At 42.3% G+C, this 72,089-nt stretch overlaps 1 protein-coding gene across 1 annotated transcript; it reads left to right on the top strand.

Moving 5' to 3' along the window:
• The first annotated feature begins 36,209 nt into the window (after nt 1-36,209).
• Nucleotides 36,210-71,361, top strand: MICOS10 (mitochondrial contact site and cristae organizing system subunit 10). The gene is made up of 4 exons (XM_084875262.1): nt 36,210-36,379; nt 67,197-67,244; nt 68,350-68,459; nt 71,112-71,361. The coding sequence occupies exons 1-4, from the start codon at nt 36,316-36,318 to the stop codon at nt 71,124-71,126; spliced, it is 237 nt and encodes a 78-aa protein (XP_084731388.1). The 5' UTR covers nt 36,210-36,315; the 3' UTR covers nt 71,127-71,361.
• The last annotated feature ends 728 nt before the right edge of the window (nt 71,362-72,089 follow it).

The raw sequence follows: 72,089 nt of genomic DNA, 5'->3' as shown, positions 1-72,089 counted from the left end.
GAGCCAAACTATCAATCAGGTGTGAGATAGGAACACCATTCCAGATATGCAAACTCTCAAAAATGTTACTTCTCATGCATTTTTTCTCAGAGAGTGATGGATGAGGCACTCCACCCATATGAGAGAAAAACACACAAAAAGGACAAGTACCCAGGAAACAGTGGCTCCAACCCAAAAAAAAGGTTAGGGAAGCTCCTAAGCTGATGGCAAAGAGAAGATTCAGGGTGACAGCTGTGCAGAGCTCAATCCAAATGTGCACAGGACTGGAGAGGGCTCCTGGATGGGGCCTCCCAGGAAATAGGGGAATTCGCACATTATCAGCTCCATGCAACCAGGACTGCTTGCATAATTTGCAGGGCCCAGTGCAAAATTAAAATGAAGATCTTGTTTAACAATTATTAAGAATTTCAAGATGGTGCAAGCAGAGCATGAGAGCTCTGAGCTCTTCTGAAAATGGGGCCTGTGCTACTGCTCAGGTCATACGCTCAGGCCATCAGCCCTCTTGTTGACCAAGCAGAAAACTGTCTTACCACGCCAGCGTGACTCAGTGTATTATTGATGTGATTCCATGCACCAAGAGGTTGCTGGTTTGATGGACATCCAGGGCATGCGCCTGGGTTACGGGCTTGATTCCCAGTAGGGGGTGTGCCTTCTCTCTGCCTTCCTCTCTCTCTAAAAAAAAAAAAAAAAAAATCAATAAAAGCATAATTCCAAAAAAAAGGAACCGTCTTGATAGCTGTTCTTTTCAGAAGGCTAAGAGAAATCCACTCTAGTTGGCATAAGGTGAAAGGGAATTTATTAGAAGGATATTAGGTGGCCCATCAAATCCCAAAAGGGATAGAGAATTTTAGAGCTATTCAACTAGAAATAGTTCCTCAAACCAGGCTATATATACACTGAATGGCCAGATTATTATGATCTCTGAATGCATAATAATCAGGCCACTCAGTGAATATCCTATATAATAAAAGGCTAATAATGGCCAGAACTGATTTGGCTCAGTGGATAGAGCGTTGGCCTGCAGACTGAAGGGTCCCAGGTTCAATTCCGGTTGAGGGTATGTGCCTTGGTTGTGGGCATGTCCCTGGTGGAGGGTGTGCGGGAGGCAGCTGGTCAATGTTTCTCTCTCATTGATGTTTCTGACTTTCTATCCCTCTCCCTTCCTCTCTGTAAAAAAGCAATATATATATTTTTTAAAAGGCTAATATGCAAATTATCCCCTCAACCAGGAGTTTGACCAGCAGGCCAGAATGGCCAACTGCCCATGTCCCCTCCCCCTGGCCAGGCTGGCTGGGCCCCACCCATGCACAAATTCACACAGAGGGCCTCTAATATATATATTCTGAGTGGCCAGATTATCATGCGTTCAGAGATCATGATAATCTGGCCACTCAGTGTATAGTGAGGAACTAAACCAGCTGGTAGAGTTAGGGTGATGCTGTGCTGTCTCCAAGTACCAGGCACTGCAGCTTGCAGAGCCAACACTGCTGGGTCCCTGGGCACGGTTCACTGCCAGCGTCCTGTACTATGGCCCACTGAAACTTTTTCTACCAAAAACAAAGGAAAAACATCCTTGCATTTCCTGCTTCTCCAGTTCTTAGTTATCTATTCAGAGTCTTTTTAAAAAAATATATATTTTATTGATTTTTTACAGAGAGGAAGGGAGAGAGATAGAGAGCTATCGATAGAAACGTCGATGAGAGAGAAACATCGACCAACTGCCTCTTGCACGAGATAGAGAGCTATCGATAGAAACGTCGATGAGAGAGAAACATCGACCAACTGCCTCTTGCACACCCCCTACCGGGGATGTGCCCGCAACCAATGTACATGCCCTTGACCGGAATCGAACCTGGGACCTTTCAGTCTGTAGACCAACGCTCTACCACTGAGCCAAACAGGCTTTGGCTATTCAGAGTCTTACATGTGTGCATTGCATCTGATGGGTGGAGCCCAAGCCAGGTGCCCATCCCCTAGCCCCAGAGGCTGGGAAAGTAAGCATCTAGAATCTTCTGTTTCTGTGGTGGAGTTCTGCTTCCCACAGTCTCATAAGGGGGAATTCCCCAAATACAGGATGGGCTCAAGATTTGACATTTTGGAAAGAATGACAAACATCCACTGTAGTGTTATAGCAAGAATTGTCGATGTGCAGGTTTAAAATAAAAACACACAAAAAACAAAACTAAGCAAATGAGGGGGGGTGGATGAGACAAACAGTAGTGCAGGGGTAGGGGGGGCAGTTGTTCAAGAAGGGAAGCATGATTAGAGAGTACTATCTGGCTCCTCCGTGTTCTACATTTGCATATTCTAAATAATGTAAAACACGGTGGATTTAACCAAAATTTTTCATATTTACCACATTGTGAAGATGGAAGGGGGAGAATCAGGGTTGTTGGTGATTTAAGAAAGCTAAAACATCATCATCTGTAATAGGAAATTAATAGAGAAAGCCTAAAATAGATTCATAAAAAATGAGAAGTAAAATCATATTTAAAAATATGGACATAAATGCCAAAAGAGGAGGCTGCTAAAACATTGAAAGTGGTCCTTTGGGGACTAAGTTCGTGGTTTACAGCAAGGTCCACTCTTTGTGTTGTAATGTCCCATGTGTTTTAACAAGTGCATAATGTCAAGTATAGAATAGATTTATTGTCTTAAATATTCCTTGTGCTCCGCCTATTCATCCCTCTTCATTCTCCTGCTCCCTGAACCCCTGACAACCATTGATCTTTGTACTGTCTCTATAGGTTTGTCTTTTCCAGAATGATCCATAGCTGGAATCATTTAACAAGCAGCCTTTTCAGAAAGACTTCTTACACTTTGCAACATGCATTTAAGGCTCCTCGATGTCTTTTCATGGCTTGATAGCGCATCTCCTTTGAGCCTGAATAATATTCCATTGTCCGGATGTCCCACTGCTTGTTTATGCAGTCACCTATTGAAGGACAACTTGGTTGCTTCCAATTTGGGGCAATTAGGAATAAAGCTGCTATAAACATTCATGTACAGGTTTTTATGTGGGCATAAGTTTTCAACTCACTTGGGTAAATATAAATGCAATTGAAGGAATGCAACTGCTGAATCTTATGGCAACACCATGTTTAGCTTTGTAAGAAACCGCTAAACTGTCTTCCAAAGTAGCTGTTATATTTTGAATTCCCATTAGCAATGAATGGGGACTTCCTGTTAATCCACATCCAGCATGTGGTGGTATCCGTGTTTGGATTTTAGCCATTTTAATAGGTGTGTAGTGGTATCTCATCGTGGTTTTATTTTGCAATTCCCTAACAGCATATGATATTGAGCTTCTCACATGCTTATTTGCTATGTGTGTTTCTTCTTTAGTGAGGTATCTGTTGAGATCTTTTGCCCACTTTTTAATTAGGTTGCTTGTTTTCTTTTTTTAAAATATATTTTTATTGATATCAGAGAAGAAGGGAGAGGGAGAGAGAGAATCATAGATCAGCTGCCTTCTGCACAACCCCCACTGGGAATCAAGCCTGCAACCCCTGCAGGTGCCCTTGATCAGACCTTGGACCCTTCCGTCCACAGGCTGATGCTCTCTCCACAGAGCCAAACCAGCCAGGGCAGGTTGCTTATTTTCTGATTGTTGGGTTTTAAGAGCTATTTGTAGGTTTTGGATACAATCCTTTACCAGATATGTGTTTTGAAAACATTTTCTCCCAGCCTGCAACTTGTCTTTTTATTCTCTTATCTGTGTTAAAGCTTTAGTTTAAATGAAAATTATCTTATCAATATTTTCTTTCATGTTTACATTTTTGGTGTAGTATTTAAAAATTCATTGGCAAAGCCAAAGTCACCAAGATGTTCTCCGATGTTGTCTTCTAGAAGTTTTATGTTTTACATTTAGCTTTATGATCCATTTTAAGTACATCTTTGTGAAAGGTATATAAGGTCAACACCTAGATTCATTTTTATTGCATGTGGGTGTTCAGTTGTTCCAGAATCATTTATTGAGGAGACTAATTTTTCTTTATTAAATTGCCTTTGTTTCTTCAGTTGACTATATTTGTGAAGATCTAATTCTGGGCTCTCTATTATATTCCATCAATCTGTCATTTCATCAAAACCACACCGTCTTGATTACTGTACCTTTAAAGTAAGTATTGGAGTTGGGTAATGTTAGTGCTCTGACTGTTCTTTAATGTTGTGTTGGCTATTCCAGGTCTTTTGCCTTTGCATAAAAACTCAGTTAGTTGAAATTCACAAAATAAGTTGTGGGGATATTGACTGGGCTTTAATTAAATCTATAGATCAGGCTGGGAAGAACTGACAACTTAGAACTGAGTTTTTCTATCCATGAACATGAATGATCTATGCATTTATTTTGTTGTTCTTTGATTTTTTTCTACAGAGTTTTATAGTTTTTCTATACAGATCTTGTACCTAAGTTTTTCATTTCAGGGGTGCTAACGTAAATGAGATTGTGTTTTAAATTTCAGATTCTAATTTTGTATTGCTGGTATACAGGAAAGTGATTGGCTCCTATAACCTTGCTATAATCACTTATTAGTTCTGGAGTTTTTGTTGATTCCCTGGGATTTTCCACATAGACAATCATGCCATTTGGAAACAAAGACAATTTTATATCTTCCTTCCTAGTCTGTGGATTTACATTTCGTTCCATGAATGCATTATTCTGCTAAAAATAAAAGTTGGGGATACCTTGGAAAGCTACCTGAGAGATGCTGAGATACTGAGATGCTGAGGCATTCTGCTACCAGACAAATATTTTTAAGTGCATCAATCTCTGTTCCCTTGTTCCTCAAAAGTTAATGACCTTACAGAAAACAAAAAATGTTGGCAAGGATGTGGAAAATGGGAACTCTTGTGCCCTGTTGATGGGGATGTAAAATGTATTGCTGCTATAGAAAACAGTATGGAGTTTCCTAAAAAAAAATTAAAAGTAAAAAATTAAAATGAAAAGATTCAGCAATTCCACTTCTGGATCTACACCCAAAAGAATTGAAGCAGAATCTCAAAGAGATATTTGCACACCTATATTCTTGCAATATTATTCACAAAAGATGTGGGAGCAACCCAAATGTCCAGACAAATAGATAGATAAAGAAAATGTGTTCTATACATACAGTGGAATATTATTCACATGCTACAATATGGCTGAACCTTGAGGAAAGCATGCTAAGTAAAATAAGGCCAGTCACAGAAAGGCAAATATTGTAGGATTCTATTTATATGAGTCTAAATCACAGAAACAGAAAATAGAATGGGGGTTGCTAGAAGCTGGGGGAAGAGGGAAATGCTTAGTGGGTATAGAGTTTCGGTTTTGCAAGATGAACAAGTTCTAGAGATCTGTTTGCACAACAATGTAAATGTACTTAACACTGCTGAACCGTACACTTAAAAACGACTAAGACAGACATTTTATGTTATGTGTTTTTATTATAATTTTTAAAAAGTTGACCATCTTTCCATATTGGACAGGAAGGATGAATTAGAAGGCTTTTCAGGTCCCACCAGATCTTTCTAGAAAGCTATCTGTAAGCAAATACTTAACATGCCATGTTATTACTATTTGAATTTAAAACCCTTTAAGTGTCTTAAAAGGATTCTTTAAAAAAGAAATGATGATTTTTTTTTTTTACTGAGAATGGCCAACTTGATCAGATTTGAAAAGATAAAATTTTGTTTCTAGAGTTTTTAAAAAATATATTTTATTGATTTTTTACAGAGAGGAAGAGAGAGGGATAGAGAGTTAGAAATATCGATGAGAGAATCATCAATCAGCTGCCTCCTGCACCACCACACACACCCCCTCCCCCCACTGGGGATGTGCCCGCAACCATGGTACATGCCCTTGACCAGAATCGAACCTGGGACCCCTCAGTCTGCAGGCCGACCCTCTATCCACTGAGCCAAACCGGTTTCGGCTCTTGAGTTTTTTAAGGACATCAAAAGTTTAAGCATTTCCCTTGGATTTAAAAAGTTTGTTTTCTGAGCCCCAACAAAAAGCACCTATTCAACTGCCCTTTATTAAGTAAGTAAAGAAGTGGAAGCAGCCATGTTGTCTGAGTAATTATAGTTTGTTTTCAATCTTAAAGGCACTATCAATTACATATCAAAAGTGTTTCCCTATTTGCTTTGCCAACCAGGAACCCCAGAATGAGATTTGCAGTACATCTCTAACATTTTCACGAACTTTAAGCAATATGTGCTTAGGCAATTTGTGTTCTAATTTGCCTCTTCATTTATCAAGCTTATTTCCTCCCCTAATTTTAACTTAGCCCCAGTTTCATCCCTTTTGGGGGGGAAAAAAAATCTTTTGCACAGCACACGTGTAGTAAATCTTCTTTGGAACATGGGAAGGTGTATAAATAAATAAAACACAAGCGAGTAATGTGAACTGAGCACCTTACATTGGTCTTACATTGTCACGAATTTCTAAATATCATCTAATCCATTACTTCCAAAGACAAATAAAACTCTAGGGCCAAGTGACATTCATCTTGCAAAGCAGGAGGAAACAGCAAAGCATTAGGGGTGAACTCTTCAACTAATATATTTCATATCTCTTTGTAAACAGGAAACACAGCTCTAACAGCCAAGCAGCTGAAGTGGGGAGGAGGCGGGGAGAAAGGCTGGGTCTGTGAATGAAGTGGTCCTGGGGGCAGGCATTGTTCACTGTGGACCTGACTGAAGAAACCAACCTTCTAAGAAAGAGATAGGAAGTTCAAACTATGCAGTGAGGAAACCCAAGTGTTTAAACACGGATGTGTCATAAATCAAGATGACACTAATGACTTCTGTTAGTTGTGATCTGCTTTGAGCGTTTCTCCAGCAGTGGGGATGAGGGACTCTGAGCTACCCCCACGCTCCCTTCTAGTTTCCCTTCCTAAGAGCCGCAATAGAACTAAATGAAATTGAACAAGTGCTCATCAATTAGGGTTCTTGGTTGCAAGCCACGGAAGCTATTATAATTTTACCTCAAGCAAAACCGAAATTCTTAAGAAGCGTGTAATGGACTAAATATGTCCACCCCACAAATTCATATACTGAAGCCCTACTCTCCAGGATGATGGTATTTGGAGATGGGACCTTTGGGAGGTAATTAGGGTTAGATAAGGTCATGAGTATGGGACCCTCACAATGGGATTAGTGCCTTATAAGAGGCAACACCCAGAACTAGCTTCTCTCCCCAATAGCACACACCCAAAAGATGGCATGCCCAAACTGGTTTGGCTCAGTGGATAGAGCATCAGCCTTTGGACTGAAAGGTCCCAGGTTCGATTCTGGTCAAGGGCATGTACGTTGGTTGCGGGCACATCCCTGGTAGGGGGTGTGCAGGAGGCAGCTGGTCGATGTTTCTCTCTCATCGATGTTTCTAACTCTCTATCTCTCTCCCTTCCTCTCTGTAAAAAATCAATAAAAAATATATTTAAGAAAACAAAAAAAACAAAAAGATGGCAGCTGCTTACAAGCCAAGAGAAGAGGCCTCAGAATGAAACCTTCCTTGCCTGCAATCCACTGTGTCTCTTTTATTTTACCTCCCAACATTCCTCCTTTCACTCACTGTGTTCCAGCCACACCAGCCTCCTGATTGTTCCTCCAATAACACAAACATCCTTTTGCCTCAAGGTCTTTGATCTTGCCCTTCCCTCTGCTTAGAACACTGCTCCTCCAGAGAGTTGCCTGGATCTACCCCTCAGGTACTTCAATCTTTGCTCAAATGTCTTCTCAACTGGGAGTCCTTCCGTGACCACCTTTGGACCCTCTATTTCCCCACCGTGCTTCATCTTTCATCATAGCATGTATCATCACCAGGTATGTTATACAGGCCTGTTTAATTGTTGTCAGTGCCTCAAATGAGAGAGGAAACTCTGTGAGGGCAGCAGTATATATCACTGTCAACTTGGCCTGAAATGGAGTAGGCGCTCCGTGAATAATTGCTAAAGGGAAGAACTCTGATGCAGGAAGACACTGCTTCACTCAAACCCTGGGAAGTGCAGGATTCTGAAGCCCCTACAACGTGAACCTCTTTCCCCACCGTCAGAATGTTGATCTTCAATCCCCTTGCTTTAGGAGGAATCTGCAGAGGGGTAAAACTAAGCCCCCAAATGCCTCGAGAGCAGGGAAGGAGGTAGTCCCAGAGCACGGTAAAAAATATTTTCTTTTTCTTGTCCCCATCACCCTGTTCTATTTTCCTTCACAGCGTTTATCCTTATTTGAACTGGAGCTGAAGCCCCATCTTGACTGTTTCTCTATTTTATGTTTGTTCTTTCTCAAACCTTCTGCTTCTGATTTCCCTTTGGGACACCACCACTCCCAACCCAACTCTTAGTCTATATGACTCAGTAGGCATAACTCTCACGCCAGCTCCAGGAATGGGCAATGGGCCAGGCCTACACCATTCAAGTCTTCCGTATCCCCCTGGCCACAGGGGCTGCTTTGAACATGGCCACGTGACCCCATTCAGACAAAAAGAATCAGGACGAGTTCAAGTCATTAGGTCTGCTGGGGAAATACAGCATCTTCTTCCAGCTGGTTCAAACATGGAGCTGCCAGTGACACTGCTTGGGAAGAGCCTTCCTATATAAAGTTTTATTTAAAAAAGAGAGAGAGAGCCGAGACCGGTTTGGCTCAATGGATAGAGCGTCGACTTGGGGACTGAAGGGACCTGGGTTCGATTCCGGTCAAGGGCATGTACCTTGGTTGTGGGCATATCCCCAGTGGGGGGTGTGCAAGAGGCAGCTGATCGATGACTCTGTCTCATCGATGTTTCTTTCTTTTTTTTTTTTTTTCCCCCTTCGGCTAATAAGTTTTTATTGTTCATATTATTACAAATGTTCCTTTTTTTCCCCCCACCATTGCTCTCCTCCACCAGGTTCCCACCCCACCCTCTGCCCTTTCCCCACTCCCCATTGTCCTCATCCATAGGTGCACAGTTTATGTTCAGTCTCTTCCCACGCCCCCCTCTCCCCTTTTCCCCAAGAATCGTCAGTTCACTCCCCTTCCATACCTCTGATTCTATTATATTCAATAATTACTATTGTTCATCAGATTTTTTTTTTAATTTCCTTGGTTTTTAGATTCACTTGTTGATAGTCACGTATTTGTTGTTCATAATTTTTATCTTTGTTTACTTTCTCTTCTGAAAAAAACCCCTTCAGCAATTCATATAATTCTGGTTTGGCGTTGATGAACTCCTTTAGCTTTTTTTTATTAGTGAAGCTCTTTATCTGACCTTTGTTCTGAGTGATAGCTTTGCTGGATAGATTATCTTTGGCTGTAGGTTCTTACTATTCATCACCTTGAATATTTCTTGCCATTCCCTTCTGGCCTGCATGGTTTCTGTTGAGAAGTCAGCTGACAATCGTATAGGTGCTCCTTTATAGGTAACTACCTTCTTTGCTCTTGCTTCTTTTAATATTCTCTCTTTGTCTTTTGCTCTTGGAATTTTAATTATGATGTGTCTTGGTGTGGTCCTCTTTGGATTCCTTTTGTTTGGAGTTCTGTGTGCTTCCTGGACTTGTAAGTCTAATTCTTTCACCAGGTGGGGGAAGTTTTCTGTCACTATTTCTTTCAGTATGTTTTCGATATCTTGCTCTCTCTCATCTTCTGGGACCCCCATAATTCTGATGTTGGTTCACTTGAAGTTGTCCCAGAGGTTTCTTACACTATCTTCAACTTTCTGGATTCTCTTGCCTTCTAGCTTCTGTGGAGGAGTGTCTTCTGGCTCTTTATGTTCCAAATCTTTGACTTGATTCTTGCAATCTTCCCTTTTGTTTTTAGGACTCTGTAAAATATGTTTTATTTCAGACAATGTATTCTTTATTTCTTGTTGATCCCTTATCATTTCTTGATGACTCCTTATTAATTCTAGTTGATCTCTTTTCATATCCTCATAGGTTTTATCCATCTTTTCTAGGAAATTCTTGAAAAACCTTAGAAGCGTAGATTTGAACTCTATATCCAGACGCTTTTTGTCCTCCATTTCTTTCGTTTGTGATCTATTTTGTTGTGGCATTTCGCAGTTACAGATGGGATGGGGTTTCAGGGTGGAGCCTGCAGCTTTGGCTTCCGTCAGCCCCGCCCTATGCGGGTCCTTCAGTGCTCACTGCTAGCACCTCTGAGAGAAAGGTGCCCTCGATTTTCGCCTGCTGCCAAACAGTCTATGCTCTCCCCAAATGAGCCAGGTATTGGGGTTCAGTTCAGTTGGAAGTGGAGTTGGAGATGGCGTTCAGAGCAGTCTGGAGCCCCTGTCTCCTTCCCGTCAGGGCAATCCCGCGGCACAGCCGACCGTCCCTTCTCTGCACACAGTGTGCGCCGCCTCCGGGACCTCCTTTCGCCGCTTCCCCGGGGTCCCGCCTTACAGCCCGGCTCCCTATGGCTGAGCCTGGGTCCCCAGGGTCTGGCCTAGAACAGGGGTTCAGAGCAGTCGGGGGCCCAGCACAGTCGGAGTTTTATCTCCTTTCCGCTAGGGAACGCCCGCCAGGCACTCCGCCTCCCCCTCCTCTCTGGCTCCGTCCTCTCCGCGCGCTGCATCTCCATACCTTGGGCTTTTCCAGCTCCTCCGCGCCTCCTTCTGGTTTTCTCCTTGCTTCTCGCTGTAGAATTTCCAGTCAGTCAACCTTCCTGTAGTTCTGGGCAATGTCTGTTTTATATTTTAGTTGTATTTTATTGAAATTGTTGTGTGCGGCTGCGGCTAGGTGTTCACCTGGGCGCAGCCATCTTGGATCCCCTCATCGATGTTTCTAACTCTCTATCTCTCTCCCTTTCTCTCTGTATAAAATCAATAAAATATTAAATAAATAAATAAATAAATAAGAGAGAGAGAGAGAGAGAGAGAGAGAGAGAGAGAGAGAGAGAGAAAAAAAAACTGGTCCTGATACTATTGAACTCCTGGATCCAGGCATACCTGAAGTCAGTGGACTTTTCAGATCCTTGTTGCCTAAACATGTTATTGAGTTGTACGTTACTTGTCACAAAGGGATCTTTACTTTTTCATTCCCTCTTCCCTCTCAACTCACTATTCATTCATTCCTTTTAACTCTGCAGCTGGTAGGAGCTATATTTCTAAGTCAGACATCAAACTCTGAAATTGGACTAAAAAGCACTTCTTGCTCAAAACAGCTGGATGAAGGGGAAAGGTCAGTCCATTTCCTCCATGTTTTCAAACATTTGGATGCCTGTCAACAAGAAGACAGAACTTCTAGATTTTCATCTGATAATTTTGGAGTTCTGTTAGTGCCAAAGGATCTGGTTCTCATGCTCCCCATAGAACTGTAAGACTCATTAAGTCTTCGACAGAAGTTTTACAAATGTGCAGAATTAGAAGAGAAGTATCCTGAATACATGTGCTGAAATATTTGTACAACTTTCCCTTAATCTCCTTCAATGGTGTCTTTGTTTTTGGAGCAGTTAGAGGTTTTTCCTTTTTTATGTTAAAAGAACTGAGGTAGATACCCATTAGTCTGTATCTTCATTATTTTTTAGGAATATTTAAACTTCATCACTTTTTCTTACTGAAATGATAAATGTCTTATAAAAATAAAACATTACAGAAATATATAAAGAGGGATCTGTAAATTTCCCCATGAACTGATTCTCTAAAGTGACACATTTGACTGTTTGGTGGATCTTCTAATGTATACCGATTCATGAAGTTCTTAGACTCAAATCATATGTATCATTTGTGACTTAGTTTTTTCTTTTATATATCAAGGACAACTCGCAGTGTCTTTATATAAAGATATCACAATCTCTTAAAATGTATCATATTCCATGGTGTGCAAGACTATGTAGATTGAGTTGCTGGCATGTAATGGCTCTGGTTTTATAGGAAGATCATGATTCTTTTTCCATTCTTTTTGGATGGACAGTGGGTTATTTGTAATGTTTGCTCTAATAAATCATGCTATATTTGCATCTTTCTATGTTTACAGGCTTCTACAAGTTTGTGGAAATTGTTTCTAGATGTGGACTTCCTGGGTCAGAGAGCATAAACATTTACATTTTAGCAGAGACCGGTTTGGCTCAATGGATACAGCATCGGCTTGGGGACTGAAGGGTCCTGGGTTCGATTCCGGTCAAGGGCATGTACCTTGTTTGCGGGCATATCCCCACTGGGGGTGTGCAAGAGGCAGCTGATCGATGACTCTCTCTCATCGATGTTTCTAGCTCACTATCTTTCTCCCTTCTTCTCTGTACAAAATCAATAAAATATATTTTTTTAAAAAAAACATTTACATTTTAATAAATGGTGCCTAACTTTCCACTACAAAGGTTGTACTAGCTTTTACCAATGGTGTGTCAGTGCTTTGGATGGTAAATTTTTTTTTTTTACTAGTATAAACCTTTGTTAAGTGTCTTAGCCTGTTTGGACTGCTATGATAAATTGCCATATATTGGGTGGCTTATAAACAGCAGAAATTTATTTCTCACAGTCCTAGTAGCTTAGAAGTTCAAGATTAAGGCACCAGTAGATTCAGTGTCTGGTGAGAACCTGCTTCCTAGTTCATAAATGATCACTGTCTCACTGTGTCCTAGTATGGCAAAAGGAGCAAGGAAACTCTCTGGAATCTTTTTTTTTTTTTTAATATATTTTATTGATTTTTGTACAGAGAGGAAGGGAGAGAGATAGAGAGCTAGAAACATCGATGAGAGAGAGTCATCGATCAGCTGCCTCTTGCACACCCCCTACTGGGGATATGCCCGCAACTAAGGTACATGCCCTTGACCGGAATCGAACCTGGGTCCCTTCAGTCCCCAAGCCAACACTCTATCCATTGAGCCAAACCGGTTTCAGCTGGAATCTTTTTTTTATAAGGGCACTAATCCTATTCATGAGGGCTCCATCCTTGTGACCTTATAACCTGCTAAACCATCACATTGACAATTCGATGTCAACATATGGATTTAGGGGAATATAAACATTTAGTATATGGCAACAGAATTGTGCCTCTTCCTCCTTACCCCTCCATTTAGTCAGTATTAGAGAATGAATTGCAATGAGCTGTTTATTTTCATTAGGCAGAAATCAAACTCAAGTTAGCTTGGCAAAAACAATGAACTGAAAAGTGAGGTCAATGGCTTCAGGCACAGCTAGATTCATGGCACAAGTGATGGCATTGAAACTCATTATATGCTTCTCACTGGGTTGACTTTATTCTTCTGTTCTAAGTCATGCCCCTGGCAGCTCCAGGCTCTGCTCTTTTAGTGGCAAGGAGGCTGCAGCAGCTCCACCCCTCATTTCCTCTCACATTTGAGTTCTGCACACAAAAGCAAATTTGTCTTCCAGTAGTCTAAGCCAAAGTCATGATAGTGACTCTCTTTTTAAAATTTTATTTTTTAATTTTTTTAAAATCAATCTTTATTGTTCATATTATTACAAAGGTTCCTCATTTCTTCCCCCCTCCACCAGGTTCCCACCCCACCCTCCGCCCCCTCCCCATCCCCCATTGTCCTCATCCATAGGTGCAGTTTATGTTCAGTCTCTTCCTCCCTCCTTTTCCCTGATAGTAAATCCCTTTTCAGATAGTAAATCAGTTACTTAGCATTTTCTCATATCAATAATGCCTCCACATGCCCAATGATACATTTCACACAAAAGACATTTCCAAATAGGTCAGCCAGCCTCATCCAGGCCCCATCCAAGGCACTCACAGATCAACACCCCAGCCCTATACTAACTCAACACATCCAGATCTAAGCCTTCATCACTTGATTCAGCAGACCCTCAAGTTCCCACAAAAGTTTCCAGCCATGTCTGAGAGGCAGCCGTGGGGTCAGAGAGGAAGAGAGGAGAGAGAGATAGAAACATCAATGATGAGAATCATTGATCAGCTGCCTCCTGCACATCCCCCACTGGGGATCAATCCACAACCCAGGCATGTGCCCATGGCCAAATCGAACCTGGGACCCTTCAGTCGGCAGGCTGACGCTCTGAGCCAAGCCAGCTACAGCTGACTTTTTTTTTTTTTTTTAATCCTCTCTCAAGGATATGTTTTATTGATTTTTTTTAGAGAGAGAAAAAGGGAAAAGGAGAGAGAGAAACATCAATTGCCTGCCCCTGGGGACCAAACACACAACCTAGTTATGAGCACAACCTGGAATTGAACCCACAACCTTTTGCTTTATTGATAGATCTGATAAGAGTAACTATCTGATAAGAGTAACTATCTGATAAGAGTAACTATCTGATAAGAGTAACTATCATGGATCCGATTGGATTGGGTGGCTCCCGGCATGGGCTTGATAGTTACTCTTTTTTTAAAAAATATATTTTATTGATTTTTTACAGAGAGGAAGGGAGAGGGATAGAGAGCTAGAAACATCGATGAGAGAGAAACATCAACCAGCTGCCTCTTGCACACCCCCTACCGGGGATGTGCCCGCAACCAATGTACATGCCCTTGACCGGAATCAAACCTGGGACCCTTGAATCTGCAGACCGACGCTCTACCACTGAGCCAAACCGGTTTCGGCGATAGTTACTCTTATCGGATCTATCATTGATCCAATCATAGTGGCCCAAGAAATGGTCTGAGCTGAAAAAAATAAAGGAGTGAGGCAGGCAGAGAGCCTCAGGAAAACCCGGGAGTGCCAATGGCTGCTGGGGAAACGGAGCTCATCCAGCTCTGTGGGTCACGGCTGCCTCCAGTGTTATCTTGCTGTAAATCCATTCTCCATCCTGCAGACAGGAAGCGGCCCTCCAAAACAGAACACACTTCCTTGTCCTCTGGGTAAATTCCCTTAACCAGGCCTCCAGGACCTGGCCTCCCTTTCTACACCGGCCTCATTTCTCCCCGTCCCTCTCCCTCCCCAGCATTCCTCAGTAAACCCTCTGTGCGTGTCTTGATTGCCTGAGTGGCCCTGTTCTCGCTCCCACTTCTAGACCTTTGCATAATAGTCCTAGTGATTTATAAAGCACTTACTAAGCGCTAGCCATGTGCTAAGCTTTATATGTTTATTATATACCCCGGCTGAGTACCCACAATCACCCTATGAAAAACAGTAGGGTGTACAGATAAAAACACACACTCCAGCGTTAGACGGCTGGAGTTCAAAGTCAGGCTCATGTATTAATCATGCTTTTATGTTCTGTGTTTTATGATGTTTTGACATTTTAGGGCCTTGCTAATCCTGGAGAGACTGCCTCTCCCAGGGCTAGCTAATTCCTAGAGATAGTAAACAATTTGCCTGGAGCAGGCCCTTCACATGCAAACCCTTCAACTCAGAGCCCAAAAAGCCAACAAGCTCCTCTATCTAACTGGAGTCATGCCCCCAGCAGCTCCAGCCCTAAATCACGCGGGACCAGGTACCAGACAGCTAGTGACCACCCCATAGCCTGGAGCCTGCTGAAATCACTCAAACTCAACAATCAAAACTGCTTACCTTGCCTCTCCCATTCCTCCCCCATGAAAAGCACAGTAAGTCTTTTGCTCAAGCTTTTCTTCTGTCTCCTAACCGACTCTGGTTTTTCTCACATGGCCATGCATGGCATGGTGTACCCCCTTGTCTTGGAAACTGTAAGTAATAAATTATTTTTTCAAAGGCAGTTGTCTCCATGTCTGTCATCTTTTTGTATATGATTAAAATAAAATCTTGGGCCCTAGCCGGTTTAGCTCAGTGGATACAGCATCGGTTCTGGGTTTGATTCTGGTTAAGGGCACGGACCTCAGTTGCAGGCTCCTTCCCACCCCGAACGTCAGGGCACGTGCAGGAGGCAACAAATAGATGTTTCTTTTTCTTTTCTTTTCTTTTCTTTTTCTTTTTCTTTTTTTTTTTTTTAAATATATTTTATTGCTTTTGTACAGAGAGGAAGGGAGAGAGATAGAGAGTTAGAAACATTGATGATGAGAGAGAGTCATCGTTCAGCTGCCTCTTGCACATACCCTACTGGGGATATGCCCGCAACCAAGGTACATGCCCTTGACCGGAATCGAACCCGGGACCTTTCAGTCCCCAAGCCGACACTCTATCCATTGAGCCAAACCGGTTTCGGCAATAGATGTTTCTCTTACATTGATATTTCTCTCTGTCTTTCCCTCTCTCTTCCACTATCTGGAAGAGAGAGGGAAAGACAATGAAAAAATATCCTTGAGTATTCAAATTAATTAATTAATTAATTAATTAATTAATTAAATTAAATCTTTGGAACATTCCACAATCTCGTAGCCCTTTGTTAGCTGTGTAACCTTGGGCTCCATCTCTGCCTTGAGTTCTCGCTATCCAAAATGGAGATAATAATAATACTTACTTAAAAGGTATAGGGAAAATTTGAGAAAGACTTTAAAATGAAAAAAAAAAAAAAAAGCTGAAGCCGGTTTGGCTCAGTGGTAGAGCGTTGGTCTGCGGACTGAAAGGTCCCAGATTCGATTCCGAGCAAGGGCATGTACATTGGTTGCGGGCACATCCCCGGTAGGGGGTGTGCAAGAGGCAGCTGGTTGATGTTTCATTCTCATTGACATTTCTAGCTCTCTATCTCTCTCCCTTCCTCTCTGTAAAAAATCAATAAAATATATATTTTTTTAAATGGAAAAAAAAAAGGATACACCCATCAGGGTTATCTCTCTCCCTTCATACCTATCATATTTTACAACTGTGTAAGTTGTGGAAAACTGGCAGTAATACAATAATTCTTGCCAAAAGTCATGTAATTGGTTTGTCATGAAGATATTTACCAGTTTTGCATTTATTTGTAAATTCACTTTAACATTCCTTGTCTGACTATAAATGATAGTACTTTCAATGTTCCTTTTTTAAAAACATGTCTTTATTGATTTCAGAGAGGAAGGAAGAAGGAGAAAGAGAGAAAAACATCAATGATGAGAGAGATCATTGATCAGCTGCCTCCTGCAAGCCCTCCTACTGAGGATTGAGCTTGCAATCCGGGCACATTCTCCCTAACTGGAATTGAACCGTGACCTCCTGGTTCATAGGTTGCCGCTCAAGGAAATTCTATCTTAATGGGCTTTGCTTCCTTGGTTTATGGACTTATGCTTTTACCTTTCAGGTGAAAGGTTTACTTTCCGTATAATTTCCTATACAGCAAAGATTCCATGTTTTAATGATTTTATTTTGTCCTTAATTATTTAAGGGGGTAAAAAGAACCAAGACTCTTTACTTGTTAAACAGCTAATGTTCTTCACTATCTCATTACTTACTTTCTATGTTTATGTTTAAATGTGTTGTGTTTTTTTTATCACAATTACTGGCTCTATAGGTCCTCCTATCTTGAGGACCCTATCTTAATTGAATGTTCAAATCTTCTCTAACTTTTATGAATACTCACCTTCCCAGATTGAACCCTAACTATAGAAAAAAAGTAAAATAAACATTTCAAGATAGCTGCTACACCTAAAACTATCTTTGAGATTTTTCATACAATTTCTGGAAAAATCGCAAAGATTTCTTCTTTCACTTTTTTGTTTTGTTTTTGTTTTTAATGCTAGAAATAATTAGATTTGCTTGAAATATTGCCTGGGAAGAATTGCCAAACAGAAGAGATGCTCAGCTTTCTCTGGGTGAAAGCTGTGCGGGTAAAATGAAATTGTATGCTTTATGGAAAGTTCTTGGGACACTGCTCTTGCTCTCCCTAGAATGTTTTTACCCTCAAGGAAAACGTTCTTATGAATTAGTTATTTTAAGAACTAGAACAATTATGAAATAGCTCTGTCCAATTTTTCTACTTTCACCAGAGTTCTGTCAGTGCTCTGTCTAATGATACTGGCAATAGCACTGTAGTGTATCAGGCATGAGCTCATATGTTATATAAATGTTTGCTCGCTCTGGCCTTCCTTCTTTAATTTGAAGCTAGCATGGCCTAGGCCAGTAGGATGCATATCAGACTTATTTATCATGGAATGGAGATCTGTTGACATCTGTAAGATGTCTAGGCTCTACTCCAGGCTTACTGAAAAGAATTATGTCTCAGGATTAGTATGTTATACCTAAAGAATTTTTTCCTCTGTACAAATATGCTCATCCATATTTATGAATCAGATGTAACATGTACTACTTACTTCTTTAAACATTGACTTCATCATTAGCTTCAGAGATATTTTGCCTAAATTTTATTCTTTTTGAAATAGTTTAACTTTGTTTTGCATGCCCTTTTCAGTTTGATGATTTTAATTATGAATCCTCATCAGATCTTTCATATTGGAAAAGTATCTATATATATAAAAGCCTAAGCGACCATTACACCCAAACGACCAGAACGACCGGTGGACCAGTCACTATGATGCGCACTGACCACCAGGAGGCAGATGCTTAACGCAGGAGCTGCCCCCTGGTGGTCAATGTGCTCCCACAGTGGGAGCGCTGCTCAGCTGACCAACAGGCACTAGACACCACCAAGCTCACGGTTGGCAAGTGCGGCTGTGGTGGTGTGAGCTTCTCCTGCCTCTGTGGCAGCACTCCCTTGCAGCATCCACAGCAGATACAGCGGGACCAGAATGAGTAGGAGCGGTGTAGCACCCAGCCCCAGCCCAGGCTCAGGCTCCTTCCTAGACAACTGCCACTTCGAGCACTACTACATCCCTCAGGGGATGTCGGACTGCTGGCTTCGGCCAGAGCCTGCGGGGATTGGGGATCGGGCCAAAACTGGCAATCTGACATCCCATGAGGGGTCTCGGATTGCGAGAGAGTGCAGGTCAGGGTGAGGGACCCCACTGATGCATGAATCCATGCACCGGGCCTCTAGACAGTAATAAATGAACCACAGTCATTTTAAGAGTCTCATGCTCTACTGACTGAGCTAGCCGGGCACTTCCACCACAGTCATTTTAAGTCGTTGCATCTCCAATATCTCTGAATCTTGCCTGGAGACCCTGCTATAAGCTACAGGCCGGAGTTTGTATTTGCAACACAAAGACAGTCTCAGAGCTTTATGGGAAAGGGGTTTACTGGATACTTCAACTATTGACACTTGAAGCCGAGCTGACAAGGCTTACACGACTGTACCAGTGGAGTGAGTCAGGATTTCCATGCTTCTTTAGTAAGCAGATGGCTTCATGAGACTACTCAGGAGCCAGCAGAACGAGACTTAACTACATAGGACTGAACAAGCGGAAAAGGGAAATTTTATGGTTGTTATTTGTTTGGAATACTGTGGGTCTAGTTTTAATGTTTTATTTGCTAGATTCATAAGGAAGCCTTTTGTCTTTCTTCTTAAGCCATCTGCAACCTATAATAATTGAGTGGATTCTGTTTTTGTAAACTGAACCAAAACATTTGAAATATCTGATTTTCACTGACCTTCAGAATTCAGAAACTCTTAATGCCTCCTCACTTTTCTTTCTTTTTTAAAAAATATTCTTTAGTGCTTAAAGTATTACATATAGTATTACATATGTCTCCTTTATCCCCCACTGATGTCTCCGGCCACCTCCACCCCCCAGCACATTCCCTCACCCTGCTAGTCTGTGTCCATTGGCTGTGCTTATATGTATGCATACAAGTCTTATGGTTGATCTCTTAACTACCCGTCCCCTGCCTTCTCTCTGAAGTTTGACGGTCTGTTCGATGCTTCTCTGTCTCTGTATCTATTTTTGATCATCAGCTTATGTTGTTCATTATATTCCACAAATGAGTGAGATCATGTGATATTTATCTTTCTCTGACTGGCTTACTTCGCTCAGCATAATGCTCTCCAGGTGCATCCATGCTGTTGCGAATAGTAAGAGTTCTTTCTTTTTTACACAGCGTAGTATTCCATTGTGTAGATGTACCAGTTTTTTTTTGTGTGTTTTTAAAAATATATATTTTATTGATTTTTTACAGAGAGGAAGGGAGAGGGATAGAGAGTCAGAAACATCGATGAGAGAGAAACATTGACCAGCTGTCTCCTGCACAACCCCTACTGGGGATGTGCCCACAACCAAGGTACATGCCCTTGACAGGAATCGAACCCGAGACCTTTCAATCCGAAGACCGATGCTCTATTTACTGAGCCAAACCGGTTTTGGCGTACCACAGTTTTTTAATCCACTCACCTGCTGATGGGCACTTAGGCTCTTTCCAAATCTTAGCTATTGTAAATTGTGCTGCTATAAACATAGGGGTGCATATGTCCTTTCTGATTGGTGTTTCTAGTTTCTTGAGATATATTCCTAGGAGTGGGATTTCTGGGTCAAATGGGAGTTCCACTTTTAATTTTTTTGAGGAAGCTCCATACTGTTTTCCACAGTGGCTGCACCCTATTAGCAGTGCACGAGGGTTCCTTTTTCTCCACATTATTGTTTGTTGATTTGTTGCTGATAGCCATTCTGACAGGTGTGAGATGGCATCTCATTGTCTTTTTTATTTGCGTCTTTCAGATGATTAGTGACTTTGAACATGTTTTCATACGTCTCTTGGCCTTCTGTATGTCCACTTTCAAAAAGTTTCTATTTAAGTCCTTTGCCTATTTTTTGATTGGGTTGTTTATTTTCTTTTCGTTAAGATGTATGAGTTCCCTATAAATTTTGAAGATTAGGCCATTAGCAGATATAACATTGACAACTGTGTTATCCCATGCAGTGGCTTTCTTGTTGATGGTTTCTTTTGCTGTGCAGCCTCCTTGCTTTTCATGATAATAGTATTTGCATGGGTTATATGCTCTCCATCTTTTTAAAATATATATTTTTATTGATTTCAGAGAGGAAAGGGGAGGAAGGGAGAGACAGAAACATCACTGATGAAAATCACTGATCCACTTACACTCCCCACACTGGGGATGGAGCCAGCATCCCGGGCATGTGCACTGACTGGGAGTCAAACTGTGACCTCCTGATTCAGAGGTCGATGCTCAACCACTGAGCCACGCTGGCAGGGCTCCATCTTATCTTATTATAACTGTGGGGTATTTTGATTTCTCCTCTGAACTAGTCATACCATCTTGCAGGTTCCCTCATTACTTAATAGATTCCATAAACTCTTTGATACAGAGTCACTTCATACACACATGAAGTCAAAATTTTATCTTTTTAAAAAATATCCTGTGAGTTAATATATGTACTAGTAAGATGTTTCGAACAGTGCTTGGACCTAGTATTGGCTCAATAACTGTTAACTTTTGTTAAGTAACGTATTTTGATTATTTGCAATTTACAGGTGAGGAGAATGAGGTGCAGAGGAGGTAAGCAAACTTGGTTAAATGGCACAGCTTGTCAAAGGTGGAACAGATGAAAAGTCAGAAGTCAGGTCTGTCTGCCTTCAGAGACCTTTTCTTGTCCACATCCCTACCACACTCCTCTCCTACCCACAATCCTCTCTGGCTGTGCTCTTCTAACTCACTCCCTTTCCCTGCCCCTGGGTAAGTTATTCTAAGACTTCATAGTTTGAGTCTTTCTAGATCCTTCTGGGCTAGGTCAGCACCACCTCCAACCTTGTATCTCCCCCTACCAAGCTCATTCTGTAAACATGTTGCAATCGCCAATTTCTTGGATGAACCCCATACCACCGGGGGCCAAGGCTTGTCTATCAGCACCCAGCACAGAGCCTGGCATGCAGCCAGGGCCCACGTGCGAGCGCCAGAAATGAGGCATCAGGTGTGCGTGGTGTTTGGTCCCCCTGGGATGAAGAGTACGATGCTTTCTAGAACTGCCTGGAACCCCTCTGCTCCTCTGTTCTCTGGCAGCTCCACACGCCCTGGGCTCCTGGGCTCTCTAAGTCCTGACCCTCCTCAAGAGGATGCCCGGAGCCACTAGCCTCTCATGACCTGAGTTTCTGGTTTTTGTGTTTTGTTTTGTTTGTTTTTTTCTTTTTCTTTTCCAAATCAAATTCCAGAAATGCAGGTTTAAAAATAGCCAAGAAATGCAATCTTCTCCACCAAGTCGCTTGGCAAAAACAAATCCTCAACGAAGACCAGTGTGCAGTCTCGCTTCACACTTACTCATTTTCAGACGCCAACTCAGCTCTGTTTTAGGTGGGGAGGGAAAGGGGAGGCAGGATTCCGGGGGCGGGGCGGGGGGGGGGTAAGAGTAAGGGCAGAGCAGCGGGGCACAAGCTGGGTTGGATGGCAGGGCCGACCGAGTGGCAGGCACACGCCCTTTGCAGGAGGACAGTTGTTTTGAGACTGCTGTGAAGTCCCGTTTTCCTTGGAGTCCCAGCTAGCTGGTCCCCAGCCCTGGCCTGGGCAGCAGATCAAAGCAGCCCTGGAAAGCGGTCTCCGCTAGCGATCCGGAATTCACCCTCCTCCCCTGGAGAGACATCAGCTTCTGCTGGAGCGCGCGTTTCCCCATCAGGACTTAAAGAACCGGTGGGAGGAACAGGGAGCAACGTGTACGCTCCTGCTCAACAACAGCCTCCACGCCCTCCTCTTTCCTCCATGGGCTATTTTTTGACCTGTCATCTTTCTTAATGCCCGTTCTGTGGGTGAGAAAAATGTGTGATGGAAGAGAGGAAACTCAGGACCAGAGAAGGCCTGGAAAACTCAAATTTCATATTTCCTCCTCTTTTTGAATCAGCATTTATGTACCTCAATGGGGTTTTCCTGCATTTGCTTGTATAACTCCCTTTTAAAACAATTTTTGCTGTTTTTTCCTTTCCCTGCCCCTGGGTGAGTTATTCCAACGACTACTTTCCACCTCAAAAGAAAGTAGTGGACAGGAAAAAAGTGGTCGTGTGGTCTGTTGGCTACAACGCCGAGTGGAGCCAGGAGACTTTGGTTCTATTCTGAGCCTTTTTGGGAACAGGACGAAGGAGAAGGAGAAGGACATGAGCCCTGCCCTTTTACGGGAGTCCCCGGGACCCCATGCCAGCAGGAGGAAGTTGCTTACTACCGATCAGAAGGGGACCAGGAGTTAGCATTGATGAAACAGCTGCAAAATGCCAGGTCCTCTCCTGACCAGCTCACTTCATTCTCCCAGCCTGGTAAGATAGGTGTCTGTGGCCCTAACCAGTTTGGCTCAGTGGATAAAGCATTGGCCTATGGACCGAAAGATCCCAGGTTCGATTCTGGTCAAGGGGATGGACCTTGGTTGTGGGCACATCCCCAGTAGGAGGTGTGCAGGAGGCAGCTGATCGATGTTTCTCTCTCATCGATGTTTCTAACTCTCTATCCTTCTCCCTTCCTCAATAAAATATATTTAAAATAAAATAAAATAAAATAAAATAAAAAAGACAGGCTTCTGTGATTCCCATGTTAGAGATGAGGAAATGAAGGAGCAGAGAGATGTGATGAGTTGCCCCAGGTAGCACAGCTTGTCAGTGGCAGCTGGGCTATTTAACTTGACTATGAAGTCTGCCAACCCTACTTTATTCATCAAGTTACTCAATTTATTGAGCATCTATTATGAGCTTCCCTCCCCCCACCTCCCACCCCACACCCCCTGCTGGTTATAATTGTGAGCAAAACATAGATCCCCTTTTTTTAATGGAGCTTATTTTCTAGTTGGGAGTGAATGGAAGAAGAATAAAGACAGAAAATAAACATAATAAATAATTAAATTATGTAACACAACAGGTTTCACATGCTAAGGACAAAAGAAAAATTAGAGCAGGCTCAGGGTATTGGGAGGGCTGGAGACACAGTTGTGCGTTTAAATAAGGTACTCAAGACAGGCCTCCTGGTGGAGGTGACATTTTCATGAGGACTTGGAAAGAGATGTGAGAGTTGGGAATGCTGATGTTAGAGGGAAGACTATTACTGTCAGAGAGAATAGTCAAGTCAGTGCAAAGGCCCTGAGGTGGGAGGTTGCCTAGCACCATTGAGAAATAGCTAGGAGGCCAGGGTACTTGCAGCAGAGTAAGCAAGCAATCCTTACACAGAAAAGGGCCTCTTGTGGTGAGATTAGACTGCGGAGGAGCAAGGAAGAAGCAGGGAGAGTGGGGAGGGGCTGTTACAGTTACTAGGTGAGAGACCCTGGTGGCCAAGGCCATGGTGGCTGGGGGCAGTGGAGGGGGTGGGCAGTGGTCAGATTCTGGGTTTATTTTGAAAACAGAGTCAATAGAATTTCCTGATGGATTGCAAGAGAAGTGTGAAAGGGAGAGGTGTCAGGGCACTTCCAAGGTTTCTGCTAGAAGGAGGGGCTTCCATCTGCTGAGCGGAGAGGCTTTGCGTGGGGCAGATCTGGGCAGGGAAGGAAGATCAGGGATTGGGTTTGGGACATGGTGAGTTTGAGATGTGTAACTTCTGTCCACACGGGGCCAAATAAATAACATCCGGAAGCATGACTGTAGGGACCCATTTATGGGGTACCTCCAGACAAGCCAGCCAGTTCCCGGATTTCCCCAACCCGCCTTTCCCTAAACCAGCTCTTTTTAACCCACGGTTTTGTAAACTTGGATGGAAAAAAAATTACATCTTCTTTTTTCACTAACCTCTGACTAGAATATAGCATTTCCTTCTATTATGAATGAAGGTAGCAAACCCCAGTAGCCTTAGCAGGATCAGCGACTATCACCAACAAGAATCACAGATATTTTAATTTCACGTAACAGGTACCGCAGGTGAGCCCAAAATGTCTTTGATCTTCATCACTTCTTTGAACTTATGGAAGTTATTGGACTTGCCACTAGGTTTTATGGTTCGATGCATTAGCAAGCACATCTGTTACTGTATCATAAATTTGAAATTAGCCTCTTGTCAGTTTTAGATATTGCAAATATCTTGTCATCTGTCTGTTAACTGTCTCTCAAAGTCCTTTGTTGAGCAGAATTCCTCAATTATGATGTAACCAAAATAATAGATTTTTATCCTTAAGAATTTGTCCCTGGCCCCCAGATCCTAAAGTTACCCTTTCACATTATGTTCTTTCTCTGAATATACCGGTAGTTTAATCTTCCATCTTTGGGTCTTTAATCCTTCCGGAGTCCACTATGAATGTGGGTATTATGTAGGCACCTGATTTTGTTCCCTTTTCCTCTGTATTATGAACCAGCTTTCCCTACTTGTTTTGAACTCTCGGTTTCTGCTCTCACCACTGTCTTAAGATGCCACGTCTGCAGAGCATCATCGACCTCTTAATAGTCTCACTCTATGGGTTTTTTAAAAATCACTGTTCACCTTGTCCTCCATGCAGTTCTAGGAACTTTGGACCACTTCTGGAAGCTCTGTGTGCATGCCCTTTCTAAACTTTTTATTCTTGTCTGCTTTTTCTTTTCTTTTTCTTACTTTTTTTTTTTTTTTTTTGTCTCTTTCTCCTCTTTCATCCCGAGGGCTTTACTGGCTTAACTTTCTCTTGCAGCTCTTAACAATGGTGTAATTTAAGTCTCTATCCTTGTCTTTATTTTTATCCCTTGTAATTCCATCTTTGAGAAATTCATCCATTTGCAAGATTTTAATACCTCCAGGTGGGTATTTCAATACCGCCAGCAAACTCAGCCCTGACCTCTCTTGTGAATGCCAGTGACCAAGATCAAACTCAGAATTGGACATGAGTTAGTATGTCTAAATTCAAATTAATCTTAACTGTGAAAGTAATTTTATATGATTCGCCTGTATTTTATACACTTCCAAATCCTCTAATGTTCTAGCACAGTACCTTCTATAAACCAGATGTTCAATGTATACACTGAGTGGCCAGATTATTATGATCTCTGAACGCATAATAATCTGTCCACTCAGTGTATATCCTATATAATAAAAGGCTAATATGCACATTGTCCCCTTGACCAGGAGTTCAACCAGCAGATAGGCTGACCAACTGCCCATGTCTCCTCCCCGTGGCCAGGCTGGCCAGACCCCACCCATGCATGAATTCATGCACCAGGCCTCTAATATATATGTTATGCATTCAGAGATCATAATAATCTGGCAACTCTGTATTTATTCAACAAATGAGAAGATCTTATATGTTTAGCTATATTAAAAGTCGAAGTTGAATTTTTTGGTTCAAATATTCATGGTTCAGAAGATCACTTCACATTTTAGAGCGAGGTTCAGCTATTAGCTTTCTCCTTCCTTTGGAAGGGAGTGGCTGTCTCCTGGTTGGTCACGACCGACTGTCTTCAGTGTTCCTCTCACTGAGGTAGACTTGGGAGGGAGGAACAGGGTTGGCACTGGCCAGAGCCATAGTCATTGAGCTATACTGGAAAGATCATAGTTTGGGAGTCAGAAAGACCTGCACTGAAATTACATACCCTCCACTTATGAAGGCCTAGTTTTCTTATCTATAAAATGGATTAAGAAGGGTCAACCCAGATGGCTATGAGAGAATAAAAGAAACAACACATAAAAAGTGCCCAACAGGTGCTAAAAGGAATTGGGGGTCCCCTTCTCTTCTCCCTTTTTGCAACCCTTTCTTAAAGCTGAAGACTGGAGAGCTCTCAGGATAAATGGTCCCTATTATGAGCGCCCTGCACAACCGAAGTCAGACAGGAAGTCTCCTTCATCTGCACAGCTTCCCTTGCAGCTATAAAGTAGGTTGAGGGGACTACAGTCGTCTCCCCTTTACACTTTAAGAATTGGAAGTATCAAAATCCCAACAGCATCAAATAAGCACTTTCCAGTTTACAACAGCTCAGAGCTCAGACTGTTGTGCAGGGAGCTTAGTCTTAACTTTTCAGCTGGCCAATGAAGGCGACGGTGTCAAACTCTCCATCCACCATGACCCTGCTAACTGACCTGGGCGGCACATTCAAGTCGCTGCAGGGATGAGATTTAAAGTCACCACAAGCATCCCCAGTTTGTCTTGGGAGTCCTTCCAGGCCACCTTCTTGTTTTTCCACCCTGCTTACTCCTTACTCGTAAATTTCTCGGTCTTCAACTCTCTTTGTTTTGGCTTCATACTATGGTTCGTATCCTCCACCCATGTCTTTGCTGGATGGCCTTCTGGGCTTGACTCACTCTTCTGGCTCTCAACAACCACATGGATCCAGGCCATTACTTTTGGTCTTTGTCCTTCGGTCTCCCACACAGCTCCCATGGGTAAGAAGCAGTCCATCTGTCGGATCTGCTGGATGTGCCCCACCCCTCACCAGACCACAAGGGTCGTGGTGGCCTGCCAGTTTCAAGGTGGCAAAATAAAAACTTTGCTACATCCTCCACACACACACTTTTTAAAACCATGCCAAAACAGTCCAAAAAATGCAAACAAATGTATTATTTATTTATTTTAAAATGTATTTTTATTGATTTCAAGAGAGGAAGGGAAAGGAAGAGCGAGAGAGAAACATCAATGATGAGAGGGAATAATTGATTGGCTGCCTTCTGCACGCCCCCTACTGGGGACCGAGCCCACAACCCGGACATGTGCCCTTGACTGGAATCGAACATGGGACCCTTGACTCCGCAGGCCAACACTCTATCCACTAGGCCAAACTGGCCAAGGCTGTATTATTTATTAAATCAGAAGAAAACAGTAACCCGTGACCACACTCAATGAAATGGAGAGAGGAAGTGCAAAGCACTCCAGGTGAGTCTGAGGGACACCAGGCTAGACCTTAAAGACAATAGAGGATTCATCTTATGCATTTCTTTACCCCCAGAGCTTAGCACAGGACTGGCAAATTAAATCCTCATCCAATACTTCCTGAATGGATTACATCATTTTATATGTACCACATAACATACATTATATGTAATACTACCAGCATATGAAGACATCTTTTACCAAAAGGAGAACTGTTAGAAACGTTTACTACATTGCTAATGGAGCTGCCATTGTTTCTATGAGAGAGAGAGAGGGCCCTTCGAAACCCATATATGGAGGAAGGGCCAATACCCTTGCCCTAATGTTTGGCATTTCATTGCTCCAGATATTTTAAAAAATTCACAAAATCTGCTCTCTCATTAGCTCAGTTTTCCTTTTTCATTATTTTAATGTGAACTTGATTTCTATGGAGGTCAGGACTTGATAATTACATTCAGCCCTTTGCAATTATTCGTGAAGAACCAGGTAACCGCACTGACATTTAATATTTAATTGTTTTTGATCAGCATTAATTAGTTACAGATGTACACCAGATTCCCATTTAATTAAATACTCTTGGGAACATATTGTAGACTCAGGGATTCTAACCACATCAAAAAGTAAATGTTCAACTTTAAAAGTTAGGCCCTAGAGACCCAGGCATCCATGGAAAGGAAATTCCAGATGTCTAGCATTCTCCCTCTTTGCTCAGAAATAACCCTCCTACTTGCAGCCTCCTGGAATCTAAACTCTTCGTGTTTCTGCTGGGAACTTCCAGGCTGTGGCCATCTCTTCTCTTCTCTTCTTCTCACATCATCAGTGTTGCCCTTTCCACTGAATCATTTCCATCCACATACAAACATGGGTAATGTCTCCCATCCTACAAAACCCGCTATTGACTCCACTCCTTCTCAAGCTATTGCTCTTTTCTTTGTCCCTCTTCGGAGAAACACTCCTTGAAAAGGTTGTGTACACATGCTATTTCCAATCTTTCTCTTCCTAGTCTCTCTCAAACCCACTGTCTTCAGACTTTGGCTCTGACCCCTCTTAAGAGGCTGTCCTTGTCAGTGTAACCCAAATAACCTCGATGCTAAATCCAATGGCCAAGTCTTCGTGTTCATTTGGCCCAGTTCATCATGTTCTCTTCCATGAAACATTTTCTTCATTTGGCTTCCAGGAAGCCATTTTTATTTTTGGTTTTCCTCCCACACATGATCATTCCTTCTCATTCTCCTTTGCTGATTCATCCTCCTCTCCCCAGCCTCTAAATGTTGAGTGTCACCAGGCTCAGTCCTTGGTCTAACTTTCTCCTTTGGCCATACTCATCCCATAGGGCAAGGCGATCTTAGAGAAGCATATATATACATTGAACTCCTCGTTTTTATCTCCAGTACTGACCTCTCCCCTGCTTACTCTGCATTTCCACTTGAAGGTTGGCTTAACCTGGGTTCCTTAGAAATCAGAGCCTGAGGCAAATCTCATACATGGGCATACTCTATTTAAGAAGTGCAATTGCAAGGCAGGAAAGGAGGGAGAGGGAAATTAAAGAACAAGGGAAAGCAAAAAACACGGGGTACGTTATTAACCTAGTCACAGATTCACAAGAAAACACAGCGAGTGGCCAGGTCACGTCGGAACATCTCCAGAGGGTGAGGGTAGGATAGGTGGGACAGCAGAGCTTTGGTGCTGCCTCTTGGGAAGGAGAAGACATATTTCTGGCCTGTGAAAGGAAAATAGAATTCATCTGTTGCTCCTTTTCATCTCTTTTTTTAAAAAAATATATTTTATTGATTTTTTTATAGAGAGGAAGGGAGAGATATAGAGAGCTAGAAACGTCGATGAGAGAGAAACATCGACCAGCTGCCTCCTGCACACCCCCCACTGGGGATGTGCCCGCAACCCAGGTACATGCCCTTGACCAGAATCGAACCTGGGACCCTTCAGTCCGCAGACCGACGCTCTATCACTGAGCCAAACCAGTTTGGGCTCCTTTTCATCTCTTGCGTCACAATGATAAAAGTTTACTCCTGCATCTCTGGGTTGTAGTCTGTGACCTTTTTAGGCTCCTTGGAGATGCCAGTTCCCCCAGCTCTGGTTCAGAACGTAAACTGGACTCAGAAATGTTGGAAGGAACCATAGCCTGTGTGTCTGATCACTTGGGTCCGGTGCCTGGAGCTTTTACATAATGGAGGTGAGCTCGAATCTGGCACTCACCTGGTGGTCTTATCAGGAGACCGTTATTTGTGGTGACCAGGGCTCCTCTTTGAGTAAGCAGTCAAGGGGGTTAGGAGGAGAGGGGGTTGAGGAAATATGGGGAAGCACATAAATTGGGTCTACTAGGCAGCTCCAAATTTAACCTAGCCAACATTGAAATCCTAATTCTTACAAACTTCTTTCCCCATTTTTACCATCTCACTGTTTCTCCCATCTTTCTGTTTGCCCAAAACCCACATCTTAGAACCATTCTTAACTTCTTTATTTTTCCCTGTCTCAAACCCCACATCTCATCTTTCAGCAAATCCAATAAGTTTTACCTTCAAAACTTTTCCAGAAACCATCCTCTTCTCACTGCCTCCTTTTCCATCATTCTTAGGTGATTGAAATAGTCTTCCTACCTAGCTCTCTGCTTTTGCTTCTGTCAGAACATTCTCAATACAATGGGCAGAGATGTCCTTATCAAACACAAGTGAGACGGTGTCACTCCTCTCAAAACTCTCTAATGTCTTCCCAACTCACTCAAAGTAAAACCGAAGTCTTTGCCATGTACAGGGTTCTATACCACCTGCTTCCACCACCCCTCTGACTTCATCTCCTGTTCCAGTCATACTGTGCCTCTACAGGGCCAAGCAGACCCCACTACACTCCCATGGCCTTTGTACTTGCTCCTTGTGCCTATAAGATTCTCCCTTCAATTATCTGTATAGCTTGCTTTCTCAGTCCTTCAGAGCCTTTAACTATTTCCACTTATTTTCAGCTAGAGAAGGCTCCATGGAGGAAAGAAGGGGATGAAGGATGGAAAAGATAAGAAAAACAGAAGGAAGAAGTGACCTCTTCAGGAGCTTGTTGGGAAACCCAACACAATTGCAGGAATAGTTTGGCCAACAAGGAGACCTTATATATGGAAGAGGAACAAAAGACTTGAGGGTGGAGTGAAACTGTTCTCAAAGACTTTGAATGTTCAGTAAGGAGCTAAGCGATTTTGCCATAGGCATAGGCATCCAACTGAGAATCAAAGTCAGTTCATTCACATTTCTACTGAAAAATGTCTTCCAACCAGGGCCTCTGTATCAGTGTTTGTTCTGGTGGTCTAACCAGGTCCAGAAAGGAAGCAAGAAAAACCAGCATTGACAAAGGAGCAGCAGAGCTCAGAAAAATGTATGTCCCTGAGAAGAATTTTCCAGTGAAAGTTGATGGGAGAAGATGGTCTTCCCTAGAGCCATTGCTTGAGAGCTTTCATATCCCACTGCGGGTTGGAAATGGGGTTCCAAAACCAACCCAACAGGAAGAACAGGGGAAGGTGGGCATTCTCTTTTGATACTCAGGCCTACCTGCCTCAATCTCTCAGATCTCTTGATAACGAGTGTTGTGAGGTCAAGGAGGTCAGTGAATGTGGGTGCCACTGCCCTCTGCTGGAGGGACTGGCATCCTCCCCAAGACTTGTATTTGGCTCCAAGTCAATAGTTCTTTTTTTTTTTTTTTTTTTTTTTAATATTTTTTTATATATTTTATTGATTTTTTACAGAGAAGAAGAGAGAGGGATAGAGAGTTAGAAACATCGATGAGAGAGAATCATCAATCAGCTGCCTCTTGCGCACCCCCTACTGGGATGTACCCGGAACCAAGGTACATGCCCTTGATCATAATCGAACCTGGGACCTTTCAGTCCGTGGGCCGATGCTCTATCCACTGAGCCAAACCGGTTTCGGCAAAGCCAATAGTTCTTAACCTTCTTTGAATTCTGGGTTCCTCTAAGTGTCTGAGGAAAAGCTATAGACTCAAGGCAAAATAAGTCAAATACCATATTGACTGTATGATTCTATTTATGGAAAGTTAAAAAACAGGTAAAATTAAACCATATTGTTAATGAGTAACAAAGAATCAGGATAGCAGGGAGGAAGGGCTATGATCTGACAAAGAACACACTGGCGAGTGGGCTTCTGATGTGCTAGGGATGTTCATTTTAAAACAATTTATTTGTTGCATTGTATTTGTTTTTAGCACTTTTCTGTAAGCTTGTTATAATACCTACATGTGTAAAAAAGGGGGGAGGGGCATCTGGACTTGGGAACCAAACAAAGAAGCTGTTTGACTCTGGACACATTACTGAAGGTGCAAAACAATATAATCTTTCTCTTGGAGAAAGATGATATGAAACAAACAAAAAGAATGTGAATCTCTCTTTAAGAATTAGTTTTAAAAAATAAAAGAATTAGTTTTTCATTGAAGCAAAACTGAAAAAAAAATCTCACTGGAATCTAAAAGTCCTTTAAGCAGGTGCTATGCTATAAAATATTCTAATCTGTGCTAATGAAGCTGGATTTACAACCTAGTAAACTAAACAAAGAGCTTATGTTGAGTTGATTAACCAGCTGGGACTAAAATCCGTGTACTTAAGAGACAGTTTTTGCTTTTTCATTTTTTTTCGCTCCAATGTAAAAAGATGCTGGCTCTCTTATTGTGAAATTGCTTTATTACAAGACTGTCTCAACCCACTTGAAATGCAGCTTCTATTTTTGTGAAACTTGTTCCATATACATTAGAGAATTCCTAATTCTATCTAATAAAATAGTAATATGCAAATTAACCATCACTCCACAATACCCACAAGCCATGCCCGCCAGCCAATCAGAAACAAGTATGCAAATTAATCCCAACCAAGATGGCTGAGGCCACAGAGTGAGCAGGAGGCTTGGGTTTCTCTAGCAATGGAGGAAGCCAAGCTTCCCATACACCCTGGCTGGCTCAGGCCTCCATTCAAGGCTACCAAGTTTCAATTATAGAAGATAAATAAATCCCAGATACCAGGACCTCCTCTTGGATTGCCAGGGGGTGTGGCCAGCCTGCAAACCATCACAGGCCCCTCGCATAGGCCATGACATGCCCCAAGGAAACCCCCACCCTGATCCGGGATACCCTTCAGGGCAAACCAGCTGGCCCCCACCCATGCACCAGGTCTTTATCTTATCTAATAAAAGAGTAATATGCACATTGACCACCACTCCAACACACAAGATGGCTGCCCCCATGTGGTCAAATATGGCTGCCACAAGATGGCTATCATGGCAGGGCAGTTGAAAGGGACCAGGCCTGCAAGGGAGGGCAATTGTGGGAGTTCAGGCCAGCAGGGGGGGGCATTTGGAGGGACCATGCCTGTAAGGGAGGGCAATTGGGGGCATCAAGCTTGCAGGGGAGGGCAGTTAGGGGTGACCAGGTCTGCAGGTAAGAGCAGTTGGGGGGGGGGGATCCAGGCCTGCAGGGGAGGGCAGTTAGGGGCAAACAGGCTGGCAGGGGAGCAGTTGGGAGCCAGCAGTCCTGGATTGGAGTGGGTGCAGGCTGGGCTGAGGGATACCCCTGCCCCTGTGCACGAATTTCATGCACTGGGCCTCTAGTGATAATAATGACTTATGCAGAGTCCCAACTGGGAACCAAGCACTACTTCAGGCAGATAGATTGCAGTTATTGAAACATTTTGACATGATACTATCATCCTTTAAATATTTCTTTACGCCTTAGCTGGTTTGGTTCAGTGGATAGATCGTGGGCCTGCCGACTGAAGGGTCCTGGGTTTGATTCCGGTTAAGGGCACATGCCGGGACTGCGAGCTTGATCCCTAATAGGGGGCATGCAAGAGGTAGCTGATCAATGATTCTCTCTCCTTCTCTTTTCCTCTCTGAAGTCAATAAAAATATATATTAAAAAATAAAATAAAATAAATACTTCTTTACTTTGTGACACAAAAAGTTGTTCTAGGGTCATCCTATATTTTCTTTTCCAGCCCTGGAATCTCAGTTGTTTTTCCAAAGAGCCCTAGATTCCTTTAGTAGAGAATGGTATTTAGAGCCAAGACCTAAGCTTGGTTATTGCTACAGGCATGTCATTGCCTTTAGGACCTCTCAGCAAACAAGATCAGAAAACACACACACACACACACACACACACACACACACACACACTTTTATATCTATTTCTATTATATTAAGTGCCATGAGTTCATACTCATACATTGAATTCCAATCCAACAGCAAAGAGTTCTTTCAGCTTTTCCCCTTTTCATATTTGTAACTCCTTTCTTTAGGAGTTTCATATTTGTAACTCCTTTCAATATTTTTTAAAAATATTGTTCTCACTTGTATTGGTCTTTGTTTTCCAAGAACTATCAAAATTCCAGAGTTTTATTCACTCAACCAACACACATTTATCAAGCAAATACCATGTGTCAGATAATGTTCTCCGGCTAGGGATACAGCAGTGAATAAAACATCGTATTGGGAAAGGAACCACGGAAAGAGAGTGATAGATACAGAGCTAGGAAATGGCAAAGCTGAGATCTGAACCCAGACAGCCTGGCTCCAGAATTCATACTATACCATCTGCCTCTGATTGCTTTTGTAATTTGCTCTCTGCCTTCCACAAAACTTTACAGCTCTCATGAATCCAATAAAAATGCCTCTGTCCGTTTCTAAATCTATGCAATGCATCTTCCACATTACTTAATTTCTCTGATACTGTTTCCAAATCTGTAAAAGTATTGTACATTAATCTCAACCTGCTGTGAGGATAAACGAATTATATGAGATGCCTGGTGCTACTTGTGACACATCAGAGGTCTTTAGTGAAGTTTCCTTTTCCATTTCAGCATCAATGCTGCGCTATAAAGTTCTTCCAGGACAAAGACTTTTTTCTCTTCCTCATTCAATCAAACACTTGTTTATACATCCATTTATTCTTACATTTATTCAAAAAGCATTTATTGAAAATCCAATATATACCATGTTCTTTGCTAGTTGTGGGGGGTCCAGTAAAGCACAGTCTCCATTCTCTAGGAGCTCACAGTCACATCCAAGAGACACACAGTTTCTATACAATCTGATTGTATAGGTCAGATGAGCGTTAGAAGGGCAGCCATCGAAGAGGCCTTCTTGAAAGAAGGGGCTCCATCATAGCAAAGACTGATGCAGCAGTTCTGCTATTAAAAGTTGCCAAAGATAGCCCTAGCTGCTTTGGCTCAGTGGATAGAGCATTGGCCTGTGGACTAAAGGGTCCCAGGTTCGATTCCAGCCAAGGACACATGCCTGGGTTGCAGGCTTGATCCGCACCCCCACCCCCAGTAGGAAGCGGACAGGAGGCAGCTAATCAATGATTTTCTCTCATCATTGATGTTTCTATCTCTCTGTCCCCTTCCCTTCCTCTCTGAAATCAATAAAAAATATATTATTTATTTATTTATATTTTAATATATTTTATTGATTTTTTACAGAGAGGAAGGAAAAGGGATAAAGAGCTAGAAACATCGATGAGAGAGAAACATCAACCAGACCAACGCTCTATCCACTGAGCCAAACCGGTTTTGGCTGAAAATGTATTTTTTAAAAAGTTGCCAAAGATTGACTAAACAAATGAATGTGTGAATGAATTTGATTCAGTTCAACAAATATTTCATTGCACTCTGAACAGGTGAGAAAGGGGCAGCCCAGGCCCTTAATGAGCTTCTAGTTTTCCTGGCAGATATAGACTTCTATAAGGAGATATTTCAATGCAACGTAGCAAATTATAGGAGTAGGCAAGCTCCTGTGACAACAAAATGATGAAGGGGGCTCTAAGGTCTCTTAAGATAGGCTTCTTAGAGTGAACTTGTTGAAGCTTGGATATGTCCAGTAGATGAATGGGAATCATCTAATCAAAGCAATAATATGGTCAAATTGATATTTGTTTGTAGGATGAAGGATGAAAACGAGGAAGACTAAAATCAATGATACCAGCAAGAAGGCTGAATTACAGATGGGAAGCTTGGGGTAGACATTTGAATGTGTAGAATTTGACAGTTGTGCAGTTACTCAGAGCATTCACAGGAGGAGCCTTGTGGGCGGGAAAAACCACCACTTTTAAAAATATATTTTTTTATTGATTTCAGAGAGGAAGATAGAAACATAAATGATGAGAGAGAATCATTGATTGGCTGCCTCCTGCCCACCCCACACTGGAGATGGAGCCCGGCAAGTGCCCTAATCTGGAATTGAACCATGACCTCCTGGTTCATAGGTCGATACTCAACCACTGAGCCATGCGGACTGGGCTGAACCATTCTTTAAGCAGCTGGCGAAGAAAAGGCAGCCCTGGAAGGACACCCAGGAGAAGAGTCAGAGGACTAGGAAAGACTGGTGCACTGCGTGTCCAAAGAAATAAAGAGAAGGCAGAGACCAGGAGGATCAGGAAGGTGGGAGCAGTTGTGTCCAATGCTGTACAGAGTTCCAAAAAGCCTCCCGTTGGTTGGCAGTGGGTGGCTTTTGCCAGAGCAGTTCCTATGTAAGTGGTGCAGGTGGAAGTCTCCTTGCAACAAACGAGTGAATAAGGGAGTAGAAAAAGTGAAGGTGAGGAAGTTAAATGAATGTATCAATCACGCGCAGTGCCCTCACTCGCCTTGGGAATTTCCAGGGCCGACGTCGGGAGTTGGTGCGGGGAATTTCCAGGGCCGACGTCGGGAGTTGGACAGGGATCTGGGTGCCAGCCAGGAAACCTGTCAGTCTCACGGCCCTTAGGTAGGCGCGGCTCCAAGGTCAGGGTCACCTCGGGGCCTCTCTGCAACCCGTCACCTTGACGACCAACAAAACAACAAAAAAAAAACGGGTAGAAACGGAAGCAGTCAGATCATCTCGCGATATCTGGTACGCCGACGCGCGTCTTTCAGGCCTGGGAACCGCGGGCGACTCTCGCGAGACTTGCCTGGAGTCGGAGCGCGGGGCCAGGCCGCGGGGAAAGCCGAGCTCAGGTGGGAAACATGTCGGAGTCCGAGCTCGGCAAGAAGTGGGACCGGTGCTTGGCGGATACGATCGTCAAGATAGGTAAGGGCTTTTCTCCCCCGGTAGGCCCTCCTCTAGGCTCCGTTGAGCGGGAGGGCGGAAGCGAAGTTCCGCGAGAGTCAGGCCGCCAGGCCTGTCCCAGTCCCTCAGGCCGGGGCGAGTTGCCCGAGCCCGGGCCGAGGTCACCCGGGGAGGGCGGCGGGGGACCTGGGCTGTAGGCGCCTCGGCCACGCCCGAGCGGGCGGAGTGGAGTTGCAGGCCTGCAGAGGGGGGTTGGCAGGCAGGCGGCGGGAGAGGTGTTGAGCTCTTGGAGTAAGAAAACGGTATGTAGGGCACAACCTTGTGCCAGCGGCTCCAAACCCTCCCTGGGGCCGCCTCTCCCGCGCGGGGCCTGCGGGCTGGTCCGGAGGCCGCCTCCCACCCCAGCGGAAACCACGGTTCCTTCCAAAGAAGGTCATCGGGAGCACGTTGCAGACACTGCCAGCCCCTAACGTGAGCGGCTGTCATTCCCGAGTTGTAACCTGATTTATCGGCGTCGGAGTAGTCCAGGGCCTGAAACTGGAGACACGGCGATGGGGATCTGGAATGAGAATTGCCCTGGAAAGTGAGACATTGGCCACTTTGTAGTCCTTGATGTAACTCCGTGGAGCCTTTTCACATGTGCTCAGGGACGACACAAATTATGAAGTCACTGCAGGGAGGGAAGGGGGAAGAGGGAAATTCCTTAACTGAGTGAGAATGTTAAGGTGCCAGACACTGCTGGGTGCCCAGCTTTATACATTACCTCATACAGGTCATGAAATGGAGAAGGGATTTGTCCAGGGTCTAATAAATGGCAAAGCTGGGAGTTTATCCCAGGGTTTCTGGCTTCAGGTCCCATGGTCTTTTTTTATAATAATTTTTATTTTCGAATTTGATATTTTTGTGTGGAAATCTCGAGTATTTAGGAGGATTATTCTTGAATGAATATATAGCAAAATAAATTATTGTAAGCTTCATGAGAGCAGAGATTTTTTTGGTTTATTCATTGCTGTATCCCCACCCCCCTAGAAGAATGCTTAATAAACATTGAGAAGAGTGAATAAATGGAGTCATGTATCACAGGTACCACTTCACCCTTGGATTCACTACTTACCAGCTGTGTGATCTGGGACAAAGTTATTTAATTTCTTCATGCCTTTTTTTTCATTTGTAAAATAGCAATAAAAATTATTACTGTCTCAGAGTTGTTGTGAGGATTAAGTAAGTTAAAGGCTTGCGTTTGACTCACTTATTAAGAATGGGTTAAGTTGTAAGTAGCCAAAGAAATACACGGTTTTTGTTAGTGTTAACAGTGTATATTTAGGAGAGAAGATGTAACACGTAGATATGAAATGACCAAAGTAATGACCAAACAGTACAGTGTAGTAGTTAAGTATGGGAGGTAGATGCCCAGCTGGTTCGATGGTTGAACCAGGAACTGATTCCCAGTCCAGTTACATGCCTGGGTTTCGGGCTACATCCCCTGTGGGGGATGGTGCAGGAGGCAGTTGATCAATGATTCTCTTTCATCATTGATGTTTATATCTCTCTTCCTCCCTGAAATAAATAAAAAAATATATATATTTTTAAAAAGAATGGGAGGTAGACAGAGCTGGGTTGAAATAACCCACTCCCACCCACAGCAGTTTTGTAGCTTTGGATAAGGTATTCCTTAAATGGGGACAGAGACACATTTACCTAAAAGGATTATGGAGAGTGAAGGTCAGAAAAATATATAAGATACTTAGCATGGTGCCTGGTGCTGTGTATTTAGTAAATGGTGGTAGTAATTGCTGATATTAATATTGTTTTGCCAGTGATGACCATGTGAGGCAGCATGTAGTGTCATTGTCCTTCATGAGTGGGACATTGGTGGTGGGTATGGCATACATTTAATGAAATAATTAAATGAAGCATGGTAATGTATGATTACAGATACAAATTAAAATGAGTAATTCAGACTCTTCGCTGTAGTACTCTTATAAATCCAGTAAATGGAGTGATGGGTCAAGGTCATCCAGTAAGAATTTGCAAGGGAAATGGCCTTTTAGCTGACCTTTGGAGAATGACTTGGACTTGGAAAGTCAGGGAAGATGGAAGAATTTGAGCAGAGGCCTAGTTGAACTTACATAGAGGAGGAAATTGAAGCATGGAAAGATTAAGTCTTAGAAGTGGAGGAGCTGGGTTAAAACCCAGACATGGTAATTTTAGCACCCCTGTTCCCCAGAGAAGCCTGGTTTAGGTGGAGTCAGAACTGTGAAATGTCTTGGAGAGGTTCTACTTTGTCTTCAAGGCTTTTGCGCTGCCCTTGACTTTTTCACATGCATTCTGTAGATTCAGTGCCTCTGTCTTACTAGTATATTAAATCTATTACTTTCTGCTTCCAGGGCTCATTACACCTAGTCTGGTGGGGAATCATGGGATGGTTTCATTTTGTATTTTTTAATATATTTTTATTGGTTCAGAGGGGAAAAGAGGGGGGGAGAGGAACTGAAACATCAATGATGAGAATCATTGACCGACTGCCTCCTGCACGCTCCTTACTGGGGATCTAGCCCGAAACCCGGGTACATGCCCTTGATTGGAATTGATCCTGGGACTCTTCAGTCGACAGTCTGATGTTCTGTCCACTGAGCAAACTGGCCAGGGGATGGTTTTACTAGTAAACAAGAAATATCTGTCGAGCTCTGGGCCAGTCAGTGGGCAATAGAGAAGCAGAATTTCACTGCCTTTCACAGGGAATTGATGTGCTATAATGAAATTTTTGTTATGATTGTTCTAGCAATGTTTTATACCAAACAGATTTGGAGTAGAGGAGACAAGCAGTATTGTAAATGTGAAGTGATAATGATCTGAACTGTTAGATTGGAAAGGAATATTTGAGAAACTCCTAACTTTTCTTTCCATTTATAAAATGAAATAGTATAACTAACTCACTTCCTAGGCCAGCAAAGTGACAAGCACATAGCAGGAACTCAGTAAATGCTATTTTCTTTATTTTCACTCCAATTGCTTAACTTTGCTGATTTTTTACAGAGAGGAAGGGAGATAGAGAGTTAGAAACATCGATCAGCTGCCTCTTGCACACCCCCTACTGCGGATGTGCCCGCAACCAATGTACATGCCCTTGACCGGAATCGAACCCGGGACCCTTCAGTCCGCAGGCTGACGCTCTATCCACTGAGCCAAACCGGTTTCGGCCCTTTGTTCATTTTTTAATCATTTTTTATTGTTGTGCTTTAGGATTCTCTATATATTTTGGATATTATTTATTTTTTATTAGATACATGGTTTGTAAATATTTTCTTCCATTATGTGAGTGTCTATAGATAGTAAAATTTATTGATAGTCTTTTGATGGACAACGTTTTTAAATTTTCATGACCTTCAGTTTGTCTACTTTTCCTTTGTTGCTTGCGCCTTTGATGTCTGAGCAGGAAAAACTCTGTTTCTCTTTTACTCATGTACTCATAGTACTTCTGACATCCCATGTGTGTGTTTTCCACACCAGGCAATCCTCTGACACCAGCTGGGTTGGTGGCCTATAATTCAATTCTGATACTAACTGGAGTTAGCACAGACCCCACAAGTTAAGGGCTTTGTCCCATAAGACTGCCCCCACTTCAGATGCCAGTTACAAGTCCAGATTGTTACCTGTGCTTCTGACTGACTGGCTGTGGATCAGAGGTTCTGTCATTTGCTAGAATGGTTCACAAAACTTAGGAAAGCAGCTTACTTACTACCCTGTTTTCCCGAAAATAAGACAGTGTCTTATATTAATTTTTGCTCCCAAAGATGCGCTAGGTCTTATTTTCAGGGGATGTCTTATTTTTCCATGAAGAAGAATATGGTACACATTTATTGTTAAATGAAAATAAAGGAAATTTATTACCTGTATATGGTACGGTAGTACGGTAGTTGTCAACACAAACCAGACAAACTGTGAATCCTACAGTATCAAGAATTTATTCATTTATTCAATGACAATCATGTCATCATCTTCTGGAACATAATCATAACAATCCAGTTCCTGAATTTCCTGGTGAATTTCTTGTGACTCCATTTCTTTCAGAATCAGTGGACCAAATCTCTCATGTTTAGCAATAGCATTGTCTTTAAATGAGTACTTCTTGTCAAGGTAGCCTGCTCACAGTGCATTTGCAATGCAACTGTCAGTGATTTTCTCCCATGAGTTCTTCACCCAAGTCACAACTTCTTGTAGTTTAGGTTTCACAAAGTTTCCACGCTGATTTCTCTCCATTCTATTTTCAATGTAGTCATTAATTTCCATGCGCAAATTGTCTTTGAATGGCTTGTTTATTGCAATATCAAGAGTCTGGAGATAGGCCGTCATTCCTGCGGGAATCATTATCCGATCTATTTTTCTTTCGTGAAGAAATGTCTTCATGTCTTTAGCGCGGTGAGTGCTGGCTGCATCCCAGACTAGCAGACCTCTTTGGCTCCCTCACATAACAAGCGGCAGCATTAAATCGACCCATTTCCTTATAACTGCTTGTGTGGCCCAGGCTTTTTTAGTTTCAAGAATAAAAACGCCTTGCCGAAATTGGTTTGGCTCAGTGGTAGAGCATCGGTCTGCGGACTGAAAGATCCCAGGTTCAGTTCCGGTCAAGGGCATGTACATTGGTTGCGGGCACATCCCTGGTAGGGGGTGTGCAAGAGGCAGCTGGTCGATGTTTCTCTCTCATCGATGTTTCTAGCTCTCTAACCCTCTTTCCTCCTCTCTGTAAAAAATCAATAAAATATATTTTTAAAAAAAGAATAAAAACGCCCAAAACACGTTCAATATTTTCCTTCTTTACCTTAGAAATAATTAAAAGTGGGATTTTAGTGCCATCCAAACGAATTGCCAAAATACAGGAAACGTGCACTTTCGTAAGCAGTGGAGGGAATGTACACCCAGCTGTTCAATTGTTGTTTGAGATGATTGGCCCATAAACACTGCAGTTTCATCCATAGCAATCATGTTGGAAAGATTGTATTTAGAGAAGTCAGCATCATCAATAAAGGACTTGAATGCAAGTGCTCACTTAATAACTGAGTATCTTCCAACCTAAACAATGTTGTAGTAGATCTTCTTAAAGACAGTTCACTTCGCTGAAGGAAATTATCCAGCCAGTGTTGTGATGCTTTGACATAGCTTGGGGGCTATGTCAAACTGGTGCCATTGCAAGGGCAAATTCTTGAATCTGAGCCCTATTCACAACCAAAGCCTTTGCTCTCCTGTCAACAACCCATTCACAGATCAGGTCTTTCAGCTCGGAAAATAATGGTTGCCGACCTGATCCACACTTGAGCTTTTTAGCATTTCCCTTGTCCTCTTGTTTAATGAGGTTACCATACTCTGCTCGCCATTTTCGGACCAATCGGATACTCAACATCTTCTCTTTGCAGAAAGCAGTAAGATTTTGGCCCCAAGAGTCTTCCACAATTCCTTTCTTGTACTCCATGGAGTAGCTTTTTCTTTTTGTGTTCATTTCTAGGGGTAAAAAAAAAGGAATTGGGGTATCAAGGTGGGGAAGGGGGATCACTTAAAATGATACAGGGGGGATTAGAGGGGGGAATCAAAATGGCACAGGAGAATCAGAGGGGGGATTACCATTTTATTTTTATTTTATTTTATTTATTTATTTATTTATTTTGGGCTTTTATTTTTTTAATAAATTTTTATTGTTCATATTATTACAAATGTTCCTTTCCCCCCCTTCTCACCCCACCCTCTGTCCTTTCCCCACCCCCCATTGTCCTCACCCATAGGTGCACAATTTATGTTCAGTCTCTTCCCACATCTCCCTCTCCCCTTTTCCCCAAGAATCATCAGTTCACTCCCCTTCCATACCTCTGATTCTATTATATTCAACAGTTAATATTGTTCCTCAGATTTTTTTTTTTAGTTTCCTTGGTTTTTAGATTCGCTTGTTGATAGTTACGTATTTGTTGTTCATAATTTTTATCTTTATTTACTTTCTCTTCTGAAAGAACCCCCTTCAGCAATTCATATAATTCTGGTTTGGTGGTGATGAACTCCTTTAGCTATTTTTTATTAGTGAAGCTCTTTATCTGACCTTCGAATCTGAGTGATAGATTTGCTGTATAGATTATCTTTGGCTGTAGGTTCTTACTATTCATCACCTTGAATATTTCTTGCCATTCCCGTCTGGCATGCATGGTTTCTGTTGAGAAATCAGCTGACAATCGTATAGGTGTTCCTTTATAGGTAACTACCTGCTTAGCTCTTGCTGCTTTTAATATTCTCTCTTTGTCTTTTGCTCTTGGAATCTTAATTATGATTTGTCTTGGTGTGGTCCTCTTTGGATTCCTTTTATTTGGAGTTCTGTGTGCTTCCTGGATTTGTAAGTCCAATTCTTTCACCAGGTGGGGGAAGTTTTCTGTCACTATTTCTTTCAGTATGTTTTCGATATCTTGCTCTCTTTCATCTTCTGGGACCCCCATAATTCTGATGTTGGATCGTTTGAAGTTGTCCTAGAGGTTCTTACATCATCTTCAATTTTCTGGATTCTCTTGCCTTCTAGCTTCTGCAGAGGAGTGTCTTCTGGCTCTTTATGTTCCAAATCTTTGACTTGATTCTTGCGATCTTCTATTCTGTTTTTAGGACTCTGTAAAATATTTTTTATTTCAGACAATGTATTCTTTATTCCTTGTTGATCCCTTATCATTTCTTGTTGATCCCTTTTCATATCCTCATAGGACTCATTTATTTTATCGGCCTTTTCTAGGAGACTCTTGAAAAACCTTATAAGTGTGGTTTTGAACTCTATATCCAGTCGCTTTTTGTCCTCCATTTCTTTCGTTTGTGATCTATTTGGTTTAGGCATTTTCGCAGGCAGCTTTCCTGATGGGGCGGGGTTTCAGGGTGGAGCCTACAGCTTTGGCTTCCGTCTGCCCCGCCCTATGCGACTCCTGAGACTCAGGGTCCTTCAGTACTTGTTGCAGGCGCCTCTGAGAGAAAGGTGCCCTCGATTTTCGCCTGCTGCCAAGCTGTCTATGCTCTCCCCCAATGAGTCCGGTATTGGGGTTCAGTTCAGTTGGAAGTGGAGTTGGAGGTGGCGTTCAGAGCAGTCTGGAACCCCTGTCTCCTTCCCGTCAGGGCAATCCCGTGGCACAGCCGGCCGGTCCTTCTCTGCGCACACTGTGCGCCTCCGGGACCTCCTCTCGCCGTTCCCTGGAGTTCCGCCTTACAGCCCAGCTCCCTATGGGTGAGCCTGGGTCCCCAGGGTCTGGCCTAGAATTGGGGTTCAGAGCAGTTGGAGCTGGGCCCAGCACAATCAGAGCTTTTCTCTGCTTCCCGCTTGGGAACGCCAACCAGGCACTCGGCCTCCCTCCTCTCTGGCTCCGTCCTCTCCGCGCGCCGCGTGTCTCCGTACCTTAGGCTTTTACAGCTCCTCTACGCTTCCTTCTGGTTTTCTCCTTGCTTCTTGTTGTAGGATTTCCAGTCAGTCGACTTTCCTGTAGTTCTGGGTAATGTCCATTTTATATTTTAGTTGTATTTTTTGAAATTGTTGTGTGCGGCTGCGGCTAGTTGCCTACCCGAGCAGCCATCTTGGATTCTCTCCTCGGGATTACCATTTTAGTAACCCCTTTTGATCCTCCTGTGTCATTTTGATTGCCCCCTCTGATCCTCCTGTGTCATTTTAAGTGATACCCTTACCCCCACCCCTGTGCCACTGAACACCTTCACCAGACATCCCCCCTACCCCTTTATCAGACATTTACCCCCTGGGGCCTGCCTGGGGACTGTCACTGGGCTTGCTGGGGCCTGGATCTGGGCTGGAGCAGGGTCTGCCACTGACTGAGAATCTTCAGTCATCATGAGGGCGGCCGCGAGCATCAGGTAGTGTCACCAGAGACAGACCAGCACTCACCACCTTCGCCGCGTCCCATCCCTCTAATCCTCCTGTTTTTCTACACGCATCTGCGAAAGTCTCCTCCTCTCTCCTGCCCTGCACTCACCACTCATTCCGACCTCTGCTCTGCCTCCACACAGCAGTGACGTCAGGACTCCGCATAACGTCACTGGTTGCTAGACGCCAGTCGGGGTGGCCCTAGCAACCAGTTTATGGTAAATTAATTTTCATTCTGAGACAGAGCCTGGGGGGGCCTTATTTTCGAGGGGATGCCTCATATTTCACTCAGAAGGAAACCTGTAAGTAGGTCTTATTTTCGGAGGATGTTTTATTTCAGGGAAACACTGTAGATTATCAGTTTATTACCAAGGATATTAAAGAATATGAATGAACAGCAAAATGAAGAGAGACAATAGTGTGAGGTCCTAAGAGCAGGAGCTTCTGTTCCCGGGCATTGGGTATGCCACCATCTTGACACATAGATGTGTTCACCAACCTGGAAGCTCTCAGAACCCCATATTTTTGGGATTTTTTGGGACACTTCGTTCCAAAGGTATGATCAATCATTAACTTAATTTCTAGCTCCTCTCCCCTTTCTTAGAGTCAGAGAGTGGAGCTGAAAATTCTAAGCTTGGTCTTTCTGGTGACCAGCCCCCATCATGAAGCTACTCAGAAGCTCACCAAGAGTAGCCTCATTACAACAAAAGACACTGTCACCCAGGAAATGCCAAGGGATTTAGGAGCTCTATTCCAGAACTGGGGACAGAGATCTATACAAATATATATCCTGTATAATCCTATATAATAAAAGCCTAATATGCAAATTGACCCACTGGTGGAATGACCAGTCGCTATGATGTGTACTGACCACCAAAAGGCAGATGCTCAACACAGGAGCTGCCCCCAGCCATCAGGCCCCGGGCTAGCCAAAGTGGGTGCCAGTGGGGACACCCCCCCCCCCCCAATAGCCCTGTTGGTTTCCCCACAGAGGGAGGTGACTGATGGCTGTGGCAGGGCAATAGGGGGTTGAGGCTGGTCTGTGAGCAAGTGGTGCCAGGCTGGCCAAGGTTGATGCCAGCAGGAGCCCCCCAACCCCTATCGTTCCTCTCCCTTCCTCTCTGAAATCCTATCTAATAAAAGAGTGATATGCAAATTGACTATCGCTCCAACACAAGATGGCTGCCCCCATGTGGACACAAGATGACCGCCACAAGATGGCTGGCAGGGGAGGGCAGTTGGGAGGGACCAGGCCTACAAGGGAGGGTAGTTGTGGGCGATGAGGCCAGCAGGGGAGGTCAGTTAGAGGTGACCAGGCTGGCAGAGGAGGGAAGTTGGGGCGACTGGGCCTGCAGGGAAGGCCAGTTGGGGGATACCCAGGCCTGCAGGAGAGAGTAGTTTGGGGGGGACCAGTCCTGTAAGGGGAGGGCAGTTAGGGGCAAACAAGTTGGCAGGGGAGTAGTTAGGGGGTGATCAGGCTGGCAGGCAGAAATGTTTAGGGGCAATCAGGAAGGCAGACAGGTGAGCAGTTGGGAGCCAGCAGTCCTGGATTTTGAGAGGGATATCGGTAGGATCGGGCCTAAACAGGCAATTGGACATCCCTCAAGGGGTCCCAGATTGGAGAGGGTGCAAGTTGGGCTGAGGGTCACTTCCCCCCTTATGCATGAATTTCGTGTACCGGGCCTCTAGTACTAATATATGCAAAGGTTTATTTCTGGGTTCTTTCTACTATTTCATTGGCCTATATATCTTTATGCCAGCTTCACACTGTTTTGATTACTGTAGCTTGGTAGTAAAATTTGAAATCAGGAAGGGTGAGTGCTCCAGGTTTGTTCTCTTTCAAGATTATTTTGGCTATTCAGGGTCCCTTGAGATTCAATATGAATTTTAGGATTGGTTTTTCTCTTTCTGCAAAAATATGTCATGGGATTTTGATAGGGATTGTATTGAATCTATAGATCATTTTGGGTAGTATTGACACATGTTAACAAATAATATTCTATGGTATGGATATGCCACATTTTGTTTATCAGCTAATGTATTTTTTTTGGTGTTTTTTAAAATATTTTTATTGATTTCAGATTGGAAGGGAGAGGGAGAGAGAGATAGAAGCATCAATTATGAGAATCATTGATTGGCTGCCTCCTGCACACTCCATACTGGTGATTGAGCCCACAACCTGGGCTTGTGTCCTTGACCGGAATCGAACTCAGGACTCTTCAGTCCGCAGGCCGACGCTCTATCCACTGAGCCAAACCAGCTAGGGCAACTAATGCACATTTGCGTTGCTCACCCTTTTTTGGTATTATGAATTATGCTGCTATTACTAATTTTATGAGTCTTTATGTAGACATATGTTTTCATTTCTCCTGGATATATAACTAGGAGTGGAAATGCTGGGTTGCATGCCAACTCTTTATGTAATATTGTTCTCTTGTTAGAGGAGAGTTTTCTGTTAGTATTATAAAATAATATTGTATAATTAGGCACTATATGTTGAGCTGAAGAGTGAGATGGTTGAATTTCTGATTTCTGAAAGATCACTGAAGTAGCATGAGAAGAATAAATTGGAAAGGATCAGAATGAAGAGAGAGATGGGTTATAAAATAATGCAAAATCATGCCAAAGATTATCAAATTAGAGGAAATAAGATGAGAGCAGGAGTGGAATGGAGACAGAATTAATGGTGACAGTACAGTGGTAATATTTATAGCGCTTGGAATGCGGCCCATGAGTGGGAGGAGTTGGGTGATGCAAAGCCTATGTAAATGTAGAAAGTGTGGTTGACCAATAAGAAAGGCAGGAGGGGAGCCCCAGTAATATTTTAGTTTTTTAAATTTCTGGCATGTCTTGAAATAGGTCACTGGTACATACAGCTCAATCAACAGTATGGAAGTTATTACTTTGTCATGCATTCATCTTCTTGAAAAGAAAGGGTTTGGCCTTCCTTGTTAAGGAAGTACAATAGTTCAGTAAATGACAGCCGTTGACCTGCCTTAAAATTAAACTGTAGATTTTTTGTATTCATCCATTAATCAATTAAATGTAGTTAAATTGATTGTCTCAAGCCCTTTTAATGTTAAAACAAACAAACAAACAAAAAAAAACACTGAAAGAGGTCTGGAATAAAGTTATGGAAAAAGAAAGCAAATTGTTGTTTTTCCTTAAGTATCAGTTTATCTGATAAATGCGGGTTACCACAAAGTATCAGTGGCTCACCAAAAATTGCTTTTTGGTGGCCTGTGTTTGCAAACTGATACATCTCCATTTCAGGGAGTGATATCAATTAGGCTAAACTAAAATACTTCAAAGGGTTTTGGTTGTTTATAGGTTTGGGTTTCAAATTAGTATATGTTAATTGGTGAATTAGTAGCCATGTTTTGTTTGTTATATGTATTGCTAAACAGTGTTTATATGTATTTCCAAACAATTTCTAAACAAATATAAAACTACTTTTTCTGTTTGCAATAGCAACATATGAATAATGGGACATTGTGCTCTTATTAGAGGAAAGTTTTCTGTTAGTATTATAAAATAATGTAATTAGGCACTATATGGGAGTTGAGAACATTTAAATTTTTGTCTGGCTGTGGTTTTATGCTTTCCTAAAATGTGGGCTGAAACAGTTTATTAGTAAATATGCTGAATTGCTTTCTCTGGCAAGTGCATTTTAGTATCGAATCCAAGTAAAAATACAAATATTTACTTATAAAAGTCATTTGGTGTGGTAATATTTTTACTACGGCCATTGACCCACTAGTGAAATGTTAGGGCATTGCTGGATTGGATCCTGTTTATTTAAAGGCCAAGAGAGGGAAAGAGAAAGGAAGCTAACGTTAACTTAATGCCTGCCATTTGCCATCATATTTGGTATACTAACATATTACCTCTTTTTTACTCTCCTAACAACTCAGGGAGGAAGTTTATCTCTTTTTCCAGCAAGAAAAATAATGCTCAAATATGTTTGCAGGAATTGAGAAGCTGGTTTTAAAATCTATATGGAAACTTAAATAATCAAAAATAGCCAAAGCAATTTTTAAAAGGAGAAACAGAGTTGGAGGAATAAGATTACCTGATTTCAAGATTGACTATAAAGCTACAATAAATAAGATAGTGTAGTATTGGAGAAGGTACACATATAGATCAGTGGAATCAGCTGTGTCCAGAAATAGGCCCATAAATACATAGTTTATTTTAACAAAGGTGTCAAGTCAGTTAATGAAGAAAGGAAAATCTTTTCAACAAATTGTGCTAGAATTACTGGGTATCCATGTAGAGAGAAAGAATTAACCTTATTATCTCAAACATAAAAAATTAACGCAAAAGGATCACAGACCTAATTGTAAAAGCTACAACTATAATACCTCTAGAAGAAAAGAGGAGAAAAATATTTGTGATCTTGAGTTCAGGAAATACTGCTTAGGTCACAGAATAGCAAAAATTTCACAAAAGAAAAAAAATGACATACTGGATTTGATCAAAATTTTAAAACTTTTGCTCTTTGAAAGACACCATTAAAAAAACAAAAATACAAGCCACAGAATGGGAAAAAAAACATTTGCAATATATATATATATATATATCTACCTGGTAAAGGACTTGTTTCTAGAATAAATCAGGACATCTTAAAATTAATCGTAAGATATCTCATTTTAAAAAAAATGGGTAAAATGTTTGAAAAGATTTTTACAAATGAAGTTAGACTAATGACAAACACATAAAAAGATGTTCAGCAAATTAAAATCATGAGATACCTCTATACCCATTAAAATAATTAAAAGACAACGTTAAGAGTTCATTAGTATCTGGAGCAACTGGAATTCTTGTATACTGGTGGGTTTTTTTTAATTGAACTTATTGGGGTTATACTGATTAACAAAATTATACAGAATTCAGGTGCACAATTCTACTACACATCATCTGTACACTGTATAGTGTGTTTATCACCCCAAGTTAAGTATCCATCTATCACCATTTATCTCCTCTTTACCTTCCTCCATTCCCTCCCCTATTCCTTTCCAACAATCACCACACTGTTGTCTGTGTTCTTGTACACTGTTGATGGGAGTGTAAAATGGTACTACCACTTTGTAAAAGTGGGCTGATAGTATTCTGTTGCTTCATTGTGGTGTTCCTTTCACTTATCAAACTCATTATATTATACAGTTTTTTTTTTTTTATTATATATTTTATTGATACTTTACAGAGAGGAAGAGAGAGGGATAGAGAGTTAGAAACATCAATGAGAGAATCAGTGATCATCTGCCTCTTGCACACCCCCCAGCAGGAATGTGCCCTCGACCAAGGTACATGCCCTTGACCGGAATCGAACCTGGGACCTTTCAGTCCGCAAGCTGATGCTCTATCCACTGAGCCAAACCGGTCTTGGCATATATTATACAGTTTAAATGGGTGCAGTTTATTGTACATACATTATACTTCAAAAGTTATGTAAAACCAAAAGGATGAAAAATACTCAGTTTCAGTGCAGATATAAGCAACCAGGATCCTCAGGTTCAGCTCTTGGAAGTATGAATCGGTGTAACTACTTTGGAAAACTGGCGGTATCTACTAACGCTTAACTATATGTTCACCCTATGACGTAGATTTTCCATATCTAGGTATGTACCTCAGAGATATTCATACATCTGTTCATCAAATGACTTTCTAGACTGTTCATAGAACACTATTCATAATAAGATTAACTAGAAGCCACCCAAGTGCCCATCAACAGAATGGATAAGTAAACTGTGGTATATTAATGTAGTGGCCTACTACACAGCAGTTATAATCTATCTATATATACATTAGTAAAAGCCTAAGTGACTGCTTAGCGGTCGCTGTGACAACATACCAACCACCAGGGGGCAGATGCTCAATGCAGGAGCTGTCCCCTCGTGGTCAGTACACTCCCATAGCAAACCTCCGCTGCCTCCCATCCCCCCTCCACCCCCCAGCCCCAGTTGGCCCCTATGGAGACTGGGCTAGATGGCTCCAATAGCCAGCCAGGCCGAGGGACCTCACCCATGCACAAATTCATGCACTGAACCTCTAGTACAACTATCGATGAACTACATACAGCTATTTTCAACACTATTGGGCCAACGTACTCACTGTGTGATTCCATTTCTGTAAGTTTAAAAACAAGCAAAACTACTCTATGCTATTAGAAGTTAGAATATGGTTATCCTTGGATGACAACTTTTGACAAAGGAGGCACAGGCAGGCTTCTGGGATGTTATCTTCTGTTTCTTGCTCTGATTGCTGGTAACATGGCTGTATTTAGTGTGAAAATTCATTGATTGGTTACATGCATGCATGTTAAAAAAAAAAAGATAAGAAAACTGTATTACTTATAAAGTGAAAGTGTTGGAGTTGGTAACCGTTAACAGTTAGCAATTTAACTTGTCATTTTTAAAAAAACAAAACAAAACGCATTTATGTTGCAATGTTGGCTGGTGCGTTGAGTTCTGACTAGTCTTTGATTTTTCAAGATCTTCTTTGTATTCTTTCTTAAGTAATTTTACTATCATTTGCTCTCACTTGATTTCTTCACATTGAGAACTTCTTTGGTTTCTTCCTCCTTGTCCTGGGAGCTCAGCAGGTTGGCCTGTGGCACCCCTTTGTTCTCCGCGGGCTCCCGCGCTGCTCCAGCCTGTTGCCGGGGTCGGCGCCGCCCAGGAAGCAGCCCCTGTCCTTGGCTCGGTTGCCAGCACTCAGCAGTCGAAGGCTCAGGGGCACCCCCCCCACTGGGGGCCCCGTCGCCCAGCTCCTTGCTGGCGCCCGGCTGGCCGGTGTCCGGCAGGGGCTCCTGCTCCTCGTGGCATTCCTCCAGTCTGGGGCTTTCTTTCTCCCTCCCACTAGGGGAGTCCAGGATCAGAGTCAACAGACTGTCCTCTGCGCACAGTGTGCGCGACTCCGGGGGCTCGGCCTTTCGCCGCGCTCCCAGGACTCCACCTCACAGCTCCGTCTCCCCCTGCCCGAGCCTGGGTCCTCAGGGACTGGCCCAGACCCGGAGTTCGGGGCGGTCTGGACTGAGGCTCAGAGCTGCCGCCGGAGGCTTTGTTTCTTCCGGCTAGGGTAATCCAGCATCAGAGTCAACATTCAGTCCTCTGCGCGCCATGTGCGCGCGACTCCGGGGGCCCCGCATTTCGCCGTCCCCCGGGATTGTCTCCCCCTGCCGGAGCCTGGGTCCCCAGGGTCTGGCACATAACTTGGGGCTCAGCGCTGCCGGTTCGGGGGTTCAGCCCAGGCTGGGGGTTCTATTTCCTTCCTGCTAGGGAACGCCAGGCAGCACCCAGCCCTCTCCTCCTCTCCGGCTGCGACCTCTCCGCGCGCGCGTGCGTGCGAGCGCGCAGCATGTCTCCGTACCTTAGGCTTTTTTTCAGCTCCTCTGATTTTCCTTCTGGTTTTCTCCCTCCTTCCTATTGTAGAGTTTTCAGTCAGTCGACTACCTGTAGCTCTGGGCAACGTCCACTCTACATTTTAGTTGTATTCCCTTGAAATTGTTGTGAGCTGCTGCGGCTAGGTGTATACCCGAGCAGCCATCTTGGATCCTCTTAACTTGTCATTTTTAAAAGTAAGAAGCGAAGAAAATGAAATTTGAAATGCTCTTTATAGAGATAGCATCACAGGAACAAGAAATACAAGATAAACTTAAGTACAAATTAGAAAAAATATGAGAATGTGGGATATGAAAATATAGATGAATAAAAATGGTACAACACATGTCTTGGAGAGAGGGCAGGTGGACTGACAGATCACAATGTGGCCAAGGGGCTTGTTTAAGATTACATAGACTCTTCAGGTTGTTTCAATGATGTATCTTCTGGTAGAATTTTAAGACTAATAGTTAACAGTGTATATGGGAAGAATTGAAATCCTGTGTTTGTTTTTACTTCATTTTTCCTTATCCAACCTAAACCTGCATTAGGATGCATAGGATAATTTATAATTATTGTAACACCCTCACATAATTATTTTTTTCAATTTTTAATTTTTAAAAAAATATGTATTTTATTGATATTTTATAGAGAGGAAGGGAGATAGAGAGCTAGAAATGTCAATGATAGAGAAACATCTACCAGCTGCCTCTTGCACACCCCCTACCAGGGATGTGCCCGCAACCAATGTACATGCCCTTGACCGGAATCGAACATGGGACCCTTCAGTCCGCAGACCGATGCTCTACCACTGAGCCAAACCGGTTTCGGCCACCCTCACATAATTATTGATGGATTTGTAGACTTACTTAACTTGGACAAATGTTTACAAGTTAGAACAAATGTTTCTGATTGTTTGTCAGAACCTGTACATATAAATCACTCAGAATTCCTGTTTGATAGATTTTAAATGATTAACTGAAGCAATTGATTTAAAGCACCATAATTCACTTTTTACTCGAAGGTAGTTCTAAGAAAGCTGCTAGTTTTTTGGCATCATTTCAGATGACTAAATTGAAATCCATTAGTTGCAGGATTAAAAAAGTTTTGTTTTTTGTTTTGTTTTTTTTACCATTTCAGCATATGCCTATATGCGACAAACCTTGAACTCATAAATATCCCACTTTGAAAACCCTTCTTTTTTAATTTTTTTTTTTTTAATTTCAGAGAAGAAGGAAGAGGAAAAGAGAGAGAAACATCAGTGATGAGAGAGAATCATTGATTAGCTGTCCTCTGCACATCCCCCCACTGGGTATGTGCCCCTGACTGGAATCGAACCTTGGACCCCTCAGTCCTCAGGCTGATGTTTTATCCACTGGGCCAAACCAGCCGGGGCTATCCCACTTTGATTGGAAACAAAAATACAGTATATAACTGCTCTAATTATATATTAGATTGATATTAGAATAAATGCTATTAATCTTATGTATTCCCAGAAAAGATTGGCTGTAATCATTGAAAAAAATCAGAACTTACTTTTTCTCCTAGTTTCCAACTTGATTCATTTTATTTCAGCTCATAACTTATTTTAGAAGACTTTTTTCCTTTACTCAGTTTATGAAAACTAAGTTTTTGGCTTCTTCAAGTATGCAGGTCCAGTGAATTGAAGAGATTTATTTATGGGGCTTTGTAGAATAATGTTGCCTTTAAGAAATGCTACTATAGAATGCTACTATAATATAAAGTCATCTGGGTGTTAAGTCCTACCTCACCTATAGTCCTAGGTACTTTATTAGAACCAGATTTGAATAACAAAGAGAAACCTGCTTGCTCATGAAAGCCCCCAAATTCAGCAAGTCTTTCCAGTGCCTTTGCAATGCCGATTTGGGATATTCACTATTTGCACTAGCTGTACCTTAAATGCAAACCTATTGATATCTTTTAAAAATATGTGACCCCCTTTCCTATCTCTATTTGTCTGTCCACGACTTCATATATCTTTACCTAAGGACTCGTTATCTCAGAGTCATCATTAAGTGTCATCACTCCTACTCAGAAGTTCCTGATTCCTGATCAAAGGTACCTTAAACACCGCCTGTTTCTTTTCTGCCTAACACGGAAATGGAAAGGGAGAGGGAGAGCTGTTGAGGAGGAATTAAAGTATGATGCGGGGAAATATTTTTCAGTTGGATGGGTAGAAAAGAGAATTTGAGCTCCTTGTAGTCCATTTCTCTGCCACCATCTCTTCCTCATTCTTCCCAAATCCTCCAGGATGGTTTGAGTACTGTGCTCAGTGCTTCTAGTACATCCTATTTCTGTTGTCATATCTTGTACTTTGAGTTTCTAATTATTAGTTGGCTCCAACACTAGATAATGCACTTACTGAGTGCAGGAACTTATTATTTCCCAGGGCCCAGGGTAGTGCCTAGCACAGGGTAAGTATTCAGTTTGTAATTAAGGACATACCTACAGATAGTTTGGCCAGGATGAAATTTGGGAGGTAGTTTCTTCTGGTAAATCAAAATGGCTGATTATAATAGCATTATTATTATTTGTATGTCTGTGAGGAGGCTACACTAGCAGCAGTGTAGCATGGCAACCAAGGACCAGGCCTTTGGAGTCAGACTGCCTGGTTCAAGTCCCAGCTCTGTGGCCTGAGGCAAGTTATTTAACCTTTCTGTATAAAATGGGGCCAATAAAATTAATTTATTGTGAGGGTTAAAATGGGGTGATTTAATCCTGAAGCATCAGTGCTTAGTGAATGCTCTTTTATTTAATACTAGAGGCCTGGTGCACAAATTCGTGCATGGGTGGGGTCCCTCGGCCTGGCCACAGATTGGGGCTGATCGGGGCCATCAGGGAGTGGGGGGGTGGGAAGAACCTCGGGAGGTTGGCTGCCAGCCTGCTCTCCCCTAATTGCACATCCTGCTGGCCTTCTTGCCCCCAATTGCCCCCCATCGCTGGCCTGATTGCCCCTAACTGCCCCCCGCCCCCACCAGCCTGCTCGCCTCCAACTGCCCCTTTGCTAACCTAATCACCCCCAACTGTCCCCCGCCACCAGCCTGCTCGCCCCCAACTGTCCCCCGCTGCCAGTCTGCTCGTCCCCAACTGCCCCCCCCCTCCCAGCCTGCTCGCTCTCAACTGTCCTCCCCTCCTCGCCTGATTGTCCCTAACTGCCTCTGCCTTGGCCCCACCACCATGGCTTTGTCCGGAAGGACATCTGGAAGGTCTCCCGGTCTAATTAGCATATTACCCTTTTATTAGTATAGAATAGAGGCCTGGTGCACGGATGGGGGCCAGTTGGTCTGCCCTGATGGGGGTCCCAGATCAGGGAGTCTCCTTGGGGGGTGGGGCTGATGGCCGTTTGTAGGCTGGCCACGCCCCCATCAGGGTGAGGGTCCCCACTGGGGGGCATGGCCAGCCTGGCCGCGGGGCTGAGGGCCGTTTGGGGGCAATTTGCAGGCTGGCCAAGCCCCCAGCTATGTCCAGAAGGATGTCCGGAAGATCTCACGGCCTAATTAGCATATTACTCTTTTATTAGTATAGATTGTCTGGTGTTCCTGAAAAGAATGTACACATTGCACTTTTACAAATCAAGTTACGTTTTAGATTTAAATTTGGTATTAAAAGGTTAGTTGATGACTTATAAGTAACACCAATGTTTTTGTAGTTATCCAGGTAGAAGTTCTCAGCGTTTTCTTTGACAGCCTTCCTACTGCACCCTCCAAAACCCCAGATACACATACATGCACTTAATTAGTTAAGTGCTACAAATTCTGCCAGCAAAATGTCTCTTCCTTTCCAAGTAATCCTACACACCTTAGTCAGATGAATCTCCTAAAGCATAGCCTCAGTCTTGTTAGCCTCTTTAAGAATTCTTCAGGGAAGCCCCCTGCCTGCTGAATTAAGTGCTGTATAGACTCCTTGGCTCAGCTTCTGGTGCCTTCGAAATGGCTCCCATCCATCCCTTTCTAGCCCTATCTCCTACTCTCTAGGCCCTAGAGAGTAGGAGATAGGGCTAGACTTCTGTCTTCCCCTCTCCCCTCATTTTCCTACACAAGCCCTGCTTTTCTGCCATTGGGTAGAATATATGTCCATTCCCCCAAAACTCTGGCTTTAAAAAATCTTTTCTTTTTTTTTTTTTTTATCTTCACTAGAGGATATTTTTTTCCTTTTGTTTTTTTAAAAATATTTTTTATTTATTTCAGATAGAAGAGGGAGAGATAGAAACATCAGTGATTAGAGAGAATCATTAATCAGCTGCCTTCTGCACACCCCCTACTGGGGATTGAGCTTGCAACCCGGGCATGTGCCCTTGATGAGAATTGAATCGGAATCGAATCGGGGACCCTTCAGTTGAGCCAAACCAGCTAGGGCCATTGATTGTTTTTATTTTATTTTATTTTTTTAGAGAGAATGGAAGGGAGGTTTTGGAGCAGGGAGGGAGAGAGAGACACACAGATGGATTGCCTTGTGCACTGGCCCAGATTGGGACTGGGGATCAAACCTACAACCTAGGAATGTACCCTTGACTGGAATCAAACCCAAGACCATTTGGTGTGCAAGCCCAATGCTCTGATCACTGAGAAAACTGGCCAGGGCAAAAAGTCTGTCCTTGAAGGCAACTCAAATGTTGCCCCTTTTTTGAAGATTAAAAAAAACCTCAGGAGAGCCGAAACCGGTTTAGCTCAGTGGATAGAGCATCGGCCTGCGGACCGAAATGTCCCGGGTTCGATTCCGGTCAAGGGCATATATCTTGGTTGCGGGCACATCCCCAGTAGGGGGTGTGCAAGAGGCAGCTGATCGATGTTTCTAACTCTCTATCCCTCTCTCTTCCTCTCTGTAAAAAATCAATAAAATATATTAAAAAACAAACAAACAAAAAACCTCAGGAGAACACTGTCCTTTTCTCAGGACACCAAGAATTCTTCAGGGAAGCCCTGAAGAATTTCCACTTTTATAGATACATGACTTGTTATCCTTTCTTGATCACAAGCTCCCCAAGGAAGAAACTGTGTTTTACTTATATCTGACCCATGTTGAACCCAATTCTTTTACCCTTCAGTGCTCAGTAAATATTTAACGTTTCATTTGTTCTTTTTAAAAAATATATTTTTATTGATTTTAGAGAGGAAAGAAGAGGAAGAGATAGAAACATCAATGATGAGAGAGAATCATTGATCGGCTGCCTCCTGCACGCCCCCTAATGGGGATCAAGCCTGAAACCTGGGCATGTGCCCTGACCGGGAATTGAACTGTAACCTACTGGTTTATGGGTTGACCCTCAACCACTGAGCACACCAGCTGGGATCTATTTATTCTTAAAAATTTTTTTGTGGGAGAAGACAAGGACATTGACTCTGCAATGCACCGTTCTTCAAGCTTTCTGCACACATTATGCTATTTCATCTCACTGTCCCCAGTCAGGGATAGGCACTGTTAATGCTAGTAGTCTTAGTTTCCATATGAAAAGTTATATAATTTACCCAAGGACTGACATACAACTACTAATAACTAACCAGTATTCTCAATCACGCTTACCCTGTCTTACCCCCAAATCCATATAACTTTATAACTGAAGTATAACCACTGTATAACATTGCTCACTTTTCAAAGAATAAATACTACATACTAGAGTGGTGTGTTCCAAGAGTAAAGAAACAGGTCTATTCTCAGTGCCTTCTACTTAATAAATGCTAGTAAACGTTGATCAAGTAAATGTGTAAGGGAAAGAAAATAGTGAATTTTTCTCAGTTGAATTTTTCATCTGAATCAGGAATAGGCAACAACATAATAGCTATAGTGTTGGTGTACATAGGACACAGTGGGCCCCTGATTCTTATATTTACTTCCACAAGGATGAGAATCTAGTTACTGATATTGATGAGGAGGGGCTAGAGGTGTTGGGAGGGAAGGGAATTGCAAAAATACCCTTTGAGCAGTTTGGAGTCATTTATCAGCCCTCAACCCATTTGGATTCATTTTATCTCCAGTTAGTGCACAGGGAAGTTATTTCCTGGCTTTATTTGTTGACTTTCTCATTGCTTCTAATTTCAGGTTTTTGTTACCACTCCTGATAAGTCAAATATCTGTGGTGTCTTTTATTTATTTTTTTAAAATAAATCTTTATTGTTCAGATTATTACAAATGTGTTCCTCTCCCGCCCCCCCCCCAATTGCTCCCCTCCACCAGGTTCCCACCCCACCCTCTGTCCTTTCCCCACCCCCCATTGTCCTCATCCGTAGGTGCACAGTTTTTGTTCAGTCTCTTCCCGCACCCCCACTCCCCTTTTCCCTGAGAATCGTCAGTCCACTCCCCTTCCATACCTCTGATCCTATTATATTCACCAGTTAATATTGTTCCTCAGATTTTTTAATTCCCTTGTTGATAGTTATGTATTTGTTGTTCATAATTTTTATCTTTACCTTCTTCCTCTTTCTAAATAACCCCCTTTAGCAATTCATATAATTCTGGTTTGGGGGTGATGAACTCCTTTAGCTTTTTTTTATTTGTGAAGCTCTTTTTCTGGCCTTCGATTCTGAGTGATAGCTTTGCTGGGTAGAGTATTTTTGGCTGTAGGTTCTTGCTATTCATCACCTTGAATATTTCTTGTCATTCCCATCTGGCCTGCATGGTTTCTGTTGATAAATCAGCTGACAATCGTATGGGTGCTCCTTTATAGGTAACTACCTGCTTTTCTCTTGCTGCTTTTAATATTCTCTCTTTGTCTTTTGCTCTTGGGATTTTAATTATGATGTGTCTTGGTGTGGTCCTCCTTGGATTCCTTTTGTTTGGGGTTCTACGGGCTTCCTGGACTTGTAAGTCTATTTCTTTCCCCAGGTGGGGAAGTTTTCTGTCACTATTTCTTCCAGTGTTCTTTTGGTGTCTTCTTCTGGGATCCCCATAATTCTGATGTTGGTTCGCTTGAAATTGTCCCAGAGGTTTCTTACACTATCTTCAACTTTCTAGATTCTATTTTCTTGCTTCTGTGGAGGAGTGTCCTCTGGCACTTTGTGTTCTAAATCTTTGTCTTGATTCTTGTGCTCTTCCATTCTGTTTTTAGGACTCTATGTAATATTTTTTATTTCAGGCAATGTTTTCATTTCTGGTTGATCCCTTATTATTTCTAGTTGCTCCCTTTTCATATCCTCATAGGTCTCATTTATTTTATCGGCCTTTTTTAGGATATTCTTGAATAACCTTTTAACTGTAGTTTTGAACTCAATGTCCAATCTTTTCTTTTCCTCCATCTCCTTCCTCTGTGTCCTTCCTCTTGTCTGCATTTTAGTTGTTTCCCTGATTTAATGGAATAGTTTTGTGTGCTAGGTGTTCTGGTAGAGCCCAGGAGCATAGCCTTCCCAGTTACCTGCAGTGGACAGTCTTGGTGTAGCCCTTTGTGGGCTGTGTGTGCAGTCTTGTTATTAAGCCTTGCTTATTGTTGGTATCACTGGGAAGCGTTGATCTCCAAGCTAATTGGCTGTGAGGATCAGCAGTGTCTCAGCTAGGAGGGCTTCTGTACTCTGCTTGGATGGGGTGAGGTCTCGGGGTGGCACAGACAACCTTTGGTTCCCTGTCAGTGTTGCCTTAGAAAAGTCCTGTTCGCAGTGAGTTTCGGAAGATTGGTTGCAGTCACGCACACCTCTTTGGTAAAGGCACAGACAAACTTCGGGTTCTGGCCAGTCCCTCCTTAGAGAAAGCCAGCCTCTGGGAGAGCTTCTGTGCTCAGCTTGGATGGGGCGGAGTCTTGGATTGGTGCAGATAAGCTTTGTTTTCCCGTCGGCTCCTCCCCAAGTTCCACAGTAATGGCCTCTGGCTTCACACACCTCCAAGAGATCTCTGTCCACTGCCTGACATTCTGGCCTCTCCCTGTCTGGGGCCGTCTATCAGAGCAATAGGGTGATTCTGTTTTCCTCTCGAACAAGAAAGCCAGCCGCGTGTTAGCTGTCCGCCCTCTCTGTGCACCAGGAGTAAGCCAGTAGTGAACTCAGCCCGGCCCTTCCTCTCCGCTCACCGGGAGTAAGCCAGCGTCTTTTCGCGGGCACAGCTCTCCATACCTTCACAGTTTCTGAGGGTTGGCGCGCCTTCTCTCTCCTTCCCAGATGGCAGAGCCTCCTCTCAGCTAGCCATCCGGTGCTTCAGGGCAATTCCTCCCTGTTTTCCAGTTCTAACTTCAAATTTGTTGTGGTAGGCTGCATTCGGGTGTCTACCCTATGCCGCCATCTTGGTTTCTCCTTTTATTTTCTTGAGGAATTAAAGAGTAACATAGTGATAAATGACCCATGCATAGTGATGCAATCCAGAAAAATACTTCGTTATCACATGTAACAGTAAGACAGGGCTACTGACTTCTCTATGAGGTTTATCCCTGTGTATGGGAAAGAGCCATGACTTTGGAGGCTGACAGCCTGCGTTTGAATTCAACTTTTTTAGATGTGTGTACTTGGGGAAGTCACTTAACCCCTCTACATTGTTTCCTCTTCTGTAAGACTGGATCATGATACACCTGAAAGGTGGTTCTGTGGATCAAATAAAATAATGTATAGAAACATATACAGTGCCTGACACTATAAATGTCATTACTTCCAAAGTAACCCCCCCCCTAACTAAATGTAATGCATCCTTTATTGTTTATTGAAACAATTCTTTTTTTGTTGTTGTTTATAACATATTTCTTGATTTGTGCATTCTTGGAAAGTTGTGTGGCTGTCAGGATTCTGAAAGTAGGGTCATATGCTCTTGCACTCATTTAAAAAGGACCCTTTTTAGTTCAGTTGTTTGGAGCATCTTCCCAGTGCACCAGGGTTGTGGGCTGGATTCCTGGTCAGTGCATGTACAAGAATCAATCAGTGAATGCAAGGATTAGTGGAAAACAAATTGATGTTTCTCTCTCTCTCTCTCCTTCCCCCACCCCTGCCCTTCCTCTCTGTCTCTCTCTCTCCCTTAGATGAATGAATTGAAAAAAAAAAATGTGGTGCCCAGAGACCCATTTACAAAAGACCCTTTTGTGAGTTTGGCTTTTCTTGAAGCAGAGCTTTCCAGTAATACCTTCCCTGTCTACTCCTTTCTGCTGACTGGTTTACTTGTTCTGGTCAGAATGTGGGTAGTTGATGTCCACCTAGAAATTCCTGTAGATGTCCCAGCCTCGGTCTAGTCTGGATGGCCATAGGAAGGTTAAGGTCTTGTTCAACAGCTCCTTTCCTAATCTATTTCCTCTCTACTCTGCAGCAATGTTGACGTTTGAGAAGCTGATTAACACAGATCTAGTTTACTATCTCTGGGTTTTTGGCCTGGCACTCTTTCTTGGTTAGATCACATGACTTGGCATTTACACATGGACACCTGGGACAATCTGTCTTTGCCTCAAAGGATTAAGGACAATCTGTCTTTGCCTCAAAGGACACAGCTTGGAACTGACTGAAAACTGTTTCCCCCCTCATAAATTGGGCCCTGAGCATCTTTCATAAATCAGGAATGTTTCTTGGAAATGTAGTTCTGACTAAATTCAGTCCCTAGGGTACTTTTCTATAAAAGCACATTCGTGTTTGTTCTGTCAGAACAAGTGCATTTGATGGTTGTAATAGTGTTGATAGAAACGTGATTGAACAGGAAAACATCTCCATTATAAATAGGTCAATTTGATAGTAATCCATGTTCAAAGCATAAATATAGCTTTATTAAATACAGATAGCTCTAGGAAAATCTTTATAATATTTTAGAGCAAAGTGTTCTAGTTCAACAGTGAGTCTTAAGGAATCCCCTATTTAAAATATATGTCAAAATTTGATGTATTCCTAGAAACAATTGCTAATGCCAATGAAATATAGTCAACTGTGTGAAGAGAGGGGGAAAAGGATCTAACTTCCATCTGAGGCTCACCCTCGGTGTGATCCTGACTGGTATTTAAATAGGAATAACTATTACATACACCTTCAAAAATATATATATTTTTTATTGATTTCAGAGGATGGGAGAGGGAGAGAGAGACACATCAGTGATGAGAGAGAATCATTGATTGGCTGCCTACTGCACACCTCCTATTGAGGAATGAGCTGGTAACCTGGGCATGTGCCTTGACCAAGAATCAAACTGCAAACTCCTGATTCATAGATCCATACTCAACCACTGAGCTACACCGACGGGCTATATTATATTACACTTTTGACATCTTTTGAGTTTTATTAAAGCGGTGGTAGAATTTACTATCACTTATTAAATTCTGTTAGACACTGCTTATCTACCTTACATTTTCCTTATTCAGCAGCCCTGTAAGATAGTCTTCCCTCTGCAGATGGACGCATTGAGGCTGTGCGGGGTTAAGTCACTGACCAGAGATCAGAGAGCCAGCAGGTCAGGAGTTAGCAGTGGTTAGAACTTAGCCTGTCTCACTACAACATCAGTGTTCCTGCCATTCCACTCAGCAGGAGAGCAAGCCCTTCGTTTTCTGGAAGCTGTATCTTTTCTTTCAGACATTTAAGAATACAGTTGTTTGGCACATAGCTACTAGGATCTTAAAAACTTGCTTGTAATTCCTGTAGCTTCTCCTATTTATAAACTGCCAGTTGCCTATGGCAAAGTTTCTGCTCATACATCTAGATATATGTTATTGTACAAATTAAAATGGAGTTGCTTTGCTATTTTAATTAATTTAAAGCTACAGATCAAATTTAGCATTGATAACTACATATAAGAATTTAGGAGCTTGGTTTGAAGTGTTAAATGTGAGCTGGAGTGAGATCATAATTATCACATAAACAACGTATACTAAAGAGACAAATGAGGTAGGCTTGTGGATTTTTTTCTGCCTCTGAAATTTTAGAGAAATGTTTTCTGAGAGGATTTGTTTTTTTTTTTCTGCGCCTCTTCAAACAGTGAATTATACCTCTTAATTGAAAGTCCATTGGCAATGGCAACTTTTACAAAATGGATAGGGCAGGAGCATGTGTTGCTCTGGCTTGTTTTGTTGAGGGACTAACATCCAAAGTACATTTCTACTTCAAGACTGCAATTGGGTTATGTAGACTGCTTGTTAATTCTTGTTGATTATGTCTGGTTCCTAATTATTTGCAGTGAAGTAAAGCTTTATGACGTGGCATGGTGAGGGCAAAGATTTTTCTAAATAAAGTTTCATTGACTAACTGGAAACTGTCCATATGTCACAGTAATAGCCATCAACGTGTATTTCCCCTTCTTTCTTACACAAAATGTGGCTTAACGTGTACACTTGGCATACCTCTGTTAGTTCTTTTTAATTTATTACAGAATTCACATGGGCATAAGATAAGGCAGTGTTTTATATGTAGTTAGTGGGAGTGAGTTCTCTGTTGTTTTGTTATTAAAATAGTATCAGATGAACTGTTAGGGAGTTGCTTCTTCCTAAAAATGTGTGTTTATCTACTAGCCAGTTTTATGATGTCCTTTTGGGCACTAAGCATGCATTCAAGTGCAGGGTTAGATTGATTTGGAGTAATTTCTTTTTGAAAGAATTTGTGCCAATTCTTTTTCCTCTCCAAAAGAAATGGTTTCAGAGCATGGGCTCTTTGCCTAATGTCAATTCCATAAGGCTCCTCTGTTGTGGGGTGTGTGTGTGTGTGGCTTTTTTTTTTTTTTTTTTGCCCCCACCCCCCTCAGTCTTCCCCTCATAATTGGGCTGTGCCATGAGGAAGATGTGTACCTATAAGCAGGCATTTCTTTGCTTTAGGGTTACTTGTCATTCCAGACAGCATGGACCAAAAGAACAGGCTTGTGTGGGGGGAGGCAGAGTTATATAAACTGTTTTCATAGTTAAATATTTGCTTCCAGGGAAGGTGAAAAATGCTTTGTACTTTTTCCTTTGGCTTTTTTCCTGTAAGGGAGCTTGTCATGCAACAACAGAAAAAAGGTGGCCAAAGGCAGAAAAAGCTCTTCTCTTTTCCATGTTGGTTTGTTTTTATTGTAAGACAAACCTTTCATGTTTTATTGTTAATGAAGTTTAAACCTGGTGCAGAGGTGCCAATCTTTAGTGGAAACAGCTGCAGAGTTGGTGTCCCCTGATCAGGTGGGACTTTCTTTGAAGCAACATGTTGCCTTTTAAAGAAAATTGAGCATGTGAGAACTTGAACCTGTAAAACTCATCAGCAGCTCCACCATTGTTTGTCTCTTTAAATAACTGAGATAGTTAACCTCAAGTAAAACACTGGCATTTAAAAATCATTTTTTGAATTTTTTTTTCTGAAGAGGATAGTCTTGCTATTTTGTGTCTTAAAAATATAGAAATGGAGGGGGAGAATCACTCCAGAATTGAAGACATAGCAGCTCAATTTAACAGATCATAGAGGACAACCTGTCTTTGGCTAGTCTGAACTGTGATTTTGACCTTATACTTGCAAAACTAGGTGGTTGGGCATATACCTTAACTTAAATGAAGTCTAGAGATTAAAGATTTTCTACTCTATGCTGATTGATGTTGAAGCATTTCTTATCTTTGTGGTTGAGCGATATGTTAGCAGTGGGCTTAGCATCTTTCTTGGTCTACTGCTAGGAAAATTGAACATCAGAGAGCTTTTTTTCCTTGGGGGGAAAATAGGAGAGACAGGCATGGAGTCAGAAGGACAAGAAAAATGCTGAAATATTTTCCTTTTGGGCTTTTGATTTCTCTGCCAAAAAATTGCCTTCCAGATGGAGAAGACCAAAAGCTCTGATTGTAAGCCATTATGTTTTTACTGGCCTACCTCCCCATCCCATTGCCTGGTTTGAAATCTGTAAGCCAGTCCAAATCCTTTACCTCATTTTCTAGTACCAATTTACTGTCTTACTCATCTTCCAGCTGCAAGGGGGTGAGGCAAGCCGTTTTGAAATTGAGCCCTGTGCCATTTTATAAATCAAGCAACAGCAGATTCTTGCCAAGGAGTATCAATCGCGATAGCTCCCATTTCTCTGAAGTTCTTGACTCATGCCCACCAGGTAGATTTGTGTGTGTGACATGTGCCGTCGGATTAGTCTGGGAATGGATCTGAACAAGCCCATTGGCCTTGTGGGGACTTGTTACTTACCCGTTGCCTAGTGTTCTGGCTGTTGCATAGGAAGCACAATTTGTTTTTGGCTGCATCTTACCGCACTGGCAGTAGAAATCTTGATACTCCAGTTTCCCGTGGGAGGTAGAGATTGTTTCGGGGTTAATGTTGGAGGGGAATTCAGTGTCAGGACATATAGAGGATATAGTGGCTTTGGAGTCTGGCAGACTTGGGCCCAATTCTGCTCTACCACTAGCTAAACAGTGTCCTTGAGCAAGTTACTTCTGTGTCTGGAAAAGGGGGCGTCATACCTTATCAGGTTGTTTGGTTTAATAATATTTTGAAAGGAAGAACATGTTTGGTATTTATTGGAAATACTAAAATGTTAGTTCACTTTCTTTCTCATTATGTCGGTCTTGAGTATGTTAATCATTGTGGTCTGTAAACTGACTAGTTTTTTTTTGTTTTTGTTTTTTACCATTTTTAAAAATTACATGGAAATTGTGATGACATGGGTGATTTTTAAATATTGCATATTAAAGTTGGGCACCAAATCATTACCTAATGCAAGGTCTTTTGGACAGAGCAAAGTAATAATTTTTTATTAAAATTCATGTTTGTGTAGGATATAGTCATAGGAAAGGAACATACATCATGGCCACATGTATATGATAGGGGAGAATGATCAGAAATCATTCGGGTAATAGCATAAATACTTTCTTCAAGCCAACATCAACTGGATTGTTGCATAGGTGGATTGAAAACACACACACACACACACACACACAACACACACAAAACAGTATGGGCTGGCCATTGTGGCCTAGTGGTTGAGCATCAACGCATGAACCAGGAGGTCACTGTTTAGTTCCCGGTTGAGGTACATGCCCTGGTTGCAGGCTCAGTCCTCGGAGGCAGCCGATCAATGATTCTCTCTCATCATTGATGTTTCTCTCTCCCTTTCCTTTCCTCTCCTCTCCTTTCTCTGAAATCAATAAAAACATATTTGAAGGGGAAAAAAAGATATGGGTTAGCCTTTTTGCTCTGCTTAAGTTCCCTGTGTTTGGAGCAGAAAGGGTCAGATTGGTAGACTGAGGAGTACTTGAATGTTCATATTGTGGTAGCCTAAAATCATGGTTAGCCAGAGAGGAAGCTCTTGGAATTTGAAATCTATTCAGATTTGAAAACCATTCAGGCAAATGAGAATTGGAACTTTTATGTGGTGTTTAATCAGTTAACTGCCACGATATTTTGAATTTAATTTAAAAAGGCCCGCCTTTTGCGCCTGTAGATGCTTACTTGTGGCCTACAAATGGTTAATTGTAAAGATGGTAGTCAGGTGCTCTGTTGGACCATGGAACAAAAGTAAAGAGTATCAGCATGCTCTGAAAGGTGCGAAGACAATTGTCAAATCTGAAGGGGGGAAAATCAGATTTTGGTTCTCTTCCTTGGCACATATAAGTTTATCTCAAAGTTTGGGACATGTATTACTACAGTAGAATGTGAGGTGATTTTTTTCCTAAAGTGGTACCACAGACAAATATTTTTATTTTAATGGTTCTATATTCATTTTAACACACTTAATGGAAAAAATGTCGTTAGCACTCAAATCTATAATTATACGAATATTGTTACTTAAGTTGAGGCTAAAGTTATTTAATCAAATACATGCATTGATAATTTTTCAAAAGAAAACGATTAAGCAAATAATTATACAGGTGATGTGTGATGTAGCAGAAATTGTGACCGTAGCATTAGAATGACAAACGTTTGAGAAATACTGGTAAATATGAGGATTTGATCCTTTTTTCTAGCTTAGATGCCTGTGAAGTTTAATTTAAAATAAGACATTGCCAAAACCGTTTGGCTCAGTGGATAGAGCGTCTGCTTGCGGACTCAAGAGTCCCAGGTTTGATTCTAGTCAGGGGCATGTACATTGCGGCACATCCCCGGTGGGGATGTGTGCAGGAGGCAACTGGTCGATGTATCTCTCATCGATGTTTCTAGCTCTCTATCCCTCTCCCTTCCTCTCTGTGAAAAATCAATAAAATATATTTTAAAAATAAAAAAATAGATATTTATAATTTTTTCCTACCAAATCATTAAGATCAATTTTTGTGTGTGTTCTTTTATTTTGAAAGATAGTGGTTAAAATGCCCTATGAGTAAAATGAGGGGGATCATTCTGGATCACTTCTTTCCATCTTCACTCAAACTGTTGAAGTGATAGGAGCTTCCAGTTGACATCATCATTTCTGATGTTCTGGCCGTGGCGCCCTGCAGAAGAGGGTAGGAAGGCGTTCCCAAGCAGGGCAGAGCCTCTCCTCGGGAACAGTTTCCTGGCTTGTTCTCTCACCGCCCAAGACGTTTGTAAACAGAACAGAGAATAACGTTTTCAGCCCCTGTTGTGGGCAGGGGACTAGGGCATCTAAAAAGCCTCTGATAACAAGAAGGAAAGTTAGAAATGAAAAATCAACTGTATACCAAATTATGAAAAACATCATTATAGATGTTCACATTTATGAAATGTTCATTTTATTTTTGTTGAATTATTATTAACAAGATATAATGTTCCCCACCTCTTTGCAGGTACTGGTTTGGGATTAGGACTTGTTTTCTCACTTACCTTCTTTAAAAGTAAGTATGACTCTTGCTGTCTTTCTAGCATAATGTCCTAGTGTACATACACATAGCAGGAACACTTCTGGAAGGCACATCTGCATGACTGCCGGCCCAGCCATTTATGGGTTTAGGTAGCTAGACAAAGAATGTGGACTCAGAAGAGGTCACAATGGTTGACCATCTCCAGCATTCCCCTGGGGCATTGAGTCAGGGTGCCTGATATCTAAAATATGACATCATTTTAAAATGTGCTTTATGCCAGTGAGTCATTTGGCCAAATCTTCATGCTCAAATATTTCTAATTATAAATTTTTTTGAAAGGAACTTGAAAATGAGGGTTGTGCTAGTGATAAAAACAAGTAGGCCAAAAATTATTCTAAGCGAAGAATAGGCTATATCCCTTTCATTCTGTAGAGGAGCTGAAGTTTGGCTGTTGACATCTTTCCATGAAGAACAGTGGGAATACTTAACTATAGAATCATAAGTAACACATGTTGCTGATATGAAATAATCATTTTAAGTATTGGCTTAAGTAAGCCTTATGACTTACTATAATAAAAATATATAGGGGAGGTGGGGAAGCTGTGTAAAAAAAAAAAAAAAAATATATATATATATATATATATATATATATATATATATATACACACACACACATACATACATACATATATGTGTGTGTGTGTGTGTGTGTGTGTGTGTGTGTGTGTGTGTGTGTGTTAAAAATCTTAGATATTTTAAAAATTCAAGCACCTTACTGAAATATTTCTGTTAAGGTTAAAAAAAATGGTTTAAATGATTAGAACTGATAAAGAGAAGTTAAAAGGTTCAAGTATGTCTACTCTTTTTATAATATATTGTACCCTTATATACCATGCCCATGTACCATTATTAATACCTCAAACCTGGCAGCATAACTGCTTAATAAATACTTGGTAAATTAATAAGTTTACCAATAGTTTCCCTCCTCCTTTTATTGACTGCTGATGAAACATTGACAAATCTGTGTGATGCAAGCTGAATATTTACTGAACCCTAAGTAAATGTATTTGAGCCAGAAAACAAGCTGAATCTGCTCCTAATGGTTCCCTGTTGGGATTTTCCTTTTTCTGCTCACTAGGAAGAATGTGGCCAATAGCCTTTGGTTCTGGCATGGGATTGGGAATGGCCCTCTCCAACTGTCAGCATGATTTCCAGGCTCCATATCTTCTACATGGAAAATATGTTAAAGTATGTATCGATATGATATTTCTCTCTCTTTCCAACAAAAATGTTTTATCCTCAGTCCCCGAAGAATTTTTTATATTATATATAATGAATAAAGTGTGCATGTCATGTGGTACCACTGAGATCCCAATTGCTCTTTGGCTTTTAGTGATGTTGACACCACTTTGGTTCCTCTAGTCTCTCCCCTCCCCTCGACCTTAAGATGCATATGTGCATTCAGATCTATACTCATATGTTAGCTGACTGGAACTGACAAACCTGCCTGAAAGTGTATCATTATTGTAAAGTAAATTTGTGTTAAATATCTGTATGTAGCACTTTTGTTCAAGATTTCAGAGTGCCCTGTAAACATCTCACACATACTCAAACTAAACTTGCAAACTTCTGGGATTCAGTCATTATTCTGCTTTTTATTGAAGAAAGCAGGTTCTTGACTGCATGTCCCACATAATGCTGCCAAAGTCCTTGCCTACAGATGGATCTTTAATGATGCAGACAAGATGAAAAATATAGCACATGCCTCAAGAGTAAGGTGACCAGACGTCCCGCTTTTGGCAGGACAGTCCCGATTTTTAACAATTTGTCCCGCTTCTCGCGGCATTTTTAAAAAGTCCAAAAGATTTAAAAGATTCTTTCCAAAAATCATCATTTTCAATATTGGCTTAAGTAAGCTGGCACATTCCCTGAAGACTGTCTGAGGCAGCGTTTCTCATCATTTAGAGGGCTGGTTACCTGGGGTGTAAGTGAAAGGATCATGGGAAGCTATGTGCTCAAGGACAGAGGGGTGTATTTATTTTTGTATCTCCAGGACCTGGAACAAAGTAGGCACTCAAATAAATGTAAAATGAATGACGTAAATGGTGGATTCTGTTATATGTGTTAATTGCCTCAGGCTTAACCTTTATAGCAGTACAAACTTCAGTGAAGATCTTCACACTCCCTTGATATGTAGAATCATCTGCTTTCTTGGTTACCCTTGAGCTAGAATCACTGTGAACTGGGCAGCCTCAGGAGGCTAGTGGAAAGAGCACAGAACCAGGAGACCTGCGTGTGGGTCGTGGTCTGTCACTTGCTTCCTATGTGATCTTGAGTTACTCGTTTCTGAGAGTCTCTTTTCTATCTATAAAATGAGGGTAATGCTTTCTACCTATAGGATTGCTGTGAGGATTAAATGTGAATATGGTTTTAAGCTGTGAGGTATTATATAAGTACGATAGATATGTTTGTTATTGTAGCTGAGGGCAACCAAGGAAGGGTGATTGACTTGTCCATTGTTTCATCATAATAACAAGTAGAGCAGAAATGTGGATCAAATGAATGTCCCAATTCTGGTCAAAAGCTGTCACCAAATCTCAAATGACAGTTCCCCACCACAGCTCGATCGCCTTTCTCTAGAGCACCTACCCACAGTGTTGCTGCCTACCAACCATCCTATGTGCGTTTGGAGAGAGAACTGGGAGCAGGGAGAGTTGGCCAGTTAGGAAGTAGCAGGCCTTTCGCCACTCTCCATATTAATGAACCATCTCCGCGCCAGAGCCAGGGTGAGGTAATCAGAGGGACAGCACAAGAAGAGGTGCAGCTGTGTGGCACAGAGCTGACGACAGGCAGTCTCCACTTGTCCCAGCTCTCCACTCTGTTGGCACCACAGCTGAATTGGGGGAGAACAGAAAGAACAGGAGAGGAGCTTCAGGTCTTTTAATTGTTTGAAATGTTTCAGACTGAGTTGCCATGGATAATGGCTCAGGGGTGATTATATGCATGTTATATATTTAATGGGTGGAAGTTACTGTGGAAAATATTGTTACATTTTTTACAGCCTTGTGTGTACTGCTCCAGAATGGCCTTGAAACTTTATCTGAACTTGAATCTGTGCCTCGATGTTGTCATCCTCCATTCTCTAAAAAGGAGTAAAGTCCCAAGTTAGGGCTTTTCAAATGTAGTCATATTATGGTAATTGCTTCTTGAGTGCCAGTTATGCCCTGTGGGTCATCCTAAGTGCTCTGTCTTCTTTCTCTAGACCTCCCTTCCCCCAGTAGATTTGTGAGCAAGATGTTAGTATCCTCATTCAGAAGATGAGAAATTTGAATTTAACTGAGGTTAAGAAACTTGCCAAAGATCCCGTCATTAGTAGGCTGTTTGATTCTGGACCCATGATTTTTCCACTCATCTGTGATCTATCATCTATCCCTTTGATGGATTTAGGAATATACTTATTCAAGTGCCAGTTGTTTAGCCCTATTCTGCTCCTTTCTCTTTCTCCTTCCTTAAAGTTTGGGAAGCCTTTCTTTAGAATGTGGGCAGGATGTATACAGTCCCCTTGTGAGACAGTTTTTGGTTGGTTGATTGGTTTGGTTGGTGTTGTTTTGTGATGGTGGTGGTGGTTGATGAGAAAGAGAGAGAGAGAGATTTGTTGTTCCACTTATTTATGCATTCATTGGTTGATTCTTGTATGTGCCCTGACCAGGGATCGAACCCCCACCTTGGCAAATTTAGACTGTGCTCTAACCAACTGAGCTACCCGGCCAGAGCTTGAGACAGTTTTAAAGCAAACCGGGTGGTAAGGTTTTAAGGCCCATTTTTCCTGGAGCAGCACGTTAGAGGGAGTTGTCACAGTGCTGTCTGTACAGTTCTAACCTGAGTGTCCTTACTTTCCAGGAGCAGAAGCAGTGACTCACACCGGAGAACATCTCAGTGGGAGGAGAAGAGAAATCATGTTTATTCCTCAGGAATACTGAAGTGCCCTGGAGTAAGCTGACATTCTTCTGTAACAATGTTATCAGCAGCGCTTTAAACTCCAGCACACTGTTTATGTATTTGAAACCAAGTCTGTTTCTTGTTTTGTATTTTCTCTCTGGAAATTGCAAGGAGGTGGTCTTAAAAGAAATAAATTAAACAAAAATAGGCAGCTTAGTGCATTGCCTGCATTTCTTTGCCTTTGTATCTGAGCATGAGGAAGATTATACTTGAGCTGCCAACAGCTGTGCCCGCCTGGTCCCCAGCTCTCTGAGAACCTTCCTGAAACCACAGCCGTGGTGCATTCCTAATGTGTAGTTTTCAGAACTGCTTCCACCTCATAAATCGGAGGCTGGAGGTTGCCGCTGCGTTGTCTGGTGAAGATGACGAATGTCTTGAGAAGCCTCGCCTCACGATAGCAGCTCTTTACTATCTGTCTGTTCTTCTCACCAATGGGCCCAGCAGGGCACTTTTCAGCTGAGCCTGCTCGCTGAGGGCAGATGGCTGGCTGCATCAGCAGGGTGTGCAGCCTGCTGTGCTGAAGCCTCACAGTGTGATGGCACAATTTCCGCAGCTTCATGGAGCTTGACAGTGCGGTTTTTAGCACTGGGTGCTTTGGCCTGAGGTTTGGGAGAGTGCATGGCATATCCACTGGCTGGAAGGACACGTTGAGGCTTGACTTTTGCTTTCACGTGGCAGCTGAACTTTGAGGACAAAAGGGCCACTTCTAATGCCCCTCTGTGAGTTTATTCCTTTGATTTCACTTGAAACAGGAAGGCTGGACACAAGTCGTAGCAATTTCTTCTGAAAATATGCAGAACCCCAGAACTCAGTCTTTCATGCTTATTTCTTTTTATAATAAAACTAGAGGCCCGGTGCACGAAATTCGGAAGGTTGTCC

This window comes from Pipistrellus hanaki, assembly GCF_964339955.1.
Source record: "Pipistrellus hanaki genome assembly, chromosome: 2".
Classification (NCBI taxonomy): Eukaryota; Metazoa; Chordata; class Mammalia; order Chiroptera; family Vespertilionidae; genus Pipistrellus; species Pipistrellus hanaki.
Note: the sequence above shows the minus strand (reverse complement) of the source record. Positions and strands in the feature narration are given on the sequence as shown.

Bases quoted from the DNA above. Each gene is read 5' to 3' on its own strand.
- MICOS10 (XM_084875262.1), top strand. From the start codon at position 36,316: ATGTCGGAGTCCGAGCTCGGCAAGAAGTGGGACCGGTGCTTGGCGGAT. The intron at 36,380-67,196 runs GTAAGGGCTTTT...ACCTCTTTGCAG, and splicing joins GGATACGATCGTCAAGATAG to GTACTGGTTTGGGATTAGGA. The intron at 67,245-68,349 runs GTAAGTATGACT...TCTGCTCACTAG, and splicing joins CTCACTTACCTTCTTTAAAA to GAAGAATGTGGCCAATAGCC.